This window comes from Tenrec ecaudatus, chromosome 4, assembly GCF_050624435.1.
Source record: "Tenrec ecaudatus isolate mTenEca1 chromosome 4, mTenEca1.hap1, whole genome shotgun sequence".
NCBI lineage: Eukaryota > Metazoa > Chordata > Mammalia > Afrosoricida > Tenrecidae > Tenrec > Tenrec ecaudatus.
In genome coordinates, this window is record NC_134533.1 from 22,500,470 (window position 1) to 22,572,558 (window position 72,089).

The window sequence follows — 72,089 nt, forward strand, 5'->3', positions numbered from 1 at the left end:
GTCACACAAAGGTGCCCACCCCATGTCCTGGCATTTGGCTAAACAAGCTCTCCCTCCCCGCCCAGTATGAGTCTTGTAACTGCTCATGCCTGAAGTTCTAAGCTTTGAACTGCAAGTTATCAACACATGGTTTTCACATGCGGGGTCCAGGAGAAAGACTAAGCCTCCATCATGGATGGGTACTGTCTCCTAAATAACAACCCATTACACTATGTTGTCCCCTTATTGGGAGTATGGGGGTGCAGAAACGCCCGATGACACTGTCACAGAGGGTGACATCCAAATGTATCTTCCCATAGGAATGTATCCATTTTGTTTTTTATTTTTAAAATCCCTGTGATTCGTTATAACAAAAAGAGCATGTTTTGTAAACCCAACTTACATGTAGCCGTATGCCACAAGGCCAAAACTCTATGATAATATACTTTTTAAAAACTTTGTGTGCAGTAGGTTAAGCATTACGCTGCTAACCAGATGGTTGGCAATTTGGGCCCAGCAGCTCCTCCTGCGGGTCAGCGTCCATACAGACTTACAGCGTTGGAATCTCTAGGGGGTGAATGCGCTGTCCTGTAAGGTCTGTGACTTGAATCGGTTCCATGGCAGTGCGGAGGATGCAACCCCATCAGCTGCCATCATTACCGAATTGCAATGACACTGTGACTCTCAGGTTTTGTCTGGATGTGCAGTGCTGTCGTTTCCATTGCTGCCTATGTTTGTATAGTTGCTGCTGTTGTCAGATTGTCCAGTATTGTGGACATGAGTCTTTGTGAACTTAAATATCAATAACTATTTTGAGAACGAAATAATACATAAAAGAAAAGGGCAGAACATATTAAACCTTCTGCTCCTTCACTGTGTTGTAACTAATAATGTTATAATTCAATATAGAAAGGTTTTACAAAACAATTATTTTGTTGTTGATGTTGTTTGTCATCCTGCTCCTATTGGCCCTATGGGCAACCAAAGGAAACATGCCAAAGAACTTCTCTGTCTTCAAAATTGATGCGATGATGGATCCCATTGCTGCAGCCACGGTGCTAGGTCATCTTGTTGAGATTCTTCCTCCTTCTCACTAAGCCTCTACTTTACCAAGCATAATATCCCTCTCCAGAGTCTAGTCTCTCCTCATAACATGACCAAAGTGTATGAGAAGCTCTCTCCATCCTTACTGTTGATGTTGATGCTGGTGTTGTGGTGGTTGCTGTTGGGTGTCATTGAATCGACTCTGACCCATAGTGACCCTCTGCACCACAGAAGGAAACACCACGTGGTCCTGCACCTGCCCCTATGCCTGAGTCCATTAAGGCAGCCGCTGTGTCAATCTACCTGATTGAGGTTCTTCCTTGATTTTGCTGCCCATTCACTTTACCAAACATATGTTCTTCTCCAGGGACTGGTCTCTCCTGACAAAATGTCCAAAATATGTAAGATTGAGTCTTGTCACCACCTGCCTCTAAGGCGTGCGTACTCTGGCTGTAATTCTCCCTTACTGCTAAGATGTACTCATTCTGACTGTACTTTCACCAACATAGATTTCTTCATTATCCTGGCAGTGAGCAGTATGTTCAATATTCTTTGCCGACACCACAATTCAAAGGCATCCATTCTTCTCTGGTCATATTTATTGTCCATGTCAGAAGCAGGAACAGGAAAAATCCCATGACTTTCAAGGAAGAAGAGTCACAGATCCCTGTCTGAAGTGGAGAAGAAGCAGAGACACCAGAGGTCACAGCACTGAGACCACTAGGCAGAGCAGAGGAGCAGAGTGCACATCATGAGCCAGAGTCGTGGATTCTGGCCCACAGAGTGAGGCAAAGACCAAGGGAGGCTGGAAGGTGGAGAAATCAGAAAAAGACACTTGGCTGCTGGCTGAGAAGAAACTCTTCTATAAACAAAAGGCTGAATAGGTAATGTTTTCTGTCCTGATTTGTGGTAACAATTTAACCTCTTTAGCAAACACCCATAACCATGTTGTCCCATGGGAGAAAGAGGAGGCTTTTTACGCTCATAAAGAAAGCCACTGGGAAGTTCTACTCTGTCCCATGCTGTCACTATGAGTTAGCATTGACTCCTGGTAGATCATAATATCTATGAGTTCTGTGTAGTCATTGCATAGATTTTCAAACCCAGCAAGCAGTAGAGGGCTGTGGTAGGGATGGTCGCTGATACAATGAAGAAGGATGGAGAGTAGAGGCATGTCTTATCTCTACCACGTGCTGATCAGTCTGCGTTGGTGCAGGATTGGATTTTCCTTCCCCTTTGTGTAGCCAGAGGAGGTCCGATGTGGCCTCACACCCATTTCAACAGTATTCTTCATAGTTTTAGTTTACAGTATCACAATATGAAGTATCCTTATTGCAATAGGAAAGATTTTAGGTGGATACAAACTATTGCAGTTCAGCGGACAGAGGAATGCCCTCAATATGATGGATTGACAGGGATTGCAACAAGGGGTTCAAACATAAGCCCAACTGTGAAGATAGAGCAGGACCTGGCTTTGTTTCACTCTGTTATACATAGGGTCACTATGCATCGGAACCATCTCGATGGCCCCTAACAACAATCATTACTGTATTGAAGATGCTTGTACACCTGTACATATACACTGGATGTCAGTCAGTTCAATGTATATTAATATTTTACTTACTTAGAGAAAGTAAAACTTTTTTCTAAGAAATTTTATCAAATTATACTGCCAGTACTAATTACAGGGGACTGCTTGTTTTCCTATACCATAATCAACGCTATGTACTTTCAGTCTTTTAAAAATGTTTCTGGCAATTTTTAAATCAAAATAATGCAGAAAAATGGTAAGATAAAACCAGATTAATATGGCTGTGATAGGATTTTTTTTTGCCAACATGGCACCTGTAAGAAGATGGGTGGAGCCAAGCCTGTCAATCAGGTCACAGCCTGATGGTGCCTCCTGGTGGGTGTGGCCTTCTAATAAGGAAAATCTTGGGAACTTTTTCTCTCTGTGTTTTCACCTTCCAGTTGAAGAGCCACACACAGACCTTTCAGAGCTCTGGAGATACACCCACTGCCATTGGATCCACATGACTTTTCACCCACCGGCCTGTGATCTTCCAGCATTTTGTGTCATTGTATGTGCCTGAATGACTTATTTACTAGTATCAGACTTATAGACTCAAGTTTGACTGGGCTGGAATGTTTTTCCTGATATACCACAACTTCTTGATATAAAGCTCTCTCTTACACATAGATGAGAGTCACTGGATTTGTATCCCTAATCAACCTGAACTAACACAGTGACTTCACATAGGAAAATGTTACTGCATATAAATTTCTTAAAAGGAAAGGAAAGGCATTCTCACATATGCAAGAGTTCAAAAATAGACTTACTTTCTTTTTCTAAAGATATTAAATAAATTACAAGATTGGGAATTTCAAGAGAACACTAAAAGCTATATAAGAAAAATGAACATAAATTCCAGAAATTCTAAAACATTGGGCTCTATGGATGCTTTGAATAGCAATTGGATATTGCCAAAGAAAGAATTTGTGAAGGGAAAAATTTTTGTAATTAAAGAAAATAAATAATTAGTGAAAGAAAGATAATCACAGAGGGACTATACTGTTAATCAATACATTGGGAATGCATTTTCTAATCGCTTAAGTGACTTTTAAAAGAAAACTAAAACAATTAATTACTTCCTAACTAAGAGAAATAGAAATGAAACAGAGTAGCAAATCATAGTAAACAAAAAAAGAGTTGAAATAATTTGAATGTGTTTGGTAAACTTATAGAGTTATGTACAAACATATCAGTCCTGACAGTTGATGAAAATGGAATATACTCCATCAATGAACTAAAAATGGTCTACTGAATAAAAGAGACTTAAACATATGCTGTTAACAGGAGACTCACCTAAAACATATGGCTACAGAACAGCTCAAAGTTAAAACACTATCCCACCACAGAGACATTAGTGAAGCTATAATATTTCATAAAAAATATATTTAAAGTAAAAAATACAAGCAACTACTTCATTACTGCATAGCTTTAATTCATCATCAGATGTTAGAATGTCATGGTGGCTACATTTCTAATTAATTATCTTTTAAAGACATATTGTGAAATTCTGAGATTTCGTAAGTAGTGTTCACAGGGAGTGTACAGAAAAAATAAATGAAACAAGTTTGGCCATGAATTGACAGCCAAGGAAGGTGACTTGTAATTAAAAAGGGATTCAAACACTACATATTTTACTGTGATGTATGCTTGCAGAGTTCCAAAATAAGAATACTACAATAAGCATCCAGCAAACTTAAAAGTCTAATTCCTTTTAAGTAGGGCTTCATTTGGTCCTGTGGCTCACATTGAAATCTGTGTGCTTGCGACATCTAGACGGTGGCTGATCTTGAAGACAGGTGCTATCTCTGCTTTTGATTAACACTTCCATGCAGTGTGCTCATCAGGATGCTAAAGGACAGGGCAGTGACTGGTGGAGTTTACTTTTGACAGTTGTATGACAAGGCATATACCGTATAGACTCGTGTATAAGCCACAGTTTTTTTCAGCACATTTTTAATGCAGCTTTTTTGGTAAAATTAGGTGCCTCACTTTTCTTTTTTTTTGTCATAGGTTTTTTGTTGTTATTGTCTTTGTTTTGTTTTCTGTTGTTGCTTTGTTTGGCTATGTCTTGTTTTTGTGTGCATATTATTATCTCTGCAGGTCTATCTGGATAAGATAGCAGGATAAACAAGCTGGAGGAGAAAACAATGGGACTGGTGGTTCCAGGGGGACATGGAAGAGGGGGAGGTGAAGGAAAGGAAGTGGTGTTAACAAACACAGGAACAAGGGAACAAGTGACCCAAAATCAGTTGTAAGGAGGTTGTAAGAGGCCTGGTAGGGATTGATCAAGGACAATGTAACCGAGAGGAATTATGAAACCTAAATGAAGGCTGAGCATGATAGTGGAACAAGAGGAAAGTCAAAGGAAACAGAGGAAGGAACTAGGAGATAAAGGGCACTTATATAGGTCTAAGTACAGATATGTACATATGTAAATGTATTTATATATGATGATGGGGAAATAGATCTATGTGCATATATTTATAAGTTTAGTATTAAGGTAGCAGATAGACATTGGGTCTCCAATCAAGTACACCCTCAATGCAAGAACACTTTGTTCTATTTAACTAGCATTCCATGATGCTCATCTTCTCAATACGATCACTGAAGACAAATGGGTGCATAAGAAAATGTAGTGAAGAAAGCTGATGGTGCCTGGCTATCAAAAGATATAGTGTCTGGCGTCTTAAAGACTTGAAGATAAACAAGCAGCCATCTAGCTGAGAAGCAATAAAGCCCATATGGAAGAAGCACACGAGCCTATGGGATCACGAGGTGTCAATGGGATCAGGAATGGGGCATCAAAAAATAAAGATCATATCATTGTGAATGAGGGGGAGTGCAGAGTGGAGACCCAAAACCCATCTGTAGGCAACTGGACATCCCCTTACAGAAGGATTGCTGGGGAGGAGATGAGCCAGTCAGGGTGTAGTGTAGCAACGATGAAACACACAACTTTTCTCTAGTTCTTTTATGCTTCCTGCTTCCCACTATAATGATCCAAATTCTACCTTACAAATCAGGCTAGACTAGAGAATGAACAGTGGTACAGTTAGGAACTGGAAACACAGGGAACCCAGGACAGATGAACCCCTCAGGACCAGTGGTGACAGTGGCAATAACGGGAGGGTGGAGGGAAGGTAGGGTAGAAAGGGGGAACCAATTACAAGGATCTACATATAACCCCATTCTTGGGGGATGGGCAACAGGAAAGTGGGGTTGAAGGGAGATGTTGGACAGTGTAAGTCATGACAAAATAATAATAATTTATAAATTATCAAGGTGTTTGTGAGCTGATCCGAAGGGCTCAAATAGAAAGAAAATATTTTGAGAACGATGATGGCAACAAATGTACAAGTGTGCTTGACACAATGGATGGATAGATGGATTGTGAAAAGAATTGTAAGAGCCCCCAATAAAAGGATTTTTAAAAAATTAGGTGCCTTGGCTGATATTCGGGATGGCTTATACTGGAGTATATACAATATGTGCATTAAAATGTTATGTTGAATTGGTAACTTTCATACTTACAGAGAACTACAGAGTTTTTCATACCATAAAAGTTGCAGTGTTCACTACAATAAATCAATGATTAACTTTTAAAATTAAACAATGTGTGCAATAGAGAAAGCATGTAAGAGAATGTGAAAACCTGAAAAACTTGAAAGACGTTGTATTAGTCTAGATACTTTAGAGACACAAATACACAGAAACTGATGTAAAAGAGAGAGTTTTAAATAAAGGATAAGTGCACATCAAGAAAACATCCCAACCCAGTGCTGCCCAAGTCCACAAGTCCAACAATAATCCATTAACCCATATGTCCCACACTAGTCCACAAAGTCCTCCTCCATCTCACAAGACAGATGCAATGATGCCAACTGCAGAAGGAAAACCGAGTAAGTGAATGTGTAAGGGGTCTCCACATGGCTGCTCCAGCACCCAGGGCTGCATCAGGGTAGATCCATGTGGCTTTTCCTTGGGGATGTCTTGTAGGAAGTCAGTCTTGTAAGCTGAAGCAAGGAACTGCTAAAGCAGCTGCACCCTGGTGCGACCATCACAAAGCAAGAGACCTGAGAACTCTAAAGGCGGGGCTCACCAAACCATTTATCCATACACCCTTCAATTAATCCCACATGTGTTTATCGGCCAGGTTGGCACAATAAACTAACTCAGACATGGACAAGTAGAAATGCAGATCATGGCCCTGTATAAAGAAAATGCCTTATCTTTAAGATAACATCTTTTTCCAAATAAATGTATACATGTAAGGAGACTTCAATGACAGTGATAAAGGATCCTTTGTGGATGTAGTGATAGGAAGAGAGGTAAAATTGAATTTAAAATTCATATAAAAAATCAGTTTTTGAAAATAAAGAGTAATGAGAAAGGAGTGAAGCCATATCAGACATTAAAGTATTTCATAAAAGTTTGTATGGTCATTAGAAGAAACAGTGTTCCAAAAGCAATAAAGAAAAACAATGATGATTAACAACATCCACTTCTCCCAGTTAGATTACAAAGAGCAGGCCATTATGGGAAAATCAGTGTTAACCAAAAATAGGAGATGACCACATCAGGCCACAAAATGGCTACATCATTACATAACTGTCAAATTACATCATTGCATAAATATCAGATTACATGATCGTGTGACTACCAAACCATAGAGAAGGATGGCCCAATCAAAGTAACGTATAATCTTAATCATCAGTGCAAGCCTAGCGTTACTCTGGCCTCACAGCTTAGCATTCATCAGTGTCAGACATACACCATTAATGCACAAAATAGTCAGATAGTACATTTTCTACTATTGTCACATAGGAGAAATGTTGGATAACAAGATAGTTGATAAGTGAGGAATAGGTATACATGAAAGCAAAACCTTCTGTATGGCAAAAAATTACGTGACAAATAAAGTCAAAGTTCAAATGATAAACCAAGGGGTGGGGAAATCATGCTATAACAATAGATAGAAATTGCTCTTCAAACTCACTGCCATTGAGTCTATTCTGACGCACAGCTGCAGGTGTACGGTCTCTGCGACCGCAAAGTTTATACATAAATAAGCATACAGCCTCATCTATCTCACCTGAGACAGTTAGTGGATTAGAACTACTTACTTTGTGGTTAGCAGCCTAATGCGTACAGCTCTACACCACCAGAATTATATCGCACATCGGTGTAAATGTTAGTTACATACCAAAACAAAAAAAGATCACTGCCATCTAGCCAATACTCCTTCGTATAGGACACTATAAGATAGAACTGCCGTTGTGAATTTCTACGACTGTAACTTTTCACAGTGAAGCCTAGCCGTTCTCCTGAGGACATGGTGGCATTTTCAAACTGCTGACATTGCAGGTCAGCAACCCAACTCATAACCAAATATGAATGGCTTTTAGCTATGTGAAATGATGTTCCTCTTGCTCAAAATAAGAGAAATGTGGATTAAAATTATATTATGCTGCCATTTTTCATCTGTCCGATTAGCAGAATCCCCAAAAGTTAGCAATACATTTTTCAGGAAAGACAAAATTACTGATGGGAGGACAAAATGCACTCCCATAAAGAGTGACAGTCTGAGAAATTCACAGGGGCAGTTCTCCCCTGTGCTATAGGGTCACCATGAGCCAGCATGGACTCAATGGCAGTGAGTTGTTGTTATGTTAAAATTCTTCTGTTTATTTTTTTAATCATTTTATTGGGGGTTCATACAATTCTTATCACAATCCATACATACATCCATTATGTACATCTGTTGCCCTCATCATTCTCAAAATGTTTGCTTTCTACTTCAGTCCATGGTATCAGCTCCTCATTTTCCCCTCCATGCCTCACCTGCCCTCCCTCATGAACTCTTGATAATTTATCTTTTTTTGTCATGTCCAATGTCATGTCCAATGTCCATGATCCAATCTCTCCCTTCACCAACTGTTCTGTTGCCCATCCCCCAGGGAAGGGGTTATATGTACATCATTGTGATCGGTTCCTCATTTCCCCCCACCTTCCCCTTATTCTCCTGGTATCTCTATTATTATTGGTCCTGAAGGGGTGTATCTGTCCTAGATTCTCTGTGTCTCCTGCTCTGATCTGTACCAGTGTGCATCCTCTGGTCTAGCCGGATTTGTAAGGTAGATTTGGGGTCATGATAGTGGAGGGGGAGGAAGCATTAAAGAACTAAAGGAAAGTTGTATATTCCATCAGTGCTATACTCCACACGGACTGACTCCTCTCCTCCCTAAGACCCGTCTGTAAGGGGATGCCAGTTGCCTACAGATGGGCTTTGGGTCCCCACTCTGCACTCTCCCTCATTCACAACGATATGATTGGCAGTGAGTTTTTTAGCTTTATCAAATTACCAAAAAATACACACATTTGAACCAGCAATTAATTTCATTTCTGGAAATTTATCCCGCAGATTGGTTGTATGTACTTAAAACAAGTTAATCACTGTAGCATTACTTGGTGGGTCAAAGGGATACTCTGTCAGTAGAAGATAGGTTATTAAATTATGATGTATCTATTAAATGAATACCACAAAACTACAATAATAACAATGTAGAAAATTTTTAATTATATTGTTAATAAATAAGGCATATTTCCTATTTGCTTATGTTGTATATTAATCCTCATGTAAAAGGTGAAGAGAAAGTCTTTGAGTCCCAAAGGGGCGGTTCTGCTCTATCGTGGAGGGTCCTTAAAAGTTGGAATTGAATCAATAGCTGTGAGTTTTCAGTTTGGCATATTATTTATCCATTTTGCCCAAATGTTAATATTTTGTCACAATTTTCTTAATATTCATCCTCAGGATAAGTAGAATTCTTTTTCTGAAACATTTAAGTAAAATGATCAACCTGATGTCTCTTGAACACCATAGGTTTCCAAATTTACTTGTCCTATCACCCCTTTTACAGAAAAATTAATTTCCCTATGTCCTCCCCGAATAATTGAAATCTTTTATACTCTATAGCCCATGCCCCAGGACAAAGAGAAGGCATCGCATTTGTAACTGCCCAGGATCATTCCAGTGCCCCCAGGAAGGTGGTATTGCCCACTTTGGAAAACACTGCTCTAGACCTTTAATGAGTAAGTCCTAAAACCAAAGATGTCCTCTGACATAAGTACACTGCAATTATCAAAATCAGGACATGAATAATGATGCATGTTATTATCTACAGATTTGTGCAACAGTCTACTCCTGGATCAAATCTCAAATCACATGTTACTTCTAGTTATTTTATATATTTTTTTTATATTTTTAATCGCCTTTTATCTGGAGTTATTTCCCCTGATCGTTATCTTCCATGATCTTGCCACTTTGAAAATAAAAAAGGAAAATCAACCCAATTACTGGTCTCAAAGTGATTCCAACCCACACCATTTCCATGTGGTTCCAAGTCATGAACCCATAGAGTTTTCACTGGCTTTGAGCTTCCAGAGGAAAATCGTCAGCCCATTTCTTCTCAGGTGTGACTGGGTGAGTTCAAGCTGTCAACCATCCTTTCTGTTAGTGGCCAAGAATACAAACCAATCATTTTGTAAATTGTCCTTCACCTTGAGTTTGCCTGATTTTTTAGAGATTAGACTCAGGCTTAAGTATTTTTGGCAGAATGACCACAGAAGTGTCACATGGGTCCACAATACATTATGTTAGGAGGTACATGACATAAATTTGTTCCATTACATTAAATGTGTCCCATATAAATGCGTCTCACTACAACTTGGTCAACCGCTTAAAGTTGTGTCTTTCAAGGGCCTCTAAGGTTAAGGTACCTTTTTCCCTTGTGGAAAGATAAGATGAGGTCTTCAGGATAGCACAAAGAGCTAAGTACTCAACTCTTAACCGAAAGGCCTGGAAGTTCACAGCCTTGAAAACACCACGGAGCACAGTTTTACACTGGCCCCCTGAGGTCAGCATAAGTAAGAATCAAGGTTGGACACCAATCAGCTTGGCTTTCCTGAGCTGGGAAGATAATTTTACTATGTACTCTATTTCTCATCTAGACAAAAATGTATAATAACAGCATTCCAATCTGGAAAGAAAATTCTCAGTGGGAAGGTAAATTGTCAAAAAAATTTTACTCTGTCCATCATTATAACTTTTAACACAGTCAATTCACTGTGGGAAATTAGACTAAAGGGAAATCAGGAGTATAAAGATTTCTATCCAAGGATACTTACCATAGTGTTCTTTCATAATAAAAAACTAGATATTACTTAAACATCTAACAACAGACAAATGACTCATTAAATTTCAGTAGATCCATAAGACAATATATGTTACAAGCAATTGATTTTTTAAATGGACATGAACTAGAATAACCCTAAATCAAACAATTATTGTGTACTTGTTCCTTTCCATTCATTCTTTCTTCCATTTGGACTCAGCATCATTCTAAACCCAAGGAGCGATAACACTCAGTCTCTACTTCTCATCTACTTTCATTGTCTTAATCCACAACTTCTTCATGGCCTTTTTCACTTCAGCATTTCTCAGGGAGTAGATGACAGGATTGAGGAGAGGGGTGATCACGGTGTAGAACACGGACACCATCTTGTCCATGGACAGAGTGGTAGAAGGCCTCAGATAGATGAAGATACAGGGCCCAAAGAACAAGAGTACCACCGTAATGTGAGACCCACATGTGGAGAGAGCCTTTCGCCGCCCCTCAGAGCTTAGAGTCCTCAAATGAAGCAAAATAACTACATAAGAAGCTAAGAGAACTACAAAGGTAATCAGAGACAGTGTTCCCGCATTGGAAACAATCAGCAGACCAATGAGCCAAGTGTCGACACAGGCAAGTCTGAGCAGAGGCTGCACGTCACAAAAATAATGGTCAATCACATTGGGGCCACAGAAGGGGAGGTGGAAGACGAGAAGGATTTGGGCAAAGGAATGTACAAAGCCACCCACCCATGCTGTTCCCACGAGAACAGCACATAGTTGCCGGTTCATGATGCTGGTGTAGTTGAGGGGCTTGCAAATGGCCACATAGCGGTCATAGGCCATCACGGTGAGCAGGAAAATCTCAGTACCCCCAAAGAAGTGGATGAAGAAAAGCTGCATCATGCAACCCCATCGAGATATGGTTTTCCTCTCAGCCAGCAAGTCTGAAATCAGCTTAGGGGCAGTGGTAGAAGAGTAGCAGATCTCCACAAAGGACAGGTAACTGAGGAAGAAGTACATGGGGGAAGCCAGCTTGCTGCTGGTCATAACGGTGAGCACAATGAGGAAATTCCCCAGCACAATCGCTGTGTACAACAGCAAAAAGAGCACAAAGCAAACTCTCTGCACCTCCAGATTAGGAGAAAGCCCCAGAAAAATAAATTCAGTCACATTGTGTGTGTCAGCCATGAAGCCACCACCAGGAGGGAGTCGTTGGAATGGGATGATCTGAAATGATGCAAAACAAAAGACGTTTTCAGTGAGATGGTAGATGGAATATATACATTGAATCAATTCATTCCACAGACTGATGGACCACAGGAACATAGGTCTGAAACCAGACGCACTAGATGGTGCCCAGCTACCACTACCAATAGCTATGAAAAGGATTGCATTAGAAGTTCCTGGCTAGACGAGGAGAAGAATGTGGAACAAAACTCAAAATCATGAAAATGCAAGACTTTCTGGTCTAAAGAGACTGATAGAACCCCCAAGATTATGGCCTTTAATTACCTCTCAAGTCTGGAAATAAATTCATTCCTATGATTCAATATTTCATCAAACAGAAGGCATATCTATAAGGGATACGGTAACCTGAGGGAGTCTCCAACACCTTCAAATAACCATTTAATATCAAAGGAATAACATCTTATCCAAGGGCAAAATGCAGAAGTGTTAAGAACGGCGGGGAAATAGAAAAAAACACAAGAAGGAAATGGAATAAGTGTAGCACTGTGGAGATTACAATCAATGACAGGACAGAAAATGTGCAAGGATAGTTGAATGGAAAACTGATCTGCCCTGTAAACCTTGACCCAATTAAAAACAAACGGTGTTTTCAATTAATTTAAATATAAAAATCTTTTGCCTTTCTTAGAGACTTGCACTATCAAAATCAGGAATTAATTATAAGTATAAAATAGGAAGAGCAGTCCAAGAAGGGCCTGTCCAAATCTGTGTCTATTTATCATGTGTGACTGAAGTAAAGGGGAGAAAAAGAAAAGAAAAAACTGAAGGTGGACGGAGACATTCTGGTGAGTGAAATAGGTCAAGCACAAAAGGACAAGCATTGTGTGTGACCACTATTAGAAAAAGTCAAGAATACGTCTCCACTCTCAAAAATAGACATAACTTTGATAGTAAGCAGGGATGGAAGAGCAAGGGAGAAAGGAGACGTCACAGCGCAGAAACAGAGGAGCGTTAACGTGGAGGAAAGAGAGGGCAATGTAAAATAAGAAGGAGATTGGGAACAAATCATGGAGGCCAGGGGAAACATTGGGAGGTTTGGGAGAGGTAAAGCCAAGAGTGGCAAATACTTTTACATACACATCCGCCCAACAGTGGGACTCTCGGAGTAGATGCTCGAATGGATGCACAGGCTAAAAGGAAGAGAGTGGGAGGGTGGGAGTGGATCTAAGAATATGGATAGGTTGGGTAGAGGATATTCATATGGGTGCATTTGCTTTTGTTGCAAATATATCCATGAATGTGGAGGACCATACAGGGAACAAAGTTATGAAAATGTCTTAGATGTATAACCGAACACCTTGAAGGAATGGTGTCCCTGGGCCTGGGTGGGGGAGGAGGGGAAGATCCGGATCATGGTCTTACGGAACACCAAGATCAATCGGCAAAAGCCATTTACAAGGTTCTATGTCCTAATTTGGTGAGTAGCACCCGAGGTCTTAAAAGCTTCTGAGCACCCACCTAAGATCCATTGATCTTGCTCTATCCTGAGGAAAGAAGAGTGAAAAAGAAAGTGAAAGTCACGTGCAAAAGATCAGTTCAAATGTCAGTGTTCACAACTTGAAGGTTAGAACTAGATGGTGTCTGGCTCCCACTAACTGCCCTAAAGGGGTCTCATTAGAAGGTTCTGTACAGAAACGGGAAGTGTGGAACAGATCTCAAATCATGTAAAACAGCAGGCTGACTGGTCAAATAAAGAAGAGTGACACCCCAAAGACTATGGCCCTTAACCTCAGGTCCAGAAATGAACCGCTTTCCTGTTTGAGTAACCAACCACTTAAGACCCAAAGGGCAGCATTTACCCACCAATCAAGTTCAGAGGATTAGGAAGGAAGGAAGGGCGGAAAAGGAAAACACAGGGAGGAAATAGAAAAGTGATGATACAGAGATTTCACTGAATGTGTTGAATTTAAAACTATAGTCTGCTCTGTAAACCTTCTCCTAATATACTATTTTAAAAAGAACAATAAAATGAAAAAATAAACGTGTCATTTGCATAACAGAGAAATAATATGGTGATTATTAGGCTAAAAGAGTGAGTTTAGATCTTGGAATGTAAAGGTCTATGATTTGAGAATTAAAACATTACTGCCTAAAGATGGCTCTACGAGATGCTTCTCAGCAGGAGTCTCTGACTCCAATGAGGAGAAAGCCAAAGTATTATACGATAGGGAGTTGGGTGAACCAGCCTCCAGACATGCCTGTCTCTGTATCACTTCCTGTGCTTGAGGTTTTGTGAAGTTGGTATTCTTCATGAAGAAAAAAATCATATGGGTACATATTTTGGGGAGAAACAGGATTCCTTAACAAACCCTTTTCTTGATCTCGCTATAAATGAAACCAAATAGAATCTCTAGAGAACAAGGACCATCAGCAGATCCCTGCCTCCCTGCAAAGCCCTAACCATTTAGTAACATTTTAATATCTCCCTCCCTCCAGTTTTCAGGATATCACAGATCTCTTTGTCAAGAGAGATATACCTTTATTTTATCTCTCTTCATTTTCTTTCCTTTTTTTCCTCCCATTGCATTTCCAAGGTTCTGAGGAATAAGGAACATCCGGGTATTGCCTGAGAAGACACAGGTTCATTTTTCTACGTGGAATGTTCTCCGTTCCATTCTTTTTTTTTTTTTCAATCAGGATTTTTATTTATTTTTTAAATCATTTTATAAGGAGTTCATACAACCCTTATCATAATCCATACAAATATCAATTGTGTAAAGCACATTTGTACATTCACTGCCCTCATCATTCTCAAAACATTTGCTCTCCACTTAAGCCCCAGGCATCACCTCCTCAGTTTCCCCTCCCTCCTTGCCCCTGCTCCATCATGAATCCTTGATAATTTGTAAGATATTATTTTGTCATATCTTACACTGTTGGAAGTCTCTGCTCCATTCTTGAGTGAGTTAACTCTTACTCATTTTTTGCCCACCTTGTCCATTTCTGTCTTCTTCAGACTACTTCAGCCCACACCTTCATTATCTTTTCTCAATGCACTCCAGTCTTTATCATGACTCTTATCACAATTGTAATTAAAGAAAAATAAGCGAGATAGTAGTTACTCAAGAGCTAGCTCATCTAACAGAACATAACCTGTATGTTCATAAGAATTGTCTGCAAACCCCTGACTCCAGGCACTGTACCTTGCCTTAAGAGTTCTCAATAAATATTGACAGAACAAATAAAGAATGTGGATTTACAACAAACTGAACGTAGAGCCTGGGACCATCTTCTGAAGGGTTGTGTGGCCTGGGTAGATGATGAGAGATCACTGGAATGCTAGTCAACCAGAAAGTAAACCACTTAGTACGTAAAGGGTAAGCTAAAGGCAAGACGAGAAGGGGGGAAAACGGTTAGCAGATCAATAGTTCATTATAGCATGTAGGGCTTTCAGGACAGTGTCACTGTCCAAAGTTTACATGTGTCCTATTGATTGTAAAGGCCTTTTACTGTCTTTCATATGCAGCTTCTCTTTATCTTCCTTCCTTTGCATCCTTGGTTTCCAGAAGAAAAAAGCAGCAGCAATTGAGTTGATACTGACTCAAAGTAAGCCTATGGCATAGACTAGAAGTGCTGCCTTTACATTGTCAACGCTGTATGTCTTTATGGGCACGGAAGGCCTCTTCTTTCTACTACAAGTAGCAGCCCAATGCATAATCCACGAGCCACCAGGACTTCTTTGTTTGCAGAAAACCATTCTTGATATTTATTGGCTCCCCATACGACTGCTTCTCCCCCTACAGTGGGCCACTTGATGACATTTCCCTTTCCAAGGGTCTAGATCAGGGGTCCTCAAACTACGACCTTTATCCGGCCCACCGGGTATTTTTGCCCCATTTTCTTTAACTTCAAAATAAGATAGGTGCAATGTGCATAGGAATTTGTTCATAGGTTTTTTTAAAACTATCATCTGACCCTCCAACAAGTCTGAGGGACAGTGAATTGGCACCATGTTTAAAAAGTTTGAGGACCCCTGGTCTAGATCAATCCCTATATAATAATTCTTTTTACTAGAAACTTCATTTCTTCCATACATATCTCCCTCAGTAACAATAGAGTTCCAAATCACCCCCCAGTGCCCACTGACATCTTGCTTGACACACCCTTCCCCACAGTCCAGCCTTCTGAATGCCATAGAGCACCATCATGACTGCTCACATGCTGATTTGCAGACCTTCAATGTGGCTGTCCAAGGAGGCTGATGTTTGTGCTTAAACAGATCCCAGTTTGTTGACTCTAGGCAGAGCTAAGACTAGGACCCAGATTAATTTAACTCATACCACCAGCTCCCTTCATTCAGTGATTGGCACGCTTACTAGGAGTTTCCAGTCCTGAATCCTAATGCCTCCAACAAGGCGCTTTACTGGGGACTCCGTCGAAGACTGGACCGCTTGGAAGCCTTTGTAAAATAACATATCCTCCTGACTAAACTCCCACTGCTTTTCAGAACCACCATTTAGAATAACAATCATTGCCCAAAAAGTTCACGGTCACTAAAAAAAGTACTCAGCCGGTGTTTCCATGGTTTGTTCTTACCACAATCACTTTTTCTCTTCTGGCCAAAGAGGTGCAGATGATGCTCTGAGAACAGTTCCCACCACGTTCACCCAAGTTCCATTCAGAACTCGCAATACCTGTCTTACCCGAGTCTCAACGCTGAGACTCTGGTCGCCCTGCAGCCTCCGACTCCGGATATTGACACTAAGGCCCTGGGATCTCACTTCCACCTGATATCACACAAGAGCTGCCTTCCATGCATTCCACAGAGAAATAAGGACTCTGGTGGCTTCGGCTTGAGTGGAACTTGTTCCGGAGATATCAGGGGAGAGGCTGTGAGGATCCGGAGAGAAGAGGTTGGTCCCCAGAGTGCTGTACCCTTTTCACCTTCAGCAGCAGCCAGCGTCCTCCTGGGAAGCAGGACCTGGTTACTCCGACCTCAAACTCCCTTGTAGGAAGCAGTAACTACAGAAATAGCATAAAATGTAAAAAAGACTGGGTTCACATAAACGTAACCTATGCATACAGTGTTTTGCCTCAGTGTGGTGGAGTCAGCTCAGTCGCACATCCCACACTGTGTCTCTGGTGCTGTCTCGCGTAGGGCCACGGGTCAGTGCAGGATGTCGCATCTTGCTGTGGGGTGGCTATATGGTCCTCTCTGTACATCGGGCCCTTTGGCCGGCCTATCGTCCTCTGAGCTTGGTGGACCCAGTTGTGCTCCACTCTGTTCTTCCTCCTTCCTTTGCTTCAGCTTCCTTCTGGGTGTGGTGTGGTGGGTCATCCCCTTTCCCTCACCAGACGATCTATTTTTATTTTCTATGGTAATCCCTATCTTGGTGGGGGTTAGGCTAATTCTGGTTGGGGCCGGTGTATGGTTAACTCTCTTTGTGGATTCCTCCACGCATCATATTTCCCTCTTGGTTTGGTGTCTCATGGTGGAGTCTGTATGCACGGTCCAGTTCTGTGGGGACACAACCAATACTCTGCCCTGGGTGGGTTAGTTCCCCTTTTCCCGGTATCATCAACTCAGTTTCTCCCCACCCCGCTTCTCTCTCCACCTGCCCTCCTTCCTCTTCTTTATGTTGGGCTCTCATGTACCTCCCTAGGTGTGGCCTGCCCTCCCCCCAACTATCTATGCTTCTGCCCCTTTATTGAGAGATAGGTGTTTATTCTTCTATTCCTGGCGTGCTGATTGTACGTACCTCAAGGGACTCATGTGATACCTGTCCTTTTGAGTTTGGATTACCTCGCTGAACATGACTCCTTCCAGCTCTTCACAAGAAATGACGTTTCATGTGATCATCTCTGTTTTTCAGTGCTGCATAATGCTCCATTGCGTGTATGTGCCAGAATTTGCTAATCCACTCGTCTATCTATGGAAACTTAGGGATTTTCCAAGTCTTTGCCATTTTGAATTGTCAGCACATTTTTTATTCAGCTTTAGTGGTAAAATTAGGTGCCTTGCTTTTCTTGTTTTTGTCATTTTTTTGTTGTTGTCTTTCTTTTGTTTTCTTTTGCTGCTTTGTTTTGCTATGTCTTGCTTTTGTGTGCATATTATTATCTCTGCAGGTCTATCTAGATAAGATAGGTAGGATAAACAACCTGGAGCAGAAAACAATGGGACTGACAGTTCCGGGAGGGACATGGGAGACGGGGAGGGGGAGGAAAGGAAGTGGTGTTTACAAATCCAGGGACAAGGGAACAACAAGGGTCCCAAAATCAATTGCAAGTAGGGTATAGAAGGCCTGGTAGGACATGATCAAGGGCAATATAACCAAGAGGGATTACTGAAACCAAAATGAAGACTGAGCATGATGGTGGGACAAGTGGAAAGTCAAAGGAAATAGAGGAAGAAACTATGAGATCTTTAAGATAATATAATTTTTCTAAATAATGACAATGATAACAGGCTCCTTGGTGGATGTAGTAATAGGAAGACTAGTATAATTGAATTTAAAATTTATATAAAAAGCAATTTTTGAAAATAAAGAGTAATGAGAAAAGAGTGAAGCTATATCAGATATTAAAGTATTTCATAAAAGTTTGTATGGTCACAAGAAGAAACAGAGCAGCCTTGGGTGTTCCAAAAGCAATAAGAAAAAATAATGATAATTAACTGCATCCACTTCTCCTAGTTAGATTGCAAAGAACAGGCCATTATGGGAAAAATCAGTGTTAAGCAAAAATAGGAGATGACCACATCAGGCCACAAAATGGATACTTCATTACATAACTGCCAAATTGTATCATTGCATAAATATCAGATAACATGATCGTTTGACTACCAAACCATAGAGAATGATGGTCTAATCAAACTGACGCATAATCTTAATCATCAGTGCAAGCCTAGCGTTACTCTGGCCTCACAGCTTAGCATTCATCAGTGTCAGACATACACCATTAATGCACAAAATAGTCAGATAGTACATTTTCTACTATTGTCACATAGGAGAAATGTTGGATAACAAGATAGTTGATAAGTGAGGAATAGGTATGCATGAAAGCAAAACCTTCTGTATGGCAAAAATTACATCACAAATGAAGTGAAAGTTCAAATGATAAACCAAGGGGCAGGGAAATCATGCTATAAAAATAGATATAAATTGCTCTTCAAACTCACTGCCATTGAGTCTATTCTGACGCCCAGCTGCAGGGTTTAGGGTCTCTGCAACTGCAAAGTTTATACATAAATAAGCATACAGCCTCATCTATCTCACCTGAGACAGTTAGTGGATTAGAACTACTTACCTTGTGGTTAGCAGCCTAATGCATACAGCTCTACACCACCAGAATTATAATCCATTTAGGAGTAAATGATAGTTACATACCAAAAAACAAAAACAAAAAAAGATCACTGCCATCTAGCCGATACTCCTTCGTATAGGACACTATAAGATAGAACTGCCGTTGTGAATTTCTGCGACTGTAACTTTTCACAGTAAACCCTAGTCGTTCTCCTGAGGACATGATGGCATTTTCAAACAGCTGACTTTGCAGGTTAGCAACCCAACTCATAACCAAATATGAATGGCTTTTAGCTATATGAAATGGTGTTCCTCTTGCTCAAAGTAAGGGACATGTGAATGAAAATTATATTTTGCTGCCATTTTTCATCTGTCAGATTAGCAGAATCCCCAAAAGTTAGCAATACATTTTTTCAGGAAAGACAAAATTACTGATGGGAGGACAAAATACACTCCCATAAAGAGTGACAGTGTGAGAAATTCACAGGGGCAATGCTACCCTGTGCTATAGGATCACCATGAGCCAGCATGGACTCAATGGCAGTGAGTTGTTGTTGGTGGTGTTGTTATATTAAAATTTCTCTGTTTATTTTTTTAATCATTTTATTTGGGGCTCATACAATTCTTATCATAATCCATACATATATCCATTATGTACATCTGTTGCCCTCATCATTCTCAAAACATTTGCTTTCTACTTCAGCCCTTAGTATTGGCTCCTCATTTCCCCCTGCATCTCCCACCCTCCCTCCTTCATGAACCCTTGATAATTTATCTTTTTTTTGTCATGTTTCACAAGGTTCAATGTCTCCCGTCACCCACTGTTCTGTTGCCCATCCCCCAGGGAGGGACTTATATGTAGATCATTGTGATGGGTTCCTCCTTTCTCCTCACCTTCACCTTATCCTCCTGGTATCTCCACATTCATTATTGGTCCTGAAGGGGTGTATCTGTCCTAGATTCTCTGTGTTCCCGGCTCTGAGCTGTACCAGTGTGCATCCTCTGGTCTAGCCAGATTTCTAAGGTAGATTTGGGGTCATGATAGTGGAGGGGGAGGAAGCATTAAAGAACTAGAGGAAAGTTGTACATTCCATCAGTGCTATACTCCACACGGACTGACTCCTCTCCTCCCTAAGACCCGTCTGTAAGGGGATGCCAGTTGCCTACAGATGGGCTTTAGGTCCCCACTCTGCACTCTCCCTCCTTCACAACTATATGATTGGCAGTGAGTTTTTTAGCTTTATCAAATTACCAAGAAATACACACATTTGATCCAGCAATTAATTTCATTTCTGGAAATTTATCCTGCAGATTGGTTGTATGTACTTAAAACAAGTTAATCACTGTAGTATTACTTGGTGGGGCAAGAGGGATACTCCTGTCAGTAGAAGATAGGTTATTAAATTATGATGCATCTATTAAATGAATACCAGAAAACTATACTAATAACTATGGAGAAATTTTAAAAATTATATTGTTAATAAATAAGGCATATTTCCTATTTGCTTATGTTGTATATTAATCCTCATGTAAAAGGTGAAGAGAAAGTCTTTGAGTCCCAAAGGGGCGGTTCTGCTCTATCGTGGAGGGTCCTTAAAAGTTGGAATTGACTCAATTGCTGTGAGTTTTAAGTTGGGCATATTATTTACCCATTTTGCCCAAATGTTAATATTTTGTCACAATTCCCTTAGCATTCATTCTCTGAATAAGTAGGATTATTTTTCTAAAACATTTAAGTTAAATGGTTAACCTGATGTCTCTTCAATGCCATAGGTTCCCAAATTTACTTTTCCTATCACCCCCTTTACAGAAAAATTAATTTCCCAATGTCCTCCCCAACAATTGAAATCTTTTATACTCTATAGCCCATAAGCCAAGACAAAGAGAAGGCATCTGCTTTTGTAGCTGCCCAGGATCATTCCAGTGCCCCCAGGAAGGTGGTAAAACCCACTTTGGGAAACACTGCTTTAGACTTTCAATGAGGTAAGTCCTAAAACCAAAGAAGTCCCCTGACATAAGTACAGTATGATTATCAAAATCAGGACATGAGTAATGATGCCTGTTATTATCTGCAGATCTTGTACCACACTCTAGAGCAAGTTCAAATATCAAATCACTTGTTACTCCTAGTTATTTTATATTTTTAATCTCCTATTATCTGGAGTTATTTCCCCCTGATCGTTATCTTCCATGATCTTGCCACTTTGAAAATAAAAAAGGAAAATCAACCCAATTACTGGTCTCAAAGTGATTCCAACTCACTCCATCTCCATGTGGTTCCAAGCCGTGAACCCATAGAGTTTTCAGTGGCTTTGATCCTCCAGAAGTAAATCGTCAGCCCGTTTCTTCTGAGGTGTCACAGGGTGAGTTCAAGCTGTCAACCAACCTTTCTGTTAGTGGCCAGGGACACAAGCCAGTCATTTTGTAAATTGACCTTCACTTTGAGTTTGTCTGGTATTTTAGAGATTAGACTTGGGCTTAAGTAGTTTGGGTAGAATGACCACAGAAGTGTCACATGGTTCCACAATACATTATATTAGGAGGTACATGATATAAATTTCTTCCGTTACATTAAATTTGTCCCATATAAATGTGTCTCACTACAACTTGGTCAACCGCTTAAAGTTGTGTCTTTCAAGTGCCTCCATGGTAAAGGTACATTTTTCCCTTGGGGAAAGATAAGATAAGGTCCTCAGATTAGCACAAAGAGTTAAATGCTCAACTCTTAAACTAAAGGCCAAGAAATTCACATCCTTGAAAGCACCATGGAGCACAGTTTTACACTGGCCCCCTGAGGTCAGCATGAGTAAGAATCAAAGTTTTACACCAATCGGCTTGGCTTTCCTGAGCTGGGAAGATAATTTGACTATGTACTCTTTCTATTTCTCATCTAGACAAAATGTATAATAACAGCATCCCATTCTGGAAAGAAAATTCTCAGTGGGAAGGTAAATTGTCAAAAAAATTTTACTCTGTCCATCATTATAACTTTTAACACAGTCAATTCACTGTGGGAAATTAGACTAAAGGGAAATCAGGAGTATAAAGATTTCTATCCAAGGATACTTACCATAGTGTTCTTTCATAATAAAAAACTAGATATTACTTAAACATCTAACAACAGACAAATGACTCGCTAAATTGCAGTAGATCCATAAGAGAATATATGTTACAAGCAATTGATTTTTTAAATGGACATGAACTAGAATAACCCTAAATCAAACAATTACTGTGTACTTGTTTCTTTCCATTCATTCTTCCTTCCATTTGGACTCAGCATCATTTTAACCCAAGGAGCTATAACACTCAGTCTCTACTTCTCATCTACTTTCATTGTCTTAATCCACAACCTCTTCATGGCCTTCTTCACTTCAGCATTTCTCAGGGAGTAGATGACAGGATTGAGGAGAGGGGTGATCACGGTGTAGAACACGGCCACAAACTTGTCCATGGACAGAGTGGTAGAAGGCCTCAGATAGATGAAGATACAGGGCCCAAAGAACAAGAGTACCACCGTAATGTGAGACGCACATGTGGAGAGAGCCTTTCGCCGCCCCTCAGAGCTTCGAGTCCTCAAATGAAACAAAATAACTACATAAGAACCTAAGAGAACTAAAAAGCTAATCACAGAGAGTGTTCCCCCATTGGCAACAATCAGCAGACCGATGTGCAAAATGTCGGCGCAGGCAAGTCTGAGCAGAGGCAGCAGGTCACAAAAATAATGGTCAATCACATTGGGGCCACAGAAGGGGAGGTGGAAGACGAGAAGGATTTGGGCAAAGGAATGTACAAAGCCACCCACCCATGCTGTTCCCACGAGAACAGCACACAGTTGCCGGTTCATGATGCTGGTGTAGTTGAGGGGCTTGCAAATGGCCACATAGCGGTCATAGGCCATCACGGTGAGCAGGAAAATCTCAGTACCCCCAAAGAAGTGGATGAAGAAAAGCTGTGTCATGCAACCCCATCGAGATATGGCTTTCCTCTCAGCCAGCAAGTCTGAAATCAGCTTAGGGGCAGTGGTAGAAGAGTAGCAGATCTCCACAAAGGACAGGTAACTGAGGAAGAAGTACATGGGGGAAGCCAGCTTGCTGCTGGTCATAACGGTGAGCACAATGAGGAAATTCCCCAGCACAATCGCTGTGTACAACAGCAAAAAGAGCACAAAGCAAACTCTCTGCACCTCCAGATTAGGAGAAAGCCCCAGAAAAATAAATTCAGTCACATTGTGTGTGTCAGCCATGAAGCCAGCACCAGGAGGGAATCATTGGAGTGGGATAATCTGAAATGATGCAAAACAAAAGATGTTTTTCGTGAGATGATGGATAGAATTTATACATTGAATCAATTCATTCAACAGAATGATGGACCACAGGAACATAGGTCTGAGACCAGATGCACTAGATGGTGCCCAGCTACCACTACCAATAGCTATGAAAAGGATTGCATTAGAAGTTCCTGGGTATAGGCCCTGAATCAAGACCAACGTTTGCCGTAGCTTTTGGTTTCAAACAGGAGCCAAGAGCCATGTCTTCCTATGATCTGTTGGCTATTCTGTACCCCCAGGGAGTGGGCAGTTCAGTTGGAAGAATCATAGTCTATAGAATAAATGCCTTTTTGTTTGTTTATTTTTAAAAAAGAAGAATTTCCTGAGTAGAGGGGGAGAAGAATATGGAACAAAACTCAAAATCATGAAAAGACAAGGTTTTCTGGTCAGAGAGAAACTGGTAGAACACCCAAGTGTATGGTCTTTAGTCACACTCAAGTCTGGAAATGAATTCATTCCTATGACTCAATACTTCGTCAAACAGAAGGCTTATCTATAAGGGATACAATTACCTGATAAGTTTCCAACACCTTCAAATAACCATTTAATATCAAAATGGACAGGAAGCGCAAGAAGGAAATGGAATGAGTGTAGCACTGTGGAGACTACAATCGTGAGAGGACGCAAAATGTGCAAGGATTGTTGAATGGAAAACTGATCTGCCCTGGAAACCTGGATCCAATTAAAAACATAAAGTGTTTTTAATTAATTTAAATATAAGAATCTTTTACGTATATTAGAAGCTTGCACTATCAAAATATCAGGAATTAATTATAAGTATAAAATGGGAGGAGCAGTCCGAGAAGGGCCTGTCCAAATCTGCGTCTATTTATCATGTGTGACTGAAGTAAAGGGGAGAAAAAGGAAAAATAAAACTGAAGTTAGAGGGAGACATTCTGGTGAGTGAAAATGGTCAAGTACAAAAGGACAAACATTCTGTGTGACCACTATTAGAAAAAGTCAAGAATAGGTCTCCACTCTCAAAAATAGACATAACTTTGATAGTAAGCAGGGATGGAAGAGCAAGGGAGAAAGTACAGGCCACAGCCCAGAGAACAGAGGAACGTTAATTTGGAGGAAAGAGAGGGCAATACAAGATAAGAAGGAGATTGGGAACAAATCATGAAGGCCAGGGGAAACATTGGGAGGTTTGGGAGAGGTAAAGCCAAGAGTGGCAAATACTTTTACATACACATCCGCCCAACAGTGGGACTCTCAGAGTAGACGCTTGAATGGATGCACAAGCTAAAAGGAAGAGAGTGGGAGGGTGGGAGTGGATCTAAGAATATGGATAGGTTGGGTAGAGGATATTCATATGGGTGCATTTGCTTTTGTTGCAAATATATCCATGAATGTGGAGGACCATACAGGGAACAAAGTTATGAAAATGTCTTAGATGTATAACCGAACACCTTGAAGGAATGGTGTCCCTGGGCCTGGGTGGGGGAGGAGGGGAAGATCCGGATCATGGTCTTACGGAACACCAAGATCAATCGGCAAAAGCCATTTACAAGGTTCTATGTCCTAATTTGGTGAGTAGCACCCGAGGTCTTAAAAGCTTCTGAGTAGTCACCTAAGGTCCATTGATCTTGCTCTATCCTGAGGAAAGAAGAGTGAAAAAGAAAGTGAAAGTCACGTGGAAAAGATCAGTTCAAATGTCAGTGTTCACAACTTGAAGGTTAGAACTAGATGGTGTCTGGCTCCCACTAACTGCCCTAAAGGGGTCTCATTAGAAGGTTCTGTACAGAAACGGGAAGTGTGGAACAGATCTCAAATCATGTAAAACAGCAGGCTGACTGGTCAAATAAAGAAGAGTGACACCCCAAAGACTATGGCCCTTAACCTCAGGTCCAGAAATGAACCGCTTTCCTGTTTGAGTAACCAACCACTTAAGACCCAAAGGGCAGCATTTACCCACCAATCAAGTTCAGAGGATTAGGAAGGAAGGAAGGGCGGAAAAGGAAAACACAGGGAGGAAATAGAAAAGTGATGATACAGAGATTTCACTGAATGTGTTGAATTTAAAACTATAGTCTGCTCTGTAAACCTTCTCCTAATATACTATTTTAAAAAGAACAATAAAATGAAAAAATAAACGTGTCATTTGCATAACAGAGAAATAATATGGTGATTATTAGGCTAAAAGAGTGAGTTTAGATCTTGGAATGTAAAGGTCTATGATTTGAGAATTAAAACATTACTGCCTAAAGATGGCTCTACGAGATGCTTCTCAGCAGGAGTCTCTGACTCCAATGAGGAGAAAGCCAAAGTATTATACGATAGGGAGTTGGGTGAACCAGCCTCCAGACATGCCTGTCTCTGTATCACTTCCTGTGCTTGAGGTTTTGTGAAGTTGGTATTCTTCATGAAGAAAAAAATCATATGGGTACATATTTTGGGGAGAAACAGGATTCCTTAACAAACCCTTTTCTTGATCTCACTATAAATGAAACCAAATAGAATCTCTAGAGAACAAGGACCATCAGCAGATCCCTGCCTCCCTGCAAAGCCCTAACCATTTAGTAACATTTTAATATCTCCCTCCCTCCAGTTTTCAGGATATCACAGATCTCTTTGTCAAGAGAGATATACCTTTATTTTATCTCTCTTCATTTTCTTTCCTTTTTTTCCTCCCATTGCATTTCCAAGGTTCTGAGGAATAAGGAACATCCGGGTATTGCCTGAGAAGACACAGGTTCATTTTTCTACGTGGAATGTTCTCCGTTCCATTCTTTTTTTTTTTTTCAATCAGGATTTTTATTTATTTTTTAAATCATTTTATAAGGAGTTCATACAACCCTTATCATAATCCATACAAATATCAATTGTGTAAAGCACATTTGTACATTCACTGCCCTCATCATTCTCAAAACATTTGCTCTCCACTTAAGCCCCAGGCATCACCTCCTCAGTTTCCCCTCCCTCCTTGCCCCTGCTCCATCATGAATCCTTGATAATTTGTAAGATATTATTTTGTCATATCTTACACTGTTGGAAGTCTCTGCTCCATTCTTGAGTGAGTTAACTCTTACTCATTTTTTGCCCACCTTGTCCATTTCTGTCTTCTTCAGACTACTTCAGCCCACACCTTCATTATCTTTTCTCAATGCACTCCAGTCTTTATCATGACTCTTATCACAATTGTAATTAAAGAAAAATAAGCGAGATAGTAGTTACTCAAGAGCTAGCTCATCTAACAGAACATAACCTGTATGTTCATAAGAATTGTCTGCAAACCCCTGACTCCAGGCACTGTACCTTGCCTTAAGAGTTCTCAATAAATGTTGACAGAACAAATAAAGAATGTGGATTTACAACAAACTGAACGTAGAGCCTGGGACCATCTTCTGAAGGGTTGTGTGGCCTGGGTAGATGATGAGAGATCACTGGAATGCTAGTCAACCAGAAAGTAAACCACTTAGTACGTAAAGGGTAAGCTAAAGGCAAGACGAGAAGGGGGGAAAACGGTTAGCAGATCAATAGTTCATTATAGCATGTAGGGCTTTCAGGACAGTGTCACTGTCCAAAGTTTACATGTGTCCTATTGATTGTAAAGGCCTTTTACTGTCTTTCATATGCAGCTTCTCTTTATCTTCCTTCCTTTGCATCCTTGGTTTCCAGAAGAAAAAAGCAGCAGCAATTGAGTTGATACTGACTCAAAGTAAGCCTATGGCATAGACTAGAAGTGCTGCCTTTACATTGTCAACGCTGTATGTCTTTATGGGCACGGAAGGCCTCTTCTTTCTACTACAAGTAGCAGCCCAATGCATAATCCACGAGCCACCAGGACTTCTTTGTTTGCAGAAAACCATTCTTGATATTTATTGGCTCCCCATACGACTGCTTCTCCCCCTACAGTGGGCCACTTGATGACATTTCCCTTTCCAAGGGTCTAGATCAGGGGTCCTCAAACTACGACCTTTATCCGGCCCACCGGGTATTTTTGCCCCATTTTCTTTAACTTCAAAATAAGATAGGTGCAATGTGCATAGGAATTTGTTCATAGGTTTTTTTAAAACTATCATCTGACCCTCCAACAAGTCTGAGGGACAGTGAATTGGCACCATGTTTAAAAAGTTTGAGGACCCCTGGTCTAGATCAATCCCTATATAATAATTCTTTTTACTAGAAACTTCATTTCTTCCATACATATCTCCCTCAGTAACAATAGAGTTCCAAATCACCCCCCAGTGCCCACTGACATCTTGCTTGACACACCCTTCCCCACAGTCCAGCCTTCTGAATGCCATAGAGCACCATCATGACTGCTCACATGCTGATTTGCAGACCTTCAATGTGGCTGTCCAAGGAGGCTGATGTTTGTGCTTAAACAGATCCCAGTTTGTTGACTCTAGGCAGAGCTAAGACTAGGACCCAGATTAATTTAACTCATACCACCAGCTCCCTTCATTCAGTGATTGGCACGCTTACTAGGAGTTTCCAGTCCTGAATCCTAATGCCTCCAACAAGGCGCTTTACTGGGGACTCCGTCGAAGACTGGACCGCTTGGAAGCCTTTGTAAAATAACATATCCTCCTGACTAAACTCCCACTGCTTTTCAGAACCACCATTTAGAATAACAATCATTGCCCAAAAAGTTCACGGTCACTAAAAAAAGTACTCAGCCGGTGTTTCCATGGTTTGTTCTTACCACAATCACTTTTTCTCTTCTGGCCAAAGAGGTGCAGATGATGCTCTGAGAACAGTTCCCACCACGTTCACCCAAGTTCCATTCAGAACTCGCAATACCTGTCTTACCCGAGTCTCAACGCTGAGACTCTGGTCGCCCTGCAGCCTCCGACTCCGGATATTGACACTAAGGCCCTGGGATCTCACTTCCACCTGATATCACACAAGAGCTGCCTTCCATGCATTCCACAGAGAAATAAGGACTCTGGTGGCTTCGGCTTGAGTGGAACTTGTTCCGGAGATATCAGGGGAGAGGCTGTGAGGATCCGGAGAGAAGAGGTTGGTCCCCAGAGTGCTGTACCCTTTTCACCTTCAGCAGCAGCCAGCGTCCTCCTGGGAAGCAGGACCTGGTTACTCCGACCTCAAACTCCCTTGTAGGAAGCAGTAACTACAGAAATAGCATAAAATGTAAAAAAGACTGGGTTCACATAAACGTAACCTATGCATACAGTGTTTTGCCTCAGTGTGGTGGAGTCAGCTCAGTCGCACATCCCACACTGTGTCTCTGGTGCTGTCTCGCGTAGGGCCACGGGTCAGTGCAGGATGTCGCATCTTGCTGTGGGGTGGCTATATGGTCCTCTCTGTACATCGGGCCCTTTGGCCGGCCTATCGTCCTCTGAGCTTGGTGGACCCAGTTGTGCTCCACTCTGTTCTTCCTCCTTCCTTTGCTTCAGCTTCCTTCTGGGTGTGGTGTGGTGGGTCATCCCCTTTCCCTCACCAGACGATCTATTTTTATTTTCTATGGTAATCCCTATCTTGGTGGGGGTTAGGCTAATTCTGGTTGGGGCCGGTGTATGGTTAACTCTCTTTGTGGATTCCTCCACGCATCATATTTCCCTCTTGGTTTGGTGTCTCATGGTGGAGTCTGTATGCACGGTCCAGTTCTGTGGGGACACAACCAATACTCTGCCCTGGGTGGGTTAGTTCCCCTTTTCCCGGTATCATCAACTCAGTTTCTCCCCACCCCGCTTCTCTCTCCACCTGCCCTCCTTCCTCTTCTTTATGTTGGGCTCTCATGTACCTCCCTAGGTGTGGCCTGCCCTCCCCCCAACTATCTATGCTTCTGCCCCTTTATTGAGAGATAGGTGTTTATTCTTCTATTCCTGGCGTGCTGATTGTACGTACCTCAAGGGACTCATGTGATACCTGTCCTTTTGAGTTTGGATTACCTCGCTGAACATGACTCCTTCCAGCTCTTCACAAGAAATGACGTTTCATGTGATCATCTCTGTTTTTCAGTGCTGCATAATGCTCCATTGCGTGTATGTGCCAGAATTTGCTAATCCACTCGTCTATCTATGGAAACTTAGGGATTTTCCAAGTCTTTGCCATTTTGAATTGTCAGCACATTTTTTATTCAGCTTTAGTGGTAAAATTAGGTGCCTTGCTTTTCTTGTTTTTGTCATTTTTTTGTTGTTGTCTTTCTTTTGTTTTCTTTTGCTGCTTTGTTTTGCTATGTCTTGCTTTTGTGTGCATATTATTATCTCTGCAGGTCTATCTAGATAAGATAGGTAGGATAAACAACCTGGAGCAGAAAACAATGGGACTGACAGTTCCGGGAGGGACATGGGAGACGGGGAGGGGGAGGAAAGGAAGTGGTGTTTACAAATCCAGGGACAAGGGAACAACAAGGGTCCCAAAATCAATTGCAAGTAGGGTATAGAAGGCCTGGTAGGACATGATCAAGGGCAATATAACCAAGAGGGATTACTGAAACCAAAATGAAGACTGAGCATGATGGTGGGACAAGTGGAAAGTCAAAGGAAATAGAGGAAGAAACTATGAGATCTTTAAGATAATATAATTTTTCTAAATAATGACAATGATAACAGGCTCCTTGGTGGATGTAGTAATAGGAAGACTAGTATAATTGAATTTAAAATTTATATAAAAAGCAATTTTTGAAAATAAAGAGTAATGAGAAAAGAGTGAAGCTATATCAGATATTAAAGTATTTCATAAAAGTTTGTATGGTCACAAGAAGAAACAGAGAAAAAATAATGATAATTAACTGCATCCACTTCTCCTAGTTAGATTGCAAAGAACAGGCCATTATGGGAAAAATCAGTGTTAAGCAAAAATAGGAGATGACCACATCAGGCCACAAAATGGATACTTCATTACATAACTGCCAAATTGTATCATTGCATAAATATCAGATAACATGATCGTTTGACTACCAAACCATAGAGAATGATGGTCTAATCAAACTGACGCATAATCTTAATCATCAGTGCAAGCCTAGCGTTACTCTGGCCTCACAGCTTAGCATTCATCAGTGTCAGACATACACCATTAATGCACAAAATAGTCAGATAGTACATTTTCTACTATTGTCACATAGGAGAAATGTTGGATAACAAGATAGTTGATAAGTGAGGAATAGGTATGCATGAAAGCAAAACCTTCTGTATGGCAAAAATTACATCACAAATGAAGTGAAAGTTCAAATGATAAACCAAGGGGCAGGGAAATCATGCTATAAAAATAGATATAAATTGCTCTTCAAACTCACTGCCATTGAGTCTATTCTGACGCCCAGCTGCAGGGTTTAGGGTCTCTGCAACTGCAAAGTTTATACATAAATAAGCATACAGCCTCATCTATCTCACCTGAGACAGTTAGTGGATTAGAACTACTTACCTTGTGGTTAGCAGCCTAATGCATACAGCTCTACACCACCAGAATTATAATCCATTTAGGAGTAAATGATAGTTACATACCAAAAAACAAAAACAAAAAAAGATCACTGCCATCTAGCCGATACTCCTTCGTATAGGACACTATAAGATAGAACTGCCGTTGTGAATTTCTGCGACTGTAACTTTTCACAGTAAACCCTAGTCGTTCTCCTGAGGACATGATGGCATTTTCAAACAGCTGACTTTGCAGGTTAGCAACCCAACTCATAACCAAATATGAATGGCTTTTAGCTATATGAAATGGTGTTCCTCTTGCTCAAAGTAAGGGACATGTGAATGAAAATTATATTTTGCTGCCATTTTTCATCTGTCAGATTAGCAGAATCCCCAAAAGTTAGCAATACATTTTTTCAGGAAAGACAAAATTACTGATGGGAGGACAAAATACACTCCCATAAAGAGTGACAGTGTGAGAAATTCACAGGGGCAATGCTACCCTGTGCTATAGGATCACCATGAGCCAGCATGGACTCAATGGCAGTGAGTTGTTGTTGGTGGTGTTGTTATATTAAAATTTCTCTGTTTATTTTTTTAATCATTTTATTTGGGGCTCATACAATTCTTATCATAATCCATACATATATCCATTATGTACATCTGTTGCCCTCATCATTCTCAAAACATTTGCTTTCTACTTCAGCCCTTAGTATTGGCTCCTCATTTCCCCCTGCATCTCCCACCCTCCCTCCTTCATGAACCCTTGATAATTTATCTTTTTTTTGTCATGTTTCACAAGGTTCAATGTCTCCCGTCACCCACTGTTCTGTTGCCCATCCCCCAGGGAGGGACTTATATGTAGATCATTGTGATGGGTTCCTCCTTTCTCCTCACCTTCACCTTATCCTCCTGGTATCTCCACATTCATTATTGGTCCTGAAGGGGTGTATCTGTCCTAGATTCTCTGTGTTCCCGGCTCTGAGCTGTACCAGTGTGCATCCTCTGGTCTAGCCAGATTTCTAAGGTAGATTTGGGGTCATGATAGTGGAGGGGGAGGAAGCATTAAAGAACTAGAGGAAAGTTGTACATTCCATCAGTGCTATACTCCACACGGACTGACTCCTCTCCTCCCTAAGACCCGTCTGTAAGGGGATGCCAGTTGCCTACAGATGGGCTTTAGGTCCCCACTCTGCACTCTCCCTCCTTCACAACTATATGATTGGCAGTGAGTTTTTTAGCTTTATCAAATTACCAAGAAATACACACATTTGATCCAGCAATTAATTTCATTTCTGGAAATTTATCCTGCAGATTGGTTGTATGTACTTAAAACAAGTTAATCACTGTAGTATTACTTGGTGGGGCAAGAGGGATACTCCTGTCAGTAGAAGATAGGTTATTAAATTATGATGCATCTATTAAATGAATACCAGAAAACTATACTAATAACTATGGAGAAATTTTAAAATTATATTGTTAATAAATAAGGCATATTTCCTATTTGCTTATGTTGTATATTAATCCTCATGTAAAAGGTGAAGAGAAAGTCTTTGAGTCCCAAAGGGGCGGTTCTGCTCTATCGTGGAGGGTCCTTAAAAGTTGGAATTGACTCAATTGCTGTGAGTTTTAAGTTGGGCATATTATTTACCCATTTTGCCCAAATGTTAATATTTTGTCACAATTCCCTTAGCATTCATTCTCTGAATAAGTAGGATTATTTTTCTAAAACATTTAAGTTAAATGGTTAACCTGATGTCTCTTCAATGCCATAGGTTCCCAAATTTACTTTTCCTATCACCCCCTTTACAGAAAAATTAATTTCCCAATGTCCTCCCCAACAATTGAAATCTTTTATACTCTATAGCCCATAAGCCAAGACAAAGAGAAGGCATCTGCTTTTGTAGCTGCCCAGGATCATTCCAGTGCCCCCAGGAAGGTGGTAAAACCCACTTTGGGAAACACTGCTTTAGACTTTCAATGAGGTAAGTCCTAAAACCAAAGAAGTCCCCTGACATAAGTACAGTATGATTATCAAAATCAGGACATGAGTAATGATGCCTGTTATTATCTGCAGATCTTGTACCACACTCTAGAGCAAGTTCAAATATCAAATCACTTGTTACTCCTAGTTATTTTATATTTTTAATCTCCTATTATCTGGAGTTATTTCCCCCTGATCGTTATCTTCCATGATCTTGCCACTTTGAAAATAAAAAAGGAAAATCAACCCAATTACTGGTCTCAAAGTGATTCCAACTCACTCCATCTCCATGTGGTTCCAAGCCGTGAACCCATAGAGTTTTCAGTGGCTTTGATCCTCCAGAAGTAAATCGTCAGCCCGTTTCTTCTGAGGTGTCACAGGGTGAGTTCAAGCTGTCAACCAACCTTTCTGTTAGTGGCCAGGGACACAAGCCAGTCATTTTGTAAATTGACCTTCACTTTGAGTTTGTCTGGTATTTTAGAGATTAGACTTGGGCTTAAGTAGTTTGGGTAGAATGACCACAGAAGTGTCACATGGTTCCACAATACATTATATTAGGAGGTACATGATATAAATTTCTTCCGTTACATTAAATTTGTCCCATATAAATGTGTCTCACTACAACTTGGTCAACCGCTTAAAGTTGTGTCTTTCAAGTGCCTCCATGGTAAAGGTACATTTTTCCCTTGGGGAAAGATAAGATAAGGTCCTCAGATTAGCACAAAGAGTTAAATGCTCAACTCTTAAACTAAAGGCCAAGAAATTCACATCCTTGAAAGCACCATGGAGCACAGTTTTACACTGGCCCCCTGAGGTCAGCATGAGTAAGAATCAAAGTTTTACACCAATCGGCTTGGCTTTCCTGAGCTGGGAAGATAATTTGACTATGTACTCTTTCTATTTCTCATCTAGACAAAATGTATAATAACAGCATCCCATTCTGGAAAGAAAATTCTCAGTGGGAAGGTAAATTGTCAAAAAAATTTTACTCTGTCCATCATTATAACTTTTAACACAGTCAATTCACTGTGGGAAATTAGACTAAAGGGAAATCAGGAGTATAAAGATTTCTATCCAAGGATACTTACCATAGTGTTCTTTCATAATAAAAAACTAGATATTACTTAAACATCTAACAACAGACAAATGACTCGCTAAATTGCAGTAGATCCATAAGAGAATATATGTTACAAGCAATTGATTTTTTAAATGGACATGAACTAGAATAACCCTAAATCAAACAATTACTGTGTACTTGTTTCTTTCCATTCATTCTTCCTTCCATTTGGACTCAGCATCATTTTAACCCAAGGAGCTATAACACTCAGTCTCTACTTCTCATCTACTTTCATTGTCTTAATCCACAACCTCTTCATGGCCTTCTTCACTTCAGCATTTCTCAGGGAGTAGATGACAGGATTGAGGAGAGGGGTGATCACGGTGTAGAACACGGCCACAAACTTGTCCATGGACAGAGTGGTAGAAGGCCTCAGATAGATGAAGATACAGGGCCCAAAGAACAAGAGTACCACCGTAATGTGAGACGCACATGTGGAAAGAGCCTTTCGCCGCCCCTCAGAGCTTCGAGTCCTCAAATGAAACAAAATAACTACATAAGAACCTAAGAGAACTAAAAAGCTAATCACAGAGAGTGTTCCCCCATTGGCAACAATCAGCAGACCGATGTGCAAAATGTCGGCGCAGGCAAGTCTGAGCAGAGGCAGCAGGTCACAAAAATAATGGTCAATCACATTGGGGCCACAGAAGGGGAGGTGGAAGACGAGAAGGATTTGGGCAAAGGAATGTACAAAGCCACCCACCCATGCTGTTCCCACGAGAACAGCACACAGTTGCCGGTTCATGATGCTGGTGTAGTTGAGGGGCTTGCAAATGGCCACATAGCGGTCATAGGCCATCACGGTGAGCAGGAAAATCTCAGTACCCCCAAAGAAGTGGATGAAGAAAAGCTGTGTCATGCAACCCCATCGAGATATGGCTTTCCTCTCAGCCAGCAAGTCTGAAATCAGCTTAGGGGCAGTGGTAGAAGAGTAGCAGATCTCCACAAAGGACAGGTAACTGAGGAAGAAGTACATGGGGGAAGCCAGCTTGCTGCTGGTCATAACGGTGAGCACAATGAGGAAATTCCCCAGCACAATCGCTGTGTACAACAGCAAAAAGAGCACAAAGCAAACTCTCTGCACCTCCAGATTAGGAGAAAGCCCCAGAAAAATAAATTCAGTCACATTGTGTGTGTCAGCCATGAAGCCAGCACCAGGAGGGAATCATTGGAGTGGGATAATCTGAAATGATGCAAAACAAAAGATGTTTTTCGTGAGATGATGGATAGAATTTATACATTGAATCAATTCATTCAACAGAATGATGGACCACAGGAACATAGGTCTGAGACCAGATGCACTAGATGGTGCCCAGCTACCACTACCAATAGCTATGAAAAGGATTGCATTAGAAGTTCCTGGGTATAGGCCCTGAATCAAGACCAACGTTTGCCGTAGCTTTTGGTTTCAAACAGGAGCCAAGAGCCATGTCTTCCTATGATCTGTTGGCTATTCTGTACCCCCAGGGAGTGGGCAGTTCAGTTGGAAGAATCATAGTCTATAGAATAAATGCCTTTTTGTTTGTTTATTTTTAAAAAAGAAGAATTTCCTGAGTAGAGGGGGAGAAGAATATGGAACAAAACTCAAAATCATGAAAAGACAAGGTTTTCTGGTCAGAGAGAAACTGGTAGAACACCCAAGTGTATGGTCTTTAGTCACACTCAAGTCTGGAAATGAATTCATTCCTATGACTCAATACTTCGTCAAACAGAAGGCTTATCTATAAGGGATACAATTACCTGATAAGTTTCCAACACCTTCAAATAACCATTTAATATCAAAATGGACAGGAAGCGCAAGAAGGAAATGGAATGAGTGTAGCACTGTGGAGACTACAATCGTGACAGGACGCAAAATGTGCAAGGATTGTTGAATGGAAAACTGATCTGCCCTGGAAACCTGGATCCAATTAAAAACATAAAGTGTTTTTAATTAATTTAAATATAAGAATCTTTTACGTATATTAGAAGCTTGCACTATCAAAATATCAGGAATTAATTATAAGTATAAAATGGGAGGAGCAGTCCGAGAAGGGCCTGTCCAAATCTGCGTCTATTTATCATGTGTGACTGAAGTAAAGGGGAGAAAAAGGAAAAATAAAACTGAAGTTAGAGGGAGACATTCTGGTGAGTGAAAATGGTCAAGTACAAAAGGACAAACATTCTGTGTGACCACTATTAGAAAAAGTCAAGAATAGGTCTCCACTCTCAAAAATAGACATAACTTTGATAGTAAGCAGGGATGGAAGAGCAAGGGAGAAAGTACAGGCCACAGCCCAGAGAACAGAGGAACGTTAATTTGGAGGAAAGAGAGGGCAATACAAGATAAGAAGGAGATTGGGAACAAATCATGAAGGCCAGGGGAAACATTGGGAGGTTTGGGAGAGGTAAAGCCAAGAGTGGCAAATACTTTTACATACACATCCGCCCAACAGTGGGACTCTCAGAGTAGACGCTTGAATGGATGCACAAGCTAAAAGGAAGAGAGTGGGAGGGTGGGAGTGGATCTAAGAATATGGATAGGTTGGGTAGAGGATATTCATATGGGTGCATTTGCTTTTGTTGCAAATATATCCATGAATGTGGAGGACCGTACAGGGAACAAAGTTATGAAAATGTCTTAGATGTATAACCGAACACCTTGAAGGAATGGTGTCCCTGGGCCTGGGTGGGGGAGGAGGGGAAGATCCGGATCATGGCCTCACAGAACACCAAGATCAAATGGCAAAAGCCATTTACAAGGTTCTACGTCCTAATTTGGTGAGTAGCACCCGAGGTCTTAAAAGCTTCTGAGCAGCCACCTAAGATCCATTGGTCTCGCTCTATCCTGAGGAAAGAAGAGTGACAAAAATTGAAAGTCACATGGAAAAGATGAGTTCAAATGTCAGTGTTCACAACTTGAAGGTTAGAACTAGATGGTGTCTGGCTCCCACTAACTAACTGCCTTAAAGGGATCATATTAGAAGGTGCTGGACAGAGACGAGAAGTATGGAACAGATCTCAAATCATGTAAAACAGCAGGCTGACTGTCAAATAAAGAAGAGTGACACCCCAAAGACTATGGCCCTTAACCTTCAGGTCTAAACTGAACCACTTTCCTGTTTGAGTAACCAACCACTTAAGACCCAAAGGGCAGCATTTACCCACGAATCAAGTTCAGAGGATTAGGAAGGAAGGAAGGGCGGAAAAGGAAAACACAGGGAGGAAACAGAAAAGTGATGATAGAGAGATTTAACTGAATGTGCTGAATTTAAAACTACAGTCTGCTCTGTAAACCTTCTCCTAATATACTATTTTAAAAAGAACAATAAAATAAAAAAAGAAACGTGTCATTAGCATAACAGAGAAATAATACGGTGATTATTAGGCTAAAAGAGTGAGTTTAGATCTTGGAATGTAAAGATCTATGATTTGAGAATTAAAGCATTTCTGCCTAATGCTAGGTCTAGGATATGCTCTGGCAGCAGTCTCTGACTCCAAAGAGGAGAAAGCCAAAGTATTATAGGCTTCGGGAGTTGGTTGAACCAGCATCCAGATATGCCTGTATCTGTATCATTTCCTGTGCTTGAGATTTTGTGAAGTTGGTATTCTTCATGAAGAAAAGAATCACTCATTGGTGGTACAGGATTTGGGAAAGAACAGGACTCCTTAGCAAACCCTTTTCTTGGTCTCACTAGAAAAAGAAACCAAATGGAACCTCTAGGAGATCAAGGACCATCAGCAGATCCCTGCCTCTATGCATAGCCCAAACCATTTAGTAACATTTTAATATCTCCCGTCCTTCAGTTTTCAGGACATCACAGATCCTCTGGATCTAGTTGACCTTCCTGGCAAATCTCTTTGTCAAGAGATGTACACCTTTATTTTATCTCTCTTCATTTTCTTTACTTTATTTCCTCCCATTGCATTTCCAAGATTCTGAGGAATAAGGAACATCCGGGTATTGCATGGAAAAAACACAGGCTCATTTTTCTACCTGGAATGTTCTCCATTCCATTCTTTTTTTTTCAATCAGGATTTTAATCTATTTCTTAAATCATTTGATAAGGGCTCATACAAATCATAATCCATACAGATATAATTGTGTACACCATATTTGTACATTCACTGCCCTCATCATTCTCAAAACGTTTGCTCTCCACTTAAGCTCCTGGCATCAGCTCCTCATTTTCCCCTCCCTCCCTGCCGCCGCTCCCTCATGAATCATTGATAATTTATAAGATATTATTTTGTCATAGCTGACACAGTCCGACGTCTCTGCTCCATTCTTGAGTGAGTTAACTCTTACTCATTCTTTGCTCGCCTTGTCTATTTCGGTCCTCCTCAGGCTCCTTCAGCCCACACCTTCATTATCTGTTCTCAACGCACCCTAGTCTTCATCATGCCTCTTATCACAGTTGTAATTAAAGAAAAATAAGCTAGATAGTAGTGACTCAAGATCTAGCTCACCTAATACAACATAACCTGTATGAGAATGAGAATTGTCTGCAAACCCCTGTCCCAGGCACTGTGCCTTACCTTAAGAGTGCTCAATAAATGTTGACAGAACAAATAAAGAATGTGGATTTACAACAAACTGAAGGTAGAGCCTGGGACCATCTTCTGAAGGGTTGTGTGGCCTGGGTAGATGATGAGAGATCACTGGAATGCTAGTCAACCGGAAAGTAAATCACTTAGTACGTAAAGGGTAAGCTAAAGGCAAGACCAGAAGGGGTGGGGGGGTGGGGGGGGGCTGTTAGCAGATCAATATTTCATTATAGCATGTAGGGATTTCAGAACAGTGTTACTGTCCAATGTTTAGATGTGTCCTATAGATTGTAAAGGCTTTTTACTGTCTTTCATATGCAGCTTCTTTTTATCTTCCTTCCTTTGCATCCTTGGTTTCCAGAAGAAAAAAGCAGCAGCAATTGAGTTGATACTGACTCAAAGTAAGCCTATGGCATAGACTAGAAGTGCTGCCTTTACATTGTCAACGCTGTATGTCTTTATGGGCACGGAAGGCCTCTTCTTTCTACTGCAATTAGCAGCCCAATGCATAATCCACGAGCCACCAGGACTTCTTTGTTTGCAGAAAACCATTCTTGATATTTATTGGCTCCCCATATGACTGCTTCTCCCCCTACACTTGGCCACTTAATGACATTTCCCTTTCCAAGGGTCTAGATCAGGGGTCCTCAAACTACGACCTTTATCCGGCCCACCGGGTATTTTTGCCCCATTTTCTTTAACTTCAAAATAAGATAGGTGCAATGTGCATAGGAATTTGTTCATAGGTTTTTTTTAAACTATCATCTGACCCTCCAACAAGTCTGAGGGACAGTGAATTGGCACCATGTTTAAAAAGTTTGAGGACCCCTGGTCTAGATCAATCCCTATATAATAATTCTTTTTACTAGAAACTTCATTTCTTCCATACATATCTCCCTCAGTAACAATAGAGTTCCAAATCACACCCCAGTGTCCACTGACATCTTGCTTGACACACCCTTCCCCACAGTCCAGCCTTCTGAATGCCATAGAGCACCATCATGACTGCTCACAAGCTGATTTGCAGACCTTCAATGTGGCTGTCCAAGGAGGCTGATGTTTGTTCTTAAACAGATCCCAGTTTATTAACTCTAGGCAGAGCTAAGACTAGGACCCAGATTAATTTAACTCATACCACCAGCTTCCTTCTTTCAGTGATTGGCACGCTTCCTGGGAGTTTCCAGTCCTGAATCGTAATGCCTCCAACAAGGCGCTTTACTGGGGACTCAGTCGACGACTGGACCATTGGAAACTTTGTAAAGTAACATATCCTCCTGACTAAACTCCCACTGCTTTTCAGAGCCACCATTTAGAATAACAATCATGGCCCAAAAAGTTCACGGTCGCTAAACGAAGAACTCAGCCGGTGTTTCCATGGTTTGTTCTTACCACAATCACTTTTTCTCTTCTGGCCAAAGAGGTGCAGATGATGCTCTGAGAACAGTTCCCAGCACGTTCACCCAAGTTCCATTCAGAACTCGCAATACCTGCCTTACCCAAGTCTCAACACTGAGACTCTGGTCCCCCTGCAGCCTCCGACTCCGGATATTGACACTAAGGCCCTGGGATCTCACTTCCACCTGATATCACACAAGAGCTGCCTTCCATGCATTCCACAGAGAAATAAGGACTCTGGTGGCTTCGGCTCGAGTGGAACTTGTTCCGGAAATATCAGGGGAGAGGCTGTGAGGATCCGGAGAGAAGAGGTTGGTCCCCAGAGTGCTGTACCCTTTTCACCTTCAGCAGCAGCCAAACGTCCTCTTGGGAAGCAGGACCTGGTTACTCAGGCCTCAAAATCCCTTGTAGGAAGCAGTAACTACAGAAATAGCATAAAATGTAAAAAAAGACTGGGTTCACATAAACGTAACGTATGCATACAATGTTTTGCCTCAGTGTGGTGGAGTCAGCTCAGTCGCACATCCCACACTGTGTCTCTGGTGCTGTCTCGCGTAGGGCCACGGGTCAGTGCAGGATGTCGCATCTTGCTGTGGGGTGGCTATATGGTCCTCTCTGTACATCGGGCCCTTTGGCCGGCCTATCGTCCTCTGAGCTTGGTGGACCCAGTTGTGCTCCACTCTGTTCTTCCTCCTTCCTTTGCTTCAGCTTCCTTCTGGGTGTGGTGTGGTGGGTCATCCCCTTTCCCTCACCAGACGATCTATTTTTATTTTCTATGGTAATCCCTATCTTGGTGGGGGTTAGGCTAATTCTGGTTGGGGCCGGTGTATGGTTAACTCTCTTTGTGGATTCCTCCACGCATCATATTTCCCTCTTGGTTTGGTGTCTCATGGTGGAGTCTGTATGTACGGTCCAGTTCTGTGGGGACACAACCAATACTCTCCCCCGGGTGGGTTAGTGCCCCTTTTGCCCCGTATCATCAACTCAGTTTCTCCCCACCCCGCTTCTCCCTCCACCAGCCGTCCTTCCCCTTCTTTATGCTGGGCTCTCATGTACCTCCCTAGGTGTGGTCTGCCATCCCCCCAACTATCTATTCTTCTGCCCCTTATTTGTGAGATAGGTGTTTATTCTTCTATTCCTGGAATGCTGATTGTACGTACCTCAGGGGACTCATGTTATACCTGTCCTTTTGAGTTTGGATTACCTCGCTGAAAATGACTCCTTCCAGCTCTTCACATAAATCAACGTGTTTCATGTGCTCATCCGTGTTTTTCAGTGCTGCATAATTCTCCTTTGTGTGTATGAGCCAGATTTTACTAATCCACTCATCTATGGATGGAAACTTAGGCTTTTCACAAGTCTTTGCGATTGTGAATTGTCAGCACATTTTTTTATTCAGCTTTAGTGGTAAAATTAGGTGCCTTGCTTTTCTTTTCTTGTTTTTGTCATTGTTTTTTGTTGTTGTCTTTGTTTTGTTTTCTTTTGCTGCTTTGTTTTGCTATGTCTTGCTTTTGTGTGCATATTATTATCTCTGCAGGTCTATCTAGATAAGATAGGCAGGATAAACAACCTGGAGCAGAAAACAATGGGACTGACAGTTCCTGGGAGGGACATGGGAGAGGGGGAGGGGGAGGAAAGGAAGTGGTGTTAACAAACCCAGGGACAAGGGAACATCAAGGGTCCCAAAATCAGTTGCAAGTAGGGTATAGAAGGCTTGGTAGGACATGATCAAGGGCAATGTAATCAAGAGGAATTACTGAAACCCAAATGAAGACTGAGCATGATGGTGGGACAAGTGGAAAGTCAAAGGAAATAGAGGAAGGAACTATGAGATCTTTAAGATAATATAATTTTTCTAAATAATGACAATGATAACAGGCTCCTTTGTGGATGTAGTAATAGGAAGACTAGTAAAATTGAATTTAAAATTCATATAAAAAACAATTTTTGAAAATAAAGAGTAATGAGAAAAGAGTGAAGCTATATCAGATATTAAAGTATTTCATAAAAGTCTGTATGGTCACAAGAAGAAACAGAGCAGCCTTGGGTGTTCCAAAAGCAATAAGAAAAAATAATGATAATTAACTGCATCCACTTCTTCTAGTTAGATTGCAAACAACAGGCCATTATGGGAAAAATCAGTGTTAAGCAAAAATAGGAGATGACCACATCAGGCCACAAAATGGATACTTCATTACATAACTGCCAAATTGTATCATTGCATAAATATCAGATTACATGATCGTGTGACTACCAAACCATAGAGAAGGATGGCCTAATCAAAGTAACGTATAATCTTAATCATCAGTGCAAGCCTAGCGTTACTCTGGCCTCACAGCTTAGCATTCATCAGTGTCACACATACACCATTAATGCACAAAATAGTCAGATAGTACATTTTCTACTATTGTCACATAGGAGAAATGTTGGATAACAAGATAGTTGATAAGTGAGGAATAGGTATACATGAAAGCAAAACCTTCTGTATGGCAAAAAATTACGTGACAAATATAGTCAAAGTTCAAATGATAAACCAAGGGGTGGGGAAATCATGCTATAGCAATAGATAGAAATTGCTCTTCAAACTCACTGCCATTGAGTCTATTCTGACGCACAGCTGCAGGTGTACGGTCTCTGCGACCGCAAAGTTTATACATAAATAAGCATACAGCCTCATCTATCTCACCTGAGACAGTTAGTGGATTAGAACTGCTTACCTTGTGGTTAGCAGCCTAATGCGTACAGGTCTACACCACCAGAATTATAATGCACAGTGGTGTAAATGATAGTTACATACCAAAACAAAAAAAGATCACTGCCATCTAGCCAATACTCCTTCGTATAGTACACTATAAGATAGAACTGCCGTTGTGAATTTCTGCGACTGTAACTTTTCACAGTGAAGCCTAGTTGTTCTCCTGAGGACATGGTGGTATTTTCACACTGCTGACCTTGCAGGTTAGCAACCCAAGTCATAACCAAATATGAATAGATTTTAGCTATATGAAATGATGTTCCTCTTCCTCAAAATAAGGGAAAGGTGAATGAAAATTATATTATGCTGCCACTTTTCAACTGTCAGATGAGCAGAATCCCCAAAAGTTAGCAATACATTTTTCAGGAAAGACAAAATTACTGATGGGAGGACAAAATGTAATCCCATAGAGTGACAGTCTGAGAAATTCACAGGGGCAGTGCTACCCTGTGCTAAAAGGTCACCATGAGCCAGCATGGACTCAATGGCAGTGAGTTGTTGGTGGTGGTGTTGTTATATTAAAGTTCCTCTTTTTAATTTTTTAATCATTTTATTGTGGTCTCTTACAATTTTTATTACAATCCATACATATGTCCATTATGTACCTTTGTTGCCCTCGTCATTCTCAAAACATTTGCTTTCTACTTCAGCCCTTGGTATTGGCTCCTCATTTTTCCCCTCCATCCCCCACCCTCCCTCCTTCATGAACCCTTGATAATTTATCTTTTTTTTGTCATGTTTCACACAGTCCAATGTCTCCCTTCACCAACTATTCTGTTACCCATCCCCCAGGGAGGGACTTATATGTACATCATTGTGATCGGTTCCTCCTTTCCCCCCACCTTCACCTTATCCTCCTGGTATCTCGACTCTCATTATTGGTCCTGAAGGGGTGTATCTGTCCTAGATTCTCTGTGTCTCCTGCTCTGATCTGTACCTGTGTGCATCCTCTGGTCTAGCCGGATTTGTAAGGTAGATTTGGGGTCATGATAGTGGAGGGGGAGGAAGCATTAAAGAACTAGAGGAAAGTTGTACATTCCATCAGTGCTATACTCCACACGGACTGACTCCTCTCCTCCCTAAGACCCGTCTGTAAGGGGATGCCAGTTGCCTACTGATGGGCTTTGGGTGCACACTCTGCACTCTCCCTCCTTCAAAATGACATGATTGGCAGGGAGTTTTTTAGCTTTATCAAATTACCAAGAAATACACACATTTGATCCAGCAATTAATTTCATTTCTGGAAATTTATCCTGCAGATTGGTTGTATGAACTTAAAACAAGTTAATCACTGTAGCATTACTTGGTGGGGCAAGACGGATACTCCTGTCAATAGAAGATAGGTTATTAAATTATGATGCATCTATTAAATGAATACCACAAAACTACAATAATAACAATGTAGAAATTTTAAAAAATTATATTGTTCATAAATAAGGCATATTTCCTATTTGCTTATGTTGTATATTAATCCTCATGTAAAAGGTGAAGAGAAAATCTTTGAGTCCCAAAGGGGCGGTTCTGCTGTGTCGTTGAGGGTCCTTAAAACTTGGAATTGACTCAATTGCTGTGAGTTTTCAGTTTGACATATTTTTTATCCATTTTGCCCAAATGTTAATATTTAGTCACAGATTTCTTAGCATTTATTCTCTGAATAAGTAGGATTATTTTTCTAAAACACTTAAGCTAAATGGTTAACCTGATGCCCGTGAATGCAATTGGTTCCCAAATTTACTTGTCCTATCACCCCCTTTACAGAAAAATTAATTTCCCAATGTCCTCCCCAACAATTGAAATCTTTTATACTCTATAGCCCATGCCCCTGTACGAAGAGAAGGCATCGCATTTGTAACTGCCCAGGATCATTCCAGTGCCCCCAGGAAGGTGGTATAGCCCACTTTGGGAAACACTGCTCCAGACCTTCATTGAGTAAGTCCTAAAACCAAAGATGTCCTCTGACATAAGTACACTACAATTATCAGAATCAGGACATGAATAATGATGCCTGTTATTATCTACAGATCTTGTGCCGCACTCTAGAGCAGGTTCAAATCGCAAAACACATGTTACAACTAGTTATTTTATATTTTTAATCACCTTTTATCTGGAGTTACTTGCCCTGATCTTTATCTTCCATGACCTTGCCACTTTGAAAATAAAAAAGGAAAATCAACCCAATTACCGGTCTCAAAGTGATTCCAACTCATACCTTCTCCATGTGGTTCCAAGCCGTGAACCCATAGAGTTTTCAGTGGCTTTGATCCTCCAGAGGTAAATCGTCAGCCCTTCTCTTCTGAGGTGTCACTGGGTGAGTTCAAGCTGTCAACCAACCTTTCTGTTAGTGGCCAGGGACACAAGCCAATCATTTTGTAAATTGACCTTCACCTTGAGTTGGCCTGGTATTTTAGAGATTAGACTCGCGCTTAAGTACTTTTGGCAGAATGACCACAGGAGTGTCACATGGTTCCACAATACATTATATTAGGAGGTACATGATATAAATTTGTCCTGTTACATTAAATTTGTCCCATATACATGTTTCTCACTACAACTTGGTCAACTGCTTAAAGTTGTGTCTTTCAAGTGCCTCTAGGGTTAAGGTACCTTTTTCCCTTGGGGAAAGATAAGATAAGGTCCTCAGATTAGCACAAAGAGTTAAATGCTCAACTCTTAACCGAAAGGCCTAGAAATTCACAGCCTTGAAAGCACCATGGACACAGTTTTACACTGGCCCCCTGAGGTCAGCATGAGTAAGAATCAAGGTTGGACACCAATCAGATTGGCTTTCCTAAGCTGGAAAGATACTTTAACTATGTACGCATTGTAATTCTCATCAAGACAAAAATCTATGATAACAGCATCCCATTCTGGAAAGAAAATTCTCAGTGGGAAGGGAAATTGTCAAAAAATTTTACTCTGTCCATCATTATACCCTTTAACACAGTCAATTCACTATGGGAAATTAGACTAAAGGGAAATCAGGAGTGTAAAGATTTCTATCCAAGGACACTTACCATAATCTTCTTCCATAAGAAAAAACTAGATATTACTTAAACATGTAACAACAGACAAATGACTCATTAAATTGCAGTAGATTCATAACAGAATATATGCTACAAGCAATTAAGAGTTTTTAAAATGGACATGAACTAGAATAACCCTAAATCAAACAATTACTGTGTACTTGTTTCTTTCCATTCATTCTTCCTTCCATTTGGACTCAGCATCATTGTAAACCCAAGGAGCTATAACACTCAGTCTCTACTTCTCATCTACTTTCATTGTCTTAATCCACAACTTCTTCATGGCCTTCTTCACTTCAGCATTTCTCAGGGAGTAGATGACAGGATTGAGGAGAGGGGTGATCACGGTGTAGAACACGGCCACAAACTTGTCCATGGACAGAGTGGTAGAAGGCCTCAGATAGATGAAGATACAGGGCCCAAAGTACAAGAGTACCACCGTAATGTGAGACCCACATGTGGAGAGAGCCTTTCGCCGCCCCTCAGAGCTTCGAGTCCTCAAATGAAGCAAAATAACTACATAAGAAGCTACAAGAACTACAAAGGTAATCAGAGACAGTATTCCCGCATTGGAAACAATCAGCAGACCAATGAGCCAAGTGTCGACACAGGCAAGTCTGAGCAGAGGCTGCACGTCACAAAAATAATGGTCAATCACATTGGGGCCACAGAAGGGTAGGTGGAAGACGAGAAGGATTTGGGCAAAGGAATGTACAAAGCCACCCACCCATGCTGTTCCCACGAGAACAGCACACAGTTGCCGGTTCATGATGCTGGTGTAGTTGAGGGGCTTGCAAATGGCCACATAGCGGTCATAGGCCATCACGGTGAGCAGGAAAATCTCAGTACCCCCAAAGAAGTGGATGAAGAAAAGCTGTGTCATGCAGCCCCATCGAGATATGGCTTTCCTCTCAGCCAGCAAGTCTGAAATCAGCTTAGGGGCAGTGGTAGAAGAGTAGCAGATTTCCACAAAGGACAGGTAACTGAGGAAAAAGTACATGGGGGAAGCCAGCTTGCTGCTGGTCATAACGGTGAGCACAATGAGGAAATTCCCCAGCACAATCGCTGTGTACAACAGCAAAAAGAGCACAAAGCAAGCTCTCTGCATATCCCGATTAGGAGAAAGCCCCAGAAAAATAAATTCAGTCACATTGTGTGTGTCAGCCATGAAGCCACCACCAGGAGGGAATCATTGGAGTGGGATAATCTGAAATGATGCAAAACAAAAGACGTTTTTCGTGAGATGATGGATAGAATTTATACATGGAATCAATTCATTCAACAGACTGATGACCACAGGAACATAGGTCTGAGACCAGATGCACTAGATGGTGCCCAGCTACCACTACCAATAGCTATGAAAAGGATTGCATTAGAAGTTCCTGGGTATAGGCCCTGAATCAAGACCAACGGTTTGCCGTAGCTTTTGGTTTCAAACAGGAGCCAAGAGCCATGTCTTCCTATGATCTGTTGGCTATTCTGCACCCCCAGGGAGTGGGCAGTTCAGTTGGAAGAAACACAGTCTATAGAATAAATGCCTTTTTGTTTGTTTATTTTTTTAAAAAAGAAGAATTTCCTGAGTAGAGGGGGACAAGAATATGGAACAAAACTCAAAATCATGAAAAGACAGGCTTTCTGGTCAGAGAGAAACTGGTAGAACCCCCAATTGTATGGTCTTTAGTCACCCTCAAGTCTGGAAATGAATTCATTCCTAGGACTCAATACTTCGTCAAACAGAAGGCTTATCTGTAAGGGATACAATTACCTGGTAAGTTTCCAACACCTTCAAATAACCATTTAATATCAAAGTGGACAGGAAGCGCAAGAAGGAAATGGAATGAGTGTAGCACTGTGGAGACTACAATCTTGACAGGACGCAAATTTGTAAGGATTGTTGAATGGAAAACTGATCTGCCCTGGAAACCTGGACCCAATTAAAAACAAAAAGTGTTTTTAATTAGTTTAAATATAAGAATCTTTTACGTATATTAGAAGCTTGCACTATCAAAATATCAGGAATTAATTATAAGTATAAAATGGGAAGAGCCATCTGAGAAGGGCCTGTCCACATCTGCGTCTATTTATCATGTGTGACTGAAGTAAAGGGGAGAAAAAGAAAAGATAAAACTGAAGGTAGACGGAGACATTCTTGTGAGTGAAAATGGTCAAGCACAAAAGGACAAACATTGTGTGTGACCACTATTAGAAAATGTCAAGAATGGGTTTTCACTCACTAAAAAAGACATAACTTTGATAGTAAGCAGGAATGGAAGAGTAGGGGAGAAAGGAGACGTCACAGCGCGGAGAACAGAGGAGCATTAACGTGGAGGAGAGAGAGGGCAATGCAAGATAAGAGGGAGGTTGGGAACAAATCATGGAGGCCAGGGGAAACATTGGGAGGTTTGGGAGAGGTAAAGCCAAGAGTGGCAAATACTTTTACATACACATCCATCCAACAGTGGGGCTCTGGGAGTAGACACTCGAATGGATGCACAGGCTAAAGGGAAGAGAGTGGGTTGGTGGGAGTGGATCTAAGAATATGTATAGAAGATATTCATATGGGTGCATTTTCTTTTGTTGCAAATATATCCATGAATGTGGAGGGCCATACAGGGAAAAAGGTTATGAAAATGTCTTAGATGTATAATCGAACACCTTGAAGGAATGGTGTCCTTGGGCCTGGGGGGGCGGGGGAGAGGGGAGATCCAGATCATGGCCTAACGGAGCTCCAAGATCAATTGGCACAAACCATTTACATGATTCTACATCCTAATTTGGTGAGTACCACCCGAGGTCTTAAAAGCTTCTGAGCAGCCACCTAAGATCCATCGATCTCGCTCTATCCTGAGGAAAGAAGAGTGAAAAAGAAAGTGAAAGTCACGTGGAAAAGATGAGTTCAAATGTCAGTGTTCACAACTTGAAGGTTAGAACTAGATGGTGTCTGGCTCCCACTAACTGCCCTAAAGGGGTCTCATTAGAAGGTGCTGGACAGAAACGGGAAGTGTGGAACAGATCTCAAATCATGTAAAACAGCAGGCTGACTGTCAAATAAAGAAGAGTGAGAACCCAAAGACTATGGCCCTTAACCTTCAGGTCTGAACTGAACCGCTTTCCTGTTTGAGTAACCAACCACTTAAGACCCAAAGGGCAGCATTTACCCACCAATCAAGCTCAGAGGATTAGGAAGGAAGGAAGGGTGGAAAAGGAAAACACCGGGAGGAAATAGAAGAGTGATGATACAGAGATTTCACTGAATGCGTTGAATTTAAAACTATAGGCTGCTCTTAAACCTTCTCCTAATTTACAATTTTAAAAAGAACAATAAAATGAAAAAATAAACGTGTCATTAGAATAACAGAGAAATAATATGGTGATCATTAGGCTAAAAGAGTGAGTATGGATCTTTGAATGTAAAGATCTATGATTTGAGAATTAAAGCATTTCTGCCTAATGCTAGGTCTAGGATATGCTCTGGCAGCAGTCTCTGACTCCAAAGAGGAGAAAGCCAAAGTATTATAGGCTTCGGGAGTTGGTTGAACCAGCCTCCAGATATGCCTGTATCTGTATCATTTCCTGTGCTTGAGGTTTTGTGAAGTTGGTATTCTTTATGAAGAAAAGAATCGCTCATTGGTGGTACAGGATTTGGGGAGGAACAGGACTCCTTAGCAAACCCTTTTCTTGGTCTCACTAGGAAATGAAACCAAATGGAACCTTTAGGAGAACAGGATCACCAGCATATCCCTGCCTCTATGCATAGCCCAAACCATTTATTAACATTTAAATATCTCCCGTCCTTCGTTTTCAGGACGTCACAGATCCTCTTGAGCTAGCTGACCTTCCTGTCAAATCTCTTTGTCAAGAGAGATACACCTTTATTTTATCTCTCTTCATTTTTCTTCTCTTTTTTTCCTCCCATTGCATTTCCAAGGCGCTCATGAATAAGGAACATCAGGGTATTGCATGAAAACACACAGGCTAATTTCTACCTGGAATGTTCTCCATTTCATTCTTTTTTTTCAATCAGGATTTTTATTTATTTGTTTAAATCATTTTATAAGGGATGCATACAACTCTTATCATAATCCATACAAATATCAATTGTGTAAAGCACATTTGTACATTCACTGCCCTCCTCATTCTCAAAACATTTGCTCTCCACTTAAGCCCCTGGCATCACCTCCTCAGTTTCCCCTCCCTCCCTGCCACCACTCCATCATGAATCCTTGATAATTTATAAGATATTATTTTGTCATAGCTGACACAGTCCGACGTCTCTGCTCCATTCTTGAGTGAGTTAACTCTTACTCATTCTTTGCTCGCCTTGTCTATTTCGGTCCTCCTCAGGCTCCTTCAGCCCACACCTTCATTATCTGTTCTCAACGCACCCTAGTCTTCATCATGCCTCTTATCACAGTTGTAATTAAAGAAAAACAAGCTAGATAGTAGTGACTCAAGATCTAGCTCACCTAATACAACATAACCTGTATGAGAATGAGAATTGTCTGCAAACCCCTGTCCCAGGCACTGTGCCTTACCTTAAGAGTGCTCAATAAATGTCGACAGAACAAATACAGAATGTGGATTTACAACAAACTGAAGGTAGAGCCTGGGACCATCTTCTGAAGGGTGTGTGGCCTGGGTAGATGATGAGAAATCACTGGAATGCTAGTCAACCGGAAAGTAAATCACTTAGTACGTAAAGGGTAAGCTAAAGACAAGACCAGAAGGGGGAGAAATGGTTAGCAGATCAAGAGTTCATTATAGCATGTAGGGCTTTCAAATTTAGATGTTTCCTATTGATTGTAAAGGCTTTTTACTGTCTTTCATACGCAGCTTCTCTTTATCTTCCTTCCTTTGCATCCTTGGTTTCCAGAAGAAGAAAAAAGCAGCAGCAATTGAGTTGATACTGACTCAAAGTAAGCCTATGGCATAGACTAGAAGTGCTGCCTTTACATTGTCAAAGCTATATGTCTTTATGGGCACGGAAGGCCTCTTCTTTCGACTGCAATTAGCAGCCCAATGCATAATCTACGAGCCACCAGGACTTCTTTGTTTGCAGAAAACCATTCTTGATATTTATTTGCTCCCCATATGCCTACTTCTTCCCCTACACTGGGCCACTTGATGACATTTCCCTCTTCAAGGGTCTAGAACAGGGGTCCTCAAACTATGGCCTTTATCCGGCCCACTGGGTGTTTTTGCCCCATTTTTTTTACTTCAAAATAAGATGTGTGCATTGTGCATAGGAATTTGTTCATAGTATTTTTTAAAACTATCGTCTGGTGCTCCAACAGGTCTGAGAGACAGTGAACTGGCGCCCTGTTTAAAAAGTGTGAGGACCCCTGGTCTACATCAATCCCTACATAATTATTCTTCTTACTAGAAACTTCATTTCTTCCATACATATCTCCCTCAGTAACAATAAAATTCCAAATCACACCCCAGTGCCCACTCACATCTTGCTTGACACACCCTTCCCCACAGTCCAGCCTTCTGAATGCCATAGAGCACCATCATGACTGCTTCCAGCTGATTTGCAGACCTTCAATGTGGCTGTCCAAGGTGGCTGATGTTTGTGCTTAAACAGATCCCAGTTTGTTGACTCTAGGCAGAGCTAAGACTAGGACCCAGAGTAATTTAACTCATACCACCAGCTTCCTTCTTTCAGTGATTGGGAGCCTCACTGGGAGCCATAAGGAAATCGCTGGTATGGTTTGTAATTGCACACATAAAGCAAGAGGACAGAGCTCAGCCCTAAGCTACTAGGTCCATAAAGAAACATTTTCAAGAAGCCATGGAGTATTGATAGGATCTGGACTCCTCAGTTCACGTTCAGGATTCCTCAGGTAATTGCTATAGGATAGCTTATGACGTTACGTATCCTCTTAGAGCCACGGAGTCCTCACATAAGATGGAGATAATAATATCGACCTCATAGGAAATTGTTAGGGTGCTAGATGCTGTGGAATTCTGACTCATAGCAACCCTATGCACAACAGAACAAAAGACATTACGAGGTCCTTTGCCATCTTCACAATCATTGCTTTGCTTGAGCCCATTATTGCAGCCACAGTCGAGGACCCTGCTCTTTTTCACGGATGCAATATTTTGCCATGCATAAGGTCCTTCTCTGGGTACACACCTTTCTCCCAATGACAGGTCCCAAGTGGGTAAGACAAAACTTCACCATCTTTACTTCTGAGTAGCACCTGACTGTATTTATTATAAGGTAGACTTGTTTGTTCTTCTGGCAGTCTATGATATATTTAATAATATTTAATATTCCTCACCAACACCATCATTCGGGGGGGTCAATGTGTCCTTATTCATTGTCTGGCTTCTGAATGCATATGAAGTGATTAAAAATACCACGGAGATGATACCAAAGGCTCAAATAGAAAGTAAATGTTTAGAAAATAGTGATGGCAACATATGTACAAGTATGCTTGATACAATTGATGTATAATTGTTATCAGAGCTGTAAGAGCCCCCAATAAAATTATTTTTGCATAAAGATAAAGAGAAAGACGCAACCATGGCCAGGAACCCCTGAGTTCTAAAAGTGACATCCTGGATCTCTCACTATCTATCTCACAGGCAGATGTGCCAAATACTGTTCTCAACCCCATCCCAGCATGTTAGCTTTGCAACCTCCATACTTTCTTGGCCTCTTCTCATAAATAGGCAAACCATCTTCCTTATCATTAGACTCTCTGATAAGGACATGTTGGAAACACAATACTTACCACGTTGAATTATAATTGTTTAATGTGGTCATTTCCCCCTCTGAACTGTGAGCTTCCTGAGGACGGGGTTATATCTTACCACCCCACCGCGTACTAAAGTGTCCGCCAGAAATAGCATCCAGACACTGTAGTTAAGGTATCCCTGCATGGGACAAGCAGTTAGAAAACTTGGCTGCTAAAAACAAGGTTGGATGCTTGAGTGCACACAGAGTTACCTAAGAGATAAAGTGACTTCAGGAAATACAGCCACTGAAAATCCTTTGGGCACAACAGTGCTCTAACGCATCTGGGGTTACCATGAGTCAGAATCAGCTCAGCAACTGGAAATGTACATTATGTTACCCCATAGGTTAAAAGTGGATATAGATCTTCTGTGGCCTTCTTAGAACAGTATGAGTTTCATTAAATATTGAAAGAACCAAGTTCCACACCTCCAAGGGAGAGAACGCATCGTTTCCAGTCCTGAATCCTAATGCCTCTAACAAGGCGCTTTACTGGGGACTCAGTCGACGACTGGACCGCTTGGAAGCCTTTGTAAAATAACATATCCTCCTGACTAAACTCCCACTGCTTTTCAGAGCCACCATTTAGAATAACAATCATTGCCCAAAAAGTTCACAGTCACTAAACGAAGAACTCAGCCAGGTGTTTCCATGGTTTGTTCTTACCACAATCACTTTTTCTCTTCTGGCCAAAGAGGTGCAGATGATGCTCTGAGAACAGTTCCCAGCACGTTCACCCAAGTTCCATTCAGAACTCGCAATACCTGTCATACCCGAGTCTCAACACTGAGACTCTGGTCCCCCTGCAGCCTCCGACTCTGGATATTGACACTAAGGCACTGGTCCACATATTATAACACAAGAGCAAAGATGAGTTCTCTCCACGCTGCCTTCCATGCGTTCCACAGAGAAATAAGGACTCTGGTGGCTTCGGCTCGAGTGGAACTTGTTCTGGAAATATCAGGGGAGAGGCTGTGATGATCCGGAGAGAAGAGGTTGGTCCCCAGAGTACTGTACCCTTTTCACCTTCAGCAGCAGCCAAGCATCCTCCTGGGAAGCAGGACCTGGTTACTCTGACCTCAAACTCCCTTGTAGGAAGCAGTAACTACAGAAATAGCATAAAATGTAAAAAAGACTGGGTTCATCACATAAATGTGAGGTGTGCACACAATGGAATATAACTGAGAAAAAGAAAAAGAAAAAACCCCAACAACCTACACAAATATGAATTTCAAAAAACACACAACATTAATTTGAGCAAAAGAAGCCAGACACAATAGAGTTTGTGCTTCATGAGTAGAAGAACAGTGGAAACTAATCTGTGGTGACAGGATGTAGAGCAGCGGTTGGCAATGGGAGGTGGAGGTTGCATGGAAAGGTCATGAGGACTGTTTCCGGGGTCATGGAGATTTTGTAGGTTGGAGTGTTGGTTGCAAAGGCATATTATGTTGTGAGAACTCATCTGATTGTACATAAGTAGGGTCTCTGCACTTCGCTATGGGTAAAATTCTCCTCCGTTGAAAAATAAAGCCTAGTTGCGCTGAAGAGCCACATAAAGAGCCTAGGAGTCGGGTTACATGAATCCATGCCCAGGCTTTGTGTGCAGTTATTCTGGTGAAAATATCACTGGTGTCCTCCAATGCTTGTTTTCTTCTTCATTTCAAAATAACAGGACCCCCATAGTTTTATCTAGACACATGTCCGCATGAATAACTCAAGGAGAAAACAAACTCAAAGGTACCTAAGAATTTCTCTACAGGTATCACGCATTACAGATCTCAGCAAATCCCAGTGCTATTGAAGAGTTGATAGAAACATATTTTTAGTCCTTCAAAAGATCAGCAAGTGGTAATTCACTTATCCTAGCAAACCAGTATTTGATTAATTTATTTGTCAGGAATTGGTCCAGAATTGTAGGTACAGGGATCTGTATATACACATGAACAAGACTCACGCCCTGTCTTACACAGGAATCCAAGGATAGTTTAATTCCTACCATTCACATTCTATGCCCTCCCTTTCATCTTCCAGAATGATATTAACAAGAGACTGCACTCAGGAAAGTTGGGATGCTGAAAAAGAGGGGGGGACTGGTTTTTTAACTTGGTCCCAAAATCCCATGTCAAGGAAAGTGAACTAAGAGAGTTGAGTCAGTGGCTGTGGTTACCCAGGCCCTAAGTGGTAGAGCTGGGTCAGTCTGACACCAAAGTCAAATACCATAACTATATCAGTAAGCCCAAGTGAGGTAGTTAGTTTATTGTGCCAACCTGGCCGTTAGACACATGTGATGTTAATTGAAGGGTGGAGGGATAAATGGCTCTGTGAGCCTCGCTTTCGAGTTCTCAGGTCTCTTACTTTGTGATTGTCGGAGCAGGGTGCAGTTGCCTTACCAGTTCCCTGCTTCAGCTGGCAAGGCTCATTTCCTACAAGACATTCCCAAGGAGAAGCCACATGGACCTACCCTGATGCAGCCCTGGGCGCTGGAGCAGCTGTGTGGAGACCCCTGCCAGCGCCGAGATGCTTACATGTTCACTGACTCGGCTTTCCTCCTGCAGTTGGCATCATTACGTCTATTTTGTGAGATGGAGGAGGACTTTGTGGATTGGTGTTGGACATATGGGTTAATGTTGAACTTGTGGGCTTGGGCAGCACTGGGATGTTTTCTTGATGTGCACTTAGCCTTTATATAAAACTCTCTCTTATATATGAGTTTCTGTGGATGTGTTTCTCTAAAATACACAGACTAATACACCAAGACAGAATACTCCAAGTAACTCCCTGTGGTAGACACTCCTTCCTAATGACAGATGTCCAGTTAGCAATGTGTCCAGCCCAAGAGAAAAAAAAATGTGTTTGGGTGTCATAGTTTCCTAGGCTGCCATAACAAAGCAGGACAGGTTGGTGGCTTTAAAAACAGAAGTTTAATTCAGGATATTATGCGGGCTATCTTCTGTCTCTGTCCTTTGCTGGTATCCCAAGTTGTCTCCTGGTGTTTGTTGTCTAATACCTAAGTGCTCACACACAGCTGTCTCCTTGTATATGACTCCATTTCTGTGCCTGTCTTTCTCATTAACCAACTTTCACTCACAAGTACTTGGGATTAGGGCCCACCTTACTCCAGAATGACCTCCTTAATTTGATAACATCTGCTAAGAAAATCCCTATTTTCACAAGCATTTTTCACCTCTGCATTTTTGAGTGTGCAAATGAGGGGGTTCAGAATTAAAGTAATCCTATCATGTGGTCTCCCTTTTCAGCCATTTATATTTGTTCCAGTTCTTTATTTTTAATAGCTTTATTGATATAAAATTCACACATCATACACTTCAATAGTGTGTTCTAATCTTTAATATTTTCCGCTTCCTCTTTGACTAAAGTTTCTATCGATTTTATTTTGTGGTTATTGTTGTTAGTGTTGTTTTGGGTGGGTTTTTTTTTTCAAAATATTTTTTCTGTATATTAAATCTAAGATTGGTAAATCTTTTGAGACAGTAATGCGTTAATGGGTCCTTCGGGTTATGGAAGGTTGTGGGAGGTTGCAGGGAAATGGGGAGCTAGTAACAAGTAGAATGAAGAAAATGTTCTAAAACTGATTATGGTGATGATTTTACAACTCTTCTTGATGTGATTGAATTACTGAATTGTGTGATATGTCAAGTATCTGCCAATAAAACTGTAGTGGGGGAGAGGAAATAGGAACAACTCTCAAAAAAACATGGCTACTACTACGTAGACTATTATCCATTATTCCTCAATTAGTTGAGGAAGAGGTTAGTAATTCAACTAATCTTTTTATGGGACAGAAATCAATCCACAATATTGATTTAAAAATATAATATAATCCCACTTTCCTTACTGGGACATTCTTTCATTGTCTCCTTTGCCCACTCTGGCCAATAAACATAAGAGAAATCATTCTAGAAATTTTCTGGGAAATATTTAACAAAGAAAAAAGATGTTCTCCTCCCTCCCCTCCTCTTTAAATCATTGGGGAACACATGAAAGAATTGAAGAGGGATGCTTGCACCATAATATTAGCAAGCAAGCCCTAGAACGACGGGACCTCGGCCTTCTTGTTTGTTGAGTAAGCAAAAAGTTCCTCTGTGGCATAAACCAGGGCTTAGTAAAGGGTCAGATAACAAATATTCTGCGTCTGTGATGAGCCAGTCTTTCCGACAACTGCTTGACTCAGGCACTGAAGCTTGGAAGAAGCCATGGACAACATGTGAAGCAGAGTCCAATTGACTTTATTTACATATACTAAAATTTGAATATCATAACACGGTCACAGTTCACAAAATATTACCCTTTTTTCTCAACCATTCTAAACACTATTCTTAGCTCACAGATTATACAAAAAAACATGCAGCACGGTAGACTTGAATTAAGACATCTTAAATACAAATGAATACAAAGCCAAGTGAATACATTTCCTTACCTCAGTGCTCAGAAATAGAAGTGCTTTATACATCACGGAAAACATGATATAAAATCCTTTTATTGTATTTTGCCTTCCTTAGACATTGTTAATTAACAATGCCCTTCTCCCATGAAATGAAATTCCAAATGTGAAAATCTGAGTAATGGAGTGCAAGGACCCAGTGAAATAGAGAAGCATTTCTGGTACCCCCGTGAGGAGAGACAAGAGCTTTGGAGACAGAGTGTGGCACCCCATCAGACTCAACTGGAAAACATGTAAAGGTCAACAAACAGGCTTTGAACTATTTATCGGCCTTTCCATTTTTGTCAGTGACTTTCTTTTTGTTGTTGTTGTTGCTGCTGCTGCTGCTGCTTTGTTGATCTTGACTTCCTTTGTTATTTTATTTGCCTTAGCTGGGATTTTGCACTTATTAATGCATCTGCATATCTATCTAGATAGGATAGACAGGACAAATAATTCAGAGATGAAAAGAACAGGACCGATCATTCCAGGGGGTTACGGTAGAAGGGCAGGTGGGAGAAAGGAAGTACAGGGGTCGATGGGGATTGAGGACCAACCCAGGGACAGGGAACAAGTGAACCAAAATCAATGGAGAAAAGAGTATAGGATGCCTTGTGGGGCTTATTCAAGGGCAATGTAGCAGCGAGGAATTATTAACCCAAATGAAGGTCAAAAATGATGGTGGGACAAGAGGAAAGTAAAATGGAATAGAGGGGAAAAAACAGGAGGCAAAGGAGATTTATAGAAGTCTAAATACAGGTAAGTAAATATGAATATAAATAGATAGATATAGATATATAAAACAAGAGAGGAATAAAACTATGTACTCATGTCTATATGTTAAGAATTAAGGTTGCTGCTGGACATTGTGCCTCAACTAAAGTACTCCCTCAACACAAGAACACTTTGTTTTAACAGCCCAGCACTCTGTGATGCTCACCTTCCCGACACTATCACTGAAGACAAAATGGGTGCATAAGTAAATGTGGTGAAGAAAGCTGATGGTGCCCAGCTATCAAAAGATATAGAGGTCTTTAAGGCTTGAAGATAATCAAGCAGCCATCTAGCTGAGAAGCAGCAAAACCCACATGGAAGAAGCACACCAGCCTGTGTGATCATGAGATGTTGGTCGAATCAGATATCAGGCATCTAAGACCCAGAACAAAACCATACCCAAGGTGAATGAGTGTGTGTGGGAGGTGGGACGCATGGAGTGGAGACCCAATGCCCTTCTGTAGACAATTGGACATACCCTCGCAGAGGAGTCACAGGAAAGTAATGAACCAGTCAGGTAGCAGTACAGCACCAATGAACTCTAGTTCTTTGTGCTTCCTTCTCCCCACTATCATGACCTCAGTTCTAACTTATAAATCTAATTAGACCAGAACATACACACTGCTACAGATAAGAGCCCGCAAGACAGGGAATCCAGGATAGATAAACTCCCCCAGGGTTATGAATGAGAGCAGGGATACCAAAAGGACTAGGGATGGATGAGGGGAGAAAGAGGGAATCGATCACAAGGATCAACCTATAACACCCTCTCAGGGCGATGAACAATAGAAATGTGGGTAAAGGGCAACATAGGATGATATAAGAAATGAAAATAATAATCTATAACTTATAAAGGGCTCATGAAGTTGGGAGGGTGAGGGAGGGAGGGAGGGAAGAAATGGGGAGCTGATATCAGGGGCTCAAGGGGAAGAGAATGCTTTGAAAATGATGATGGCGGCATATATGCAAATGTGCTTGGCACACTGGATGATTGTATGAACTGTGATAAGAGATGTAAGAACCCCCAATAAAAGTATTTTTTAATTAAGAAAAAGGAGAGACAAAAGAAAGGACAACCTTCTGTGCCTCCAGTTGTTGCAATATTTTCATACACCACAATATGTTAACACTAAGAGGTTAAATGAATGAATTCAAGATTAAATCATTAGTAAACAAAAGGGAGGCCATCTCCAGGTAATCGCTCCCTAAAGCCCTTGCACTTTACAATCTACATGACTGAAGACGAGAAGGACAGGAGCAAAATACTCCACTCTCTCCAAAATGTGGACAATTACCAGAAGGATGTGATTAATACAGTAGAGAAGAAGAGCCTCCCCTAGTATACGGCACATACTATTAAGAGTTTAACTCTCGCTATTCTTTTATGGCTGACTAAACTCAGAGCACATGATTGATCACTCTACTCATAGGTTGATTTTTATCTTGTTTTTCTTTCATTGTCTCTCCACAGCTGAGTTCACTATTTTGTCCCACAACCTTCTCATAGCATTTTTCACCTCTGCATTTCTCAGTGTGTAGATGACGGGGTTCAGCATGGGGGTGATGACCGTGTAGAACACAGCCACCAGTTTATCCTCAGTGAAGGTGGAAGACGGCCTCAAGTACAGGAAGATGGCAGGTCCAAAGAACAGGATGACCACCGTGATGTGGGAGGCACAGGTGGAGAGAGCTTTGCGCCTCCCCTCTGCGGAATGATTCCTCAAGTGGACCAAGATCACAACATAAGATGATATCAAGAGGAGAAAGGCTACGACAGCAATTAAGCTGTTAACCAAAACAATAATGCCTTCCACAAAGGTATCAGTGCAGGCAATCTTGAAGAGAGGATGGAGATCACAGAAATAGTGGTCAATTACATTGGGGCCACAGAAGGGCAATCGGACAGTGATAAGGATCTGAATCATGGAGTGAACTAGGCCCCCCAGCCAGGAACCTGCCACCAAAGAGTGGCATACAGACCGGCTCATGATGGTTGTGTAGTGTAGGGGTTTGCAGATGGCCACATAGCGATCATAAGCCATTACTGTGAGCAACAGAATCTCTGCCACCCCAAAGAAGTGGAAGAAGAAGATCTGAGTTATACAGCCCTGCAAGGTGATGGTTTTAATCTTGGTGAGCAAGTCAGTGATAACCTTTGGGACAATAGTAGAGGAGTAACTGATCTCCACCAGGGACAGGTAGCTAAGGAAGAAGTACATGGGGGAATGCAGACTCTTGCTGACACGGACTGTCAACACGATGAGGCCATTGCCCACCACCGTGGCCAGATACACAGGAAGGAACACCACAAAGCATGCTCTCTGCACCTCTGGGTCCTGGAAGAGGCCGGTGAGAATTAACTCGGTCACGTTACTTGTATGAGCCGTGGATCCCATTCGGGTATGAGGCAGCCAGGGAAGGACAGGTCTGCAATCAAACAAGCAAAAATTATAATCTCAATCCATCTCACCGAGAACATATGAACCACCACCACACGGCAAAAACAGTGACTGAGTCGATCCAACTCAAGATTGCACCATGTACGTCAGCATAGAATAAGGTTTTCAGCAGCTGGTGTTTCAGAAGTAAAGCGTTAAGCTATTGCATCACTCATGCACCATTGAGGGACTCCACTGTTGTCTGTGGTCTGCAAAGATAATATTCTTTCATTTTCTCCCGGTTATTAGGTGAGAAAAAAACATTGAAAATATTTATTTTAAATTTAAATCAATCATTCATTTAGCTAATCTATACTCATTCAGCAATGAATATTGTGCACCCAACAATAGTGCACAAATTAGAAAATGAAAAGGCATGGTTTATACCCAAGATCCCACAGAGTGCTGAATTCTGAGACCCAGAACCGGGCTCTAATACCCAGTTGTGGGTTATTTCTCATTCTCTACAGTAAATTCTAGTTTTAGAGAGCTATTCAAGTTAATCGTCTAGATTTCTATTATCTCGTTGCGTTTTGATAACCCCTTTCAGCGGAAGAATCCTGTAGCAAGCCTGCCCTTTATCTGTCCCTTCTGATTCTCCCTTACTGGAAAGTCCCCTGCAGGTTTTTCTTACTCAAGTATCCCAATGCCTTCACCATTTCACCATCTAGGACTTCAATGATCAAATGAATGCTATAATTTAGTAAACGGTATTTTTCATTATGACAATCACAGCAAAAGAAAGAATTGGCGAGGGTAAGTAGACAAACAGTCCCATAGTCTGCTGTAGAAATGTAACTCCATGGAGAACAAAATGACAGTATTTATCAAATGTGTGACCCCTTTTCCCTGTAACAACAGATTCCAAGGATATATTGGATCAGTGTACAAATGGTGCAGGCAGAGATGTGTTGGAGCTAGCTCTCATTGACTTAGCCTGTGGTATGCAACTTTTCCCAACTCTGCCTTCATCAAAATTAGGTGAGTGGCTGAGAATCAGCCCACAGCTGAAAGTCCTGCACAATAGAAATCAGCAAGCTCCCAACAAACGATCCTTGAACTAACTACAAGCTTTACTCTCTTGATGTGTTGTGTTCTGTTCTTTGCCAGTGGCTTGTTGTTGTTGTTTTGTTGTATACTGTTGCTTTGTTTTACTCTGTCTTGATTTTGTGCATGTTATTATCTCCACAGGTATGTCTAAATAAGATAGGCTGGATGAACTATCTGGAGAAAAAACAACGGGACCGACAGTTCCGGGGGGACATGGGATAGGGGGAGGTGGGGGGTAAGGAAATGCTGTTAACAAACCCAGGGACAAGGGATCCAAATTGGTGGTGAGGTGGGAGTGGCAGGCCTGGTAGTGAATGATCAAGGGTAAGGTAAGGAAGAGATATAGCTGTAACCCAGGTGGGGACAGAGCATGATAGTGGGGCAGGAGGAAAGTCAAGGGAAATGAAGGAAAGAGCTAGGAGGCAAAGGGCATTTATAGAGGTCTGGACAAAGACATGTATATATGCAAATATATGAGGATGAAGAAATAGATCTATGTGCCTATATTTATAGGTTTAGTATTAAGGTGGTGGAAGGACCTTGGGTCTCTACTCAAGCACTCCCTCAATGCATGAATACTTTCTTCTATTAAATTGGCATTCGGTGATGCTCACCCTCCCGACACAACTGCTGAAGCCAAAGCTGGTGAATAAACAAATGTGGTGAAGAAAGCTGATGGTGCCCGGCATTCAAAAGAGATAATGTCTGGGGTCTTAAAGGCTTGAAGATAAACAAGCGGCCATCTAGCTCAGAAGCAAAAAGGCCCACTTGGAAGAAAACACCAGCCTGTGTGATCACGTGGTTCCGAAGGGATCAGTTATCAGACATCAAAGAGCAAAAAATCATATCATTGGGTGCATACCTCCATGATACGATTGCTGAGGACAAACAGGTGCATAAGCAAATGTGGTGAAGAAAGCTTATGGTGCCTGGCTATCAAAAGAGATAGTGTCTGGGGTCTTAAAGGCTTGAAGATAAACAAGCGGCCATCTAGCTCAGAAGCAAAAAGGCCCATATGGAAAAAGCACAACAGCCTGTGCGATCACGTGGTGTTGAAGGGATCAGGTATAAGGCATCACCACAAGAAAAAATAAATCTTACCATAGTGAATGAAGGGGGGAGTGCAGAGTGAAGACCCAAAGCCCATTTGTCGGCCACTGGAGATCCCCTTGCAGAGGGGTCTAGGGGAGGAGATGAGTCAGTCAGGGCACAATGTAGCACCGATGAAGAATACAGCTTTCCTCCAGTTCCTAAATGCTTCCTCCTCCCCCCCTCCCTCCCAACTACCATGATCCGAATTCTACCTTGCAAGTCTGGATAGAGCAGAGGATGTACACTGTTGCAGATAGGAGCTGGAGGCACAGGTAATTCAGGGCAGATGATACCTTCAGGACCAGGGGTGTGACGGGCGATACTGGGAGGGTAGAGGGTGAGTGGGTTGTAAAGAGGGAACCAATTACAGGGATCTACATTGACCTCATCCCTGGGGGACGGACAACAGAAAAGAGGTGAAGGGAGCCGCCGGACAGGACAAAATATGACAAAATAATAATTTATAAATTATCGAGGGCGCATGAGGAGGGGAGTGAGGAGGGAGGGAGAAAAGGAGGACTTGATGCAAAGGGCTTAAATGGAGAGCAGATGCTTTGAGAATGATGAGGGCAATGAACATACAGATGTGCTTTATACAACTGAAGTATGTATATGTATGGATTGTAAAAGAGTTGTATGAGTCCCTAATAAAATTTTTTTTTATTTTAAAGAACAGAAATCAGCAAGCTCTACAATCAGAGCTTCTTCTACAGGAAAGTCCACTGTCAAACACACACCACTGGTTGGAAGCTAAGGGGAGCGTTCCTTACCCACTCCTGATGGTTCTTTGGATGGAGAGGGAGCTACAGTCACTAGGCTTTCTAGCCTTGAGACATGACTGAATTGGAAAGGAGAGATTAAGCATACGAAGCCATATTCTTCTCTCCTCCCTCTCTTGGAGTGAGGTGATGCAAACAGTGTGCTTTTACTCTGTCCAGGGGCAACCTCTCTCTCTATGTGATGAGGCTTGTCTACTTCCCAAGCTGCTGAGACTGGGTGTGCATTTGACCAATTCTGAGGTTCAGTCTGGGAAGACGACTTCCAGAGCCAAAATACAATCTCCACTATTGTCGTTTCTGGAACAAAGGTGATATTTTGCACACACGCACACACACACAAACTCCTACTCTTTTATTTCTTTGCCTGGTTTCTGAATTCACTCAAAATTCAGGAGAGAAAGGCATATTGGGTTTTCCAAAATCCCCAAATGATTCATCCTATAACAAGATTAAAGAAGGGGCGGGCTAGAAACAACCTAAATATCCATCAGTGTTGCACTACAATGTTGTCTACACAAACAGAGGTCAGAGGAATGGAATTCCCTGGCAAGTATATTGCTATGGAGAAGGAAGAACAGAAAGGAACCCCACTGAAGAAATCAGAATGCTTTCCAGAAGCAGGAAGAGACTGCCTATGAAATAGCTAAAGATCTCAGAAAAATTAAGAAGAAATTCTATTGAAACGCATGGCCAAAACAAACAAAATTGCTAAATTCCAGATCTGGGCAGCAGGCATTCAGAATCATTAGAAATATGTGGCATTATCTCAGCACGAGGAGAGATCATTCATGATGAAAAGGTAAGGTCATACAACCACTCAACAGCCCTCTCTTGCCAACACTCCTCAATGAGCACAGAGGCAAGAGCACAACTGCCACCAATGGGAAGACGCGGTGACGTAACAGGGAAAGGGCAGACATTTGTGCCCTTGAAGATGCTTGAAAGACACCATCACCCTCAGAGGATCCGAGCTTGTAACTTCTGTTCCTGCCTTTTATCTCCCATAGCCAGCCAATCACCACATACATGCACTTTACTTGTGAACCATTTCAGGAGTGTGCCTTGTCCTGTCTTTCCTGTTGCCACCAGGGTCAGGCTGTCAGCTGATGCCTGAATTACCAAAACCAAAATCTCCCAGTCTGCAGATGTTCCCATCTCCTCCATCCTCCACGCTAGAATATGTGTTTCTTAAACCTTTCTGTCATCAGATCATTTTATTACTTCACAACCAAGACCGTATGATATTTGTCTAATTCATTTTTATTTCAGTTTTTACTATTTTCTCTTGCATTTCATGTATCATCTCATATAAAGCTTGATATATAGTAGACTTTTGATAAACAAGTCATGAAAATGCTTATAGATCAGACCAAGAAACACTATCCTTGACTTCTTACCATGTTCTCTGCACCTTGCTAGCTACTTGACACGTGTATTTTTTTCCTAATCCCATTGTTATATGTGGTTCAGAAATTTAAAAATCTGTCAGAGATCCCACAGCAAATAAGTTACTTTGCCTAATTTAATTCAATTTGATTCTTTCTGCTCTACCCATCTATCAGATGAACATCTGTCAGATATATCATATGCAACTTTTCACTCCTATTTGGTGAAAAATATACATCTGATAGGTGACTATGGGTGGACATTCGGTTTAGAGTTATTTATACAACTTTGACTTGTAAGAACAATTATTGTGTTTATAGAGGTCTAGAACTTCATCAGATAGACTCAACATTAGTTTTGTTAGTCTGAGCCACATCAACAATCACCCATGAAATTTCCATTCATCTTCTCTCATAATCTTCCCTCATTCCATAAGCTACCTTACTCATTCCCACGACACACCTCCTTCCACTAGAAGTATTCTCTGCTTATCTTTCCCTGCCAACCGCACCCACCTTCCAACCCAATTTCAGTCCTGCTTATTCAATGACGAGCCCCAACCAAAAAACCCCAAAAATGTTCACTGTCATCTAGTGAATTCCAGCTCATAGGATCTTTTTGTGGCTTTAAATTTTCATGGCAACACACACTTTCCTTCCTCCCAAGGAGCATCTGGGGGGTTTCCAGCATGAATGATGTGATTAGCAATCCATCAGTTAGCCCACCGCACCACCAAGACAACACTGTTCAAGTAAGCATGCCTTCAATATCCCAGTCTGGGGCTGTTCCTCTTTTCTCTGGGCCCTGGAGAGAGGCTGGCGACTTCTCTGAAACATAAATCTGATCGTGCTTTTTCTGCACTTAAAATCTAGCGACATCTTTCCCAGTTCGCACAGTGGGAATTCTAGTGCTCTCAGCACGGTCCTTCTGGATCTGCCCATTGTCGATCTTTACAGCCTTTGTTGTGGTCCTGCCCCAAATGAGCGCCCACAGCTATTTTCCAACCACGGGGGTCTGTTCACGCTCTGCTTTATAGTCTTTCTCTCTAGAATACATGAAGAGTCTTGATTCCGCAGGAATGATGTGCTGCCTCCGTGACATCTCATAAGGAACTCTGGTAGCACATGTGAGAGCTGCCAACAATGGTTCCATGGTTTGAACCCACCAGTCACTCCAAAGGAAAAAAATGTGGGAGTCCTTAAATATTTCCTTAAATGCTTCCTGAAATATTTTTCCCTGCCACAGAAACCCGATGGGACAGTTCTACTCTGCGTGATACGGTGTCTAGGAATCAGAACTGGCTCGAGGGCACTAGGTTTGTGTTTGCGTTAAGCTCCTACAGGTCTTTGTCCCATTTCCCTTACAGAAATCACCAATTGTTTTGAATGATAACTTCTATGTCTGTATCTTCGACTAAGCTATATGCTTTCTTAATATCTAAAATCTCTCTAGCGGGCTCTCCTTACATTTTTATTACTAATTCTATTTTCTTTAATAATAAGATAACATTTCAATAACATTTTATAAGTACAAGAAACTTATAAGGACCTTATATGCATTAGGTCATTGAATTCTCTCCACAACCCTGTGACAGGGATGCTTTTGTTAACACCCGTGTCTCATAGATAAGGAGAGAAATTATCTAACTCTCCTAAGGTTTCTCCATAACAGAGGACAAATGTTTGTGGCTCACAAGCAGGATTGACTTCTCCATGTTACCACAGCTGCTTAGAATCTCTAAACCTTGCAGAAATCTGGTCACACTGCATCTGACTACTGTCCACCTACCTTTAAATCAGCAAATCCAACGTAGTTCAATTCTGCCTTCGAGCAAGGAAGTACACCAGATGTTTATCAAATGTATCCAATTCTGTCAAATTCACCATTTAGTTAGACACTCCAGGAGATATTCTGGCTTAGTAAAACTGGGATGACTTCTTCTCTGTCACCCCTTAGTTAATATTACTATTCCGACTGAATAGTCATTGAAGGTCCCAATGAGCAAAGCCCAGATCATGCTCAGTGAGGTCACTCGGGAAGTGGGGATGAAAATAATTGAGAGACTGTTCAGTCTCCCTCGTATACAAAATAAGACGACAAAGACGTGGAGAGCTTCAATGGCTTCCTAAATGCACTCACTAGTGTGTGTCCAAGTTGCTAACTCAGAAAGCAGTATCAGAAAACAGTATTCTTTCAACAGAACTAGGCTGCCTTCTGGTGGTATACTGGGTTAGTGGTTTATACTGTAATCCAAGGAGCACACCTTATCCCCACCAACAAATCACCAATAATCCCAAGTACTTCTAAGAAATAACGTGGATAATGTCTAATCTGAATCACAAAACTAAGTAAATATAATGTGGGTGATGTATCTCTAGACTGGGAGTTGAGTTTATAATATCCAACAAATAAGCAAAAACCTCAGGGAAGATCCTAAATTTAAGGTCCTGTTTTAATGTATAAAACCTGCTCCCACCTGTAAGGTTAAGTGCTCAGATCTTGAGCTCTTTAAAATAAACTAAATCAAACACGCAATCAAAGGAATGACTTCCCAAGGGAATTCCTTTCTCTAGAGTGAAGCTTTGCCAAATAAGTGATGACCTGGGAAATGCTTCAAAATCTGTTTCAATTAGCTCCAGGAGATCTCTGGAAAGATTTTTTTCAGCCTCTAACAAAGTAGTAATAGAAGAAAGTTAAAGGTAGGGCAGGATGCTTAGACACTCCCTGTGGTTTAGTAATCTGAAAATAGCCCCATCATCTCACTCCCCACTTCTCATTCAGCCCTTCTGTCAAATTTATAAAATGGACTGAGTTGAGCTACATTGTTTCCATTGTGTTTCCCATTTCTAACATTCTCCCTATGAATGCAGGTGGTCCCTGACTTGAGTTACCATTAGCCTCACTTATGACCATCTGATTTTTGTTTGATTTTACATCTTATTAGTAGTAGAAAGGTAACATTTATTACCAGAAACCTGATTGCCTTTGTGTAATTGACCACGCAAACACAATAGACTGGGTGGATCATAGAAAATAATACAAAATATTACAAAGAATGGAAACTCCAAAGACAATTATGCTCATGCAGAACCAACATGTTGAACAAGTTCACTGTTAGGGAAAAAAATAAGGGGTTCCAGCACTGAGTGGTTTAAAATCAGAAAAGTCATGTCTGAGTTGTATCTTTTCACCACATTGTCTGTATGCTGACCAAATACAGACGTACCTCAGTGATATGGCACAATCAGTTCCCAAAATGGGAGAAAGCTATTATTACAATCAAGCAGGTTACATGATTGTCTTTATTTTGTTTTGCTTCCCAGCATGTATGAGTATGTCCAACACACAAAAAAGAAGAGAAAACCAGTCACTGCCATCAAGTCAGTGCTGACTCACAGTGACTCCATAGGACAGAGTAGAACTTCCCCTGTGAGTTTCTGGGACGATCAGTCTGCACAGGAGTGGAAAGCCCTGTCTTTCTCCCGGGAAACCACTGGTGGTTTCCAGGTGCCGGCCTTGCAGGTAGCAGCCCAGTGCAGAGCCACTGCACCACCGAGGCTCCTGTGTTCCCACGAGCGTAGTTTATTAAAGGAACTCTGGGGCACGGTGGGGTAAATATTGAGATGCTAACCAACAGGTCAGCAGTTCGAACACAACAGCTGCACCATGGGAGAAAGACGACCACGTCTGCTTCTGTTTTTCTTCTGTTTCTATTAAGACTCTACCTCAAACACCTGTAACCTGAGGACCTAGGCTGAAGTTACATAGAGGATGAAGAAGCAGAGGACAGCTATACCACTGGTATTGATGTGTTTGCAGGCAGACGAACATTTACCTACCAGTCCAATGCACTACTTGCTTTATTAATATATATAGTATTCTGGTAGAACTGTGTCTGACAGGTCTGTAGTAAATTAAAATAATACATCTGATTTGCATGTTTAAAACCTTTACACTTTATCTCACTTTTGAGACACTTTGCATTTGATCTGGTTTTTAATATTTCCAGGGGGTGGGTGTTTGTTTCTGTTTGTTTTTAAAAGTGGGGATGATCTCTTTTGAATTCTGCTATAGTTGGCAATGTTCTTGATTCTCTGTCATGCATGTTTTTGTTTTTAGTTGAGGAAATCCATGTTGGGTGAATCTGTAGAGACAATAACTGGAAAGAGGGTTCCTGGGGAGTACGACACGGCAGGGAATGGGGAATAGGTAGATGTACAGAGGAGTACAAGAAGGGAAAAAATGTCTTGAAAAATGATGGTGGCAGTGATTGTACAACACTGCTTGATATGACTGAACTATTGAATGATATGATGTTTGGATTGTTTCCTTGGAAACTATTTGTAAAAATTTTTAAAGGATTACATTAGACTTTCAAGTGACAAAATCCTGAACATGGTGAAGTATGATTTCATATTCAGAAAATAAACTTTGTTTCAGACTGCAGTACAAATAACTGTGCCCCAGCCAGCAATTCCAAATTAATAGGTGTAGTGTTTAGAGTTGGTTGGATATCAGATGCATAGAACCCAAAGAAGAAAAATTATAGAAATATTTCTAAACTTTGTCAGTCAGTGAATTCATGTTTATCATCTTTCTTCTTTGCATTATACTTCCCATCAATATTGATAAAATTATCTAAATTTTCATAAGATTGCCTATTGATCAAACACTGTTAGTTATATATACATTTGAGGTGGAATGTATATATTTTTTCAACACTATAGAGCCTATTCCAAATCTTTGCAACCCTTAGGAGAGAGTAGAACTATTTCTTGGATTTCCTGTAAATCTTCACATAAGCAGACTGCCCATCTGTCCCTCATTTGTATGCATTAATATATTTAGTCCTCATACCAACTCTATTTATACTTTACATATGAAGACAATGGTTAAATTAGCAAATAATATGATTAAAGCCATACAGCTAGAAATTGGTGAGGACAGGGCTTGAAAAATCCAGATCTGACTAGAGTTTATGCTTTTATGAAGTAGAAACTTGATGATGGATAGTTCTAAAACCAAGACAATCAGAAAGATCTAAAAATAGAAACTATTGAACTATTAAATTATTTTATATGTAAATTACTTGTCAATAAACTATAGGGAAAATATGTAATACAAAATTTTGTAATTTTAAATTAAATAAAATGAAAATTAATTGAGTAATTAAAATTAAAAATATTTTCTATCCTTCTCTCTCCTTTCCTTCCTCTACAAAGTTTACTGAACACCCAATGTGTTTCAAGTGCTGGGAGTCCATAAAAATGAAATAGGTAGTCTCTGCATGTAGTAACACAATTTATTGGGAGGACATTAGTGAACTCAAAATGACACTGAATTCACAATATAAATATTTTATAACAGCATTTTATAACAAAAGCAAACATAAAGTGGGTCAGGATATGCATCCACTGAAGACTTTTGTAAAGCCACTTCTGGAAATGTTGGTTGACAGTTATGTTTTCCAGTAATATGTCATTTGATCAAGGTATTGAAAACTAGCACTTGGTCAATCCAGAGGCCTCTTTCATGATATTCTGTTTGATGGTGTAACGTATTCACTTATAGGTTAAAAGATACTGGTTACTATATACAAAAAAATGTGGTATATCCATAGCATGGAGTATTACTCAGCCATAAGGAGAAATGAAGTCCTGATACATGCTCCAGGATGGATGAATCTGGAAAATACAATGCTGATTGAAATAAATCAGATAAAAATGATAGATATTGTACTACCCCACTTGGATGAGATATCAAAAATGGCAAGTACATAAAGAGCAAAGTTTATTTGTGGTTATAAGATATGGGGACATGGGGAATTATTAATTACAGAGTATAAAGTAGCACAGGGGAAGAAAATACATCAATGATGAATTCACGTTCCACCAATGATGAGTTTTATACTGTGAATAAAATTCATTTGCCATGCTGAGTTTTCATTTGTGGTAGTAAGTGAAGATCTTTTTAAAAACAAAAGTAATGAGTGTAATTAATTTATTAAAATATCTTCTTTAACTCACTATATATAAAACTGTATCATCTCAATATATTTCACAAAAGTTTAATGTAAAATGTAATGTAAACTTAAGTAAAATCAATCATTCAATTTCCATTCACACTATCCATAGTTCAAATATCAAGTAGCCACATTGGACAACCATCTTGGACAGAGTAGACTTACGAGGCAATCAACAAAGTCTTGTAAAGAAAGATAAAAAGAAAAGGAACTGCACTGGATCCTGGAGCTGCTCATCAAGATCTGGCTCTTTGGACTTGAGCCAACATTCTGCCATCTTGCCTGCTTATCCAGGAGCCAACAGTGGATTCCAACCTTTGATACATTCACCTCTCCACTTATAACCCACTAGCCGTGTGTGTGTGTGTGTGTGTGTGTGTGTGTGATTGGTTTTGCTCCTCTAGAGAAGGCAACCTAATACATTGAGTAAGCAATAAATGTCATTATGGCATTAGCTAGTGGTCAGTAATATTTTTTCAATAAGGGCTCAGATAGTAAATATATCAAGTATTATGACCACACAGTCTTAGTGTAACTGCTCAAGCAGCCAAACAATATATGTAAATTAGAGTCCAATTAACGTTGTTTTGGAAACTAAAATTTGAATTTCATATAATGTTCATATGTGATTAAATATTATTTTTATCATTTAGACCATTTAAAAATGTAAAAGTCATTCTTAGCTCACAGGTCATACAAAAACAGATGGTAGGCTAAATTTGGCTTAAGCAATATTTCATCAGGGTGTGTTATGCCTGTACTTATGATTGGATGCATTTATAAATTCATTGTTTTCCTAATTTCAATGTACAGTAATGGAAGATTTGTGTAAAATTGAGAGTGATATATTTCTGATAGGTTTTAAGTGAATTTGGCTGGGCCAGGATCCTCCATAGTTTAGAAGTAGAGCCTCTCCCATCATGTGACCTAACGTAATAGAAACAACTCCAGTTGACCCCTTACTCAGACTTGAACCAATAATGGTCTGCCATGTTGCCTACTGGTCCAGGGAGTTATCAATTGCCTGCTCTAACATCTAGTCTGCTGATCCAACTCTACATTGACCAACCATAGTCTCCCTGCTTCGTCTGCCTGCTTCGTCTTCCTGCTTCCTGGTTTCCAGGATTCCCAGTTTGGCACCCACATGAGTCCAAAACAGCCTCCAGCTTAACCTATGTCTCACAGAATCAAGCCAAAGTAGACTAAACCACTTTTACAACAGCATGAGTCAGCTCTATTGTCATAAGCTTCTCTCTTGATATGCATGTGTCACTGGCTTTGTTTCCCTAGAGAACCCAGCTTAATAAAATACTCATGTTTACTAACACTTTACTGTATTTTATCACCCAGGACATTTGTAACTCACAATGCTCCTCTACCATGAAATAGAGTTCTACTAAGTATTTTCAGACAATGGAATCAAGTTAATCGGGTAGGAGTACCAAATGAAGATGAGAAGATTTCCCGGGACACATAAAGACTGTGCCAGTAAAGAAAAACAGAAACTTCTCTCTCCACATGCCATAATATTTCCACACAGCGCAACATGTTAGCACCAAGAGGTGCTATGATTGAATCCAAGTTTACACCATTAGTAAACAAATACATGCAAGTATTAATCTAGATAATCATTCCCTAAAATGTACACACT

The 72,089-nt window shown here is 41.0% G+C and overlaps 5 protein-coding genes and 3 non-coding genes across 8 annotated transcripts; 3 read left to right on the forward strand and 5 right to left on the reverse strand.

The window, feature by feature from the left end:
- Nucleotides 1–11,024: 11,024 nt before the first annotated feature.
- Nucleotides 11,025–11,954, reverse strand: LOC142446581 (olfactory receptor 4X2-like). Its single transcript, XM_075548330.1, has one exon. It carries the CDS (start codon nt 11,952–11,954, stop codon nt 11,025–11,027), a length of 930 nt encoding a protein of 309 aa, XP_075404445.1.
- Nucleotides 11,955–22,568: 10,614 nt separating this feature from the next.
- LOC142446582 (olfactory receptor 4X2-like) lies at nt 22,569–23,498 on the reverse strand. The gene has a single exon (XM_075548331.1). It carries the CDS (start codon nt 23,496–23,498, stop codon nt 22,569–22,571), a length of 930 nt encoding a protein of 309 aa, XP_075404446.1.
- A 222-nt stretch (nt 23,499–23,720) lies between these two features.
- Nucleotides 23,721–23,852, forward strand: LOC142447689 (small nucleolar RNA SNORA2/SNORA34 family). Its single transcript, XR_012784350.1, has one exon. It is a non-coding gene; the product is annotated as a small nucleolar RNA SNORA2/SNORA34 family (small nucleolar RNA).
- A 10,370-nt stretch (nt 23,853–34,222) lies between these two features.
- Nucleotides 34,223–35,152, reverse strand: LOC142446583 (olfactory receptor 4X2-like). The gene has a single exon (XM_075548332.1). The coding sequence runs from the start codon at nt 35,150–35,152 to the stop codon at nt 34,223–34,225; it is 930 nt and encodes a 309-aa protein (XP_075404447.1).
- Nucleotides 35,153–35,374: 222 nt separating this feature from the next.
- Nucleotides 35,375–35,506, forward strand: LOC142447690 (small nucleolar RNA SNORA2/SNORA34 family). The gene has a single exon (XR_012784351.1). It is a non-coding gene; the product is annotated as a small nucleolar RNA SNORA2/SNORA34 family (small nucleolar RNA).
- A 10,440-nt stretch (nt 35,507–45,946) lies between these two features.
- LOC142446584 (olfactory receptor 4X2-like) lies at nt 45,947–46,876 on the reverse strand. Its single transcript, XM_075548333.1, has one exon. It carries the CDS (start codon nt 46,874–46,876, stop codon nt 45,947–45,949), a length of 930 nt encoding a protein of 309 aa, XP_075404448.1.
- A 221-nt stretch (nt 46,877–47,097) lies between these two features.
- Nucleotides 47,098–47,230, forward strand: LOC142447688 (small nucleolar RNA SNORA2/SNORA34 family). Its single transcript, XR_012784349.1, has one exon. It is a non-coding gene; the product is annotated as a small nucleolar RNA SNORA2/SNORA34 family (small nucleolar RNA).
- Nucleotides 47,231–59,125: 11,895 nt separating this feature from the next.
- Nucleotides 59,126–60,067, reverse strand: LOC142446586 (olfactory receptor 4B1-like). Its single transcript, XM_075548334.1, has one exon. The coding sequence runs from the start codon at nt 60,065–60,067 to the stop codon at nt 59,126–59,128; it is 942 nt and encodes a 313-aa protein (XP_075404449.1).
- Between the last annotated feature and the right edge of the window lie 12,022 nt (nt 60,068–72,089).

What these genes read in the sequence shown, in the direction of transcription:
- LOC142446583 (XM_075548332.1), bottom strand. Translation starts at nt 35,152, where the DNA reads ATGGCTGACACACACAATGTGACTGAATTTATTTTTCTGGGGCTTTCT.
- LOC142446581 (XM_075548330.1), bottom strand. Translation starts at nt 11,954, where the DNA reads ATGGCTGACACACACAATGTGACTGAATTTATTTTTCTGGGGCTTTCT.
- LOC142446584 (XM_075548333.1), bottom strand. Translation starts at nt 46,876, where the DNA reads ATGGCTGACACACACAATGTGACTGAATTTATTTTTCTGGGGCTTTCT.
- LOC142446586 (XM_075548334.1), bottom strand. Translation starts at nt 60,067, where the DNA reads ATGGGATCCACGGCTCATACAAGTAACGTGACCGAGTTAATTCTCACC.
- LOC142446582 (XM_075548331.1), bottom strand. Translation starts at nt 23,498, where the DNA reads ATGGCTGACACACACAATGTGACTGAATTTATTTTTCTGGGGCTTTCT.